Below are 72,089 nucleotides of genomic sequence, written 5' to 3'. Positions count from 1 at the left end.
TCTACAGGACAATGTCTAAAAAGGCCTTTCTTTCATTGGTCTGGGGGCTGTACCTTGGTATGTGAACCTTGACACAATATGAGTCAGCTATTCATGGCAATGACAGTCTAGTGTTTCAAAAGCCGATGTGCTATGCAGTGCAATACAGTGTTTGGTGTGACCAGAAACTTGTAGTGATGTATTTGTGTGTGTTGGTAGTAATCTTTAGCAGGACATTGTACCTGTAACATATCCCTTCTTGCATTAGTGTCTTGTGTCTTCCTCATTTGCTTCACATGGTCACACATCTCTACATAGCAAAATATGGAACATAAGCAAGCAGACAATGACTTTGTGATGGTTGGATTTATTAAAAATGTGTGCAGAAAATAAAATTGGGGCATGATCAAAAAGAAAAGTGAAATCATTGGAGTAGATGCCACACTGTTGGTAGTCCAAAGTCTAGTGTACTTCTCCCATTTGAAATGGAACGTTGTTGAAGAACAGTCACCAGAGTGAACAGGTGGCACACAAAGGAGGTCATTTTGGAAGAGGTCACTTGTTGGAAGTGGTGGGTGTCTTGCCATCCGTACCGCCTGGATTCCTCGCTGAATGTGCTCGCTTGCGTGAGTGGGGGTCTGCTGCTACAGAGGAAGGGTGTCTGGTTCTAGTGCTTCCCCTGACAGGGCCTGCCTTCCACTGGCTGGCACAGATAAAGGGCCTTGTGTAGATGCACCAAAGGAAGGGGTAGAGTGTTGTTGTCAATCCCTGCTCAGGGTGGTATTAGTGTCCCTCAGAATCCCTGTTAGGGATGCCATGTTGGTATTGTGAGCCCCCCTCTGTTCATGCATTTCCCGATGTAAGTCCCTCTGCAGCTGTTTCATTTTTGGGAGTTCAGAAAGTAACTGGCTCACCACATCTTGGGAGTCCCGATAGGCCCCCAAGAGGTGGCTGATAGTGTCCTGGCCAGGAGCAGCCCCAGCGGCTTCACCCCACTGGAGTATCCCTCCCACGCACCCTACCTCCACAGACCTGTCCCCTTGCCACAGGGTACCCTCTCCCACTGGTTCCAGGGACGTCATTGTCAGAGGTGTTCTGCTGTGACTCAGGATCCATGACTGAGGGATACAAGATGGTTGACACTGTGTTAGGGACACAGGTTGGGGGGCGCATGGTTGCTTTGATATGGAGATAACAGGGCTGGAAAGTGATGTAGTGATCACAGTGAGACTCACTCTTGGTGTCTGACTAGGTTGCCTAGATGGGCCAGAACAGTCCTCCACATCCATATGTCCAGTAGTATCTTCATCACTGAGGGCTCCATACACGGGATAGTGGCACTCTCTTCAATGGCCTCTGGGTGACCAGTTGCAGCTTGACCTATTGATGTGAAAGATAGAATGTTGTGACATCTACCTCCAAACGTTTACAGTGACATTTTGCAAAGACCTTGTACATAGTTGATTTGCAGGTAATCCTATTGTCACAGGTACACATGGTATTGGTGTATTGACATGACATTTGTGGAGCATGTCAGATTTAATATCCCTAAACTGCTGCTACGATGTGTAAAACATTGTCCCTTGGCAGGATGGCCTGAGAATGTAATTTTGCCACCACTGCAGGCCAAATAGTGGCTAGGCAAGCTAGGTTTTTGGCCTATTTTGAGGCCTAGTTGAATATGATGCAGGTAGCCCCAAGAGTTTGTACTATATGTGGCAGGGGTCATCATGCGGTTATTGCAGTGCTAACCATTCTGGTGATGCATCTTGTGACCTTTTGTATCATTGTTTTTCAAACTGGGTAAGGTGTCCTTCCTGTCCTCAGTAGTTTCATCTTGGATTAGCAGGAAAAGATGGAGCTAGGTAGCCAGACATATCTCAGAGTTGGGCATGATCTGTATCCTGGTCACTCCAGGATGTGTAAACCTCAAATGTGACTTGCCAGGCAAGGGTATTTGATCAAGTGACTACTGGTGTGGTGTTTTGAGTTGGGAGTTACATTCATGTTACTTTCTCAACTGCACACATATGACAATTTTCATCAACCCAGGTGTGTAGAGTTTATTTGGGAATACTCTCCTAGATGAATCTGGGCAAGTGAAATTGTTGTTGGAGTTAGGGAGACAGGGCCAATTGGGATTTGCATTCTGGTCACTCCCTTTACTTCCCACCATTTTTCATATGGTATCCTCCCAGGTGAGTGAACTTCAATAGGAATTTCACAGACATGGCTATTTGGGCATATGGACCCTGGATTTGTGTGTGGTGTGAGAGATACAGTGCCTCCTGGTCCTAGCAGTCACATCACTCCCTCTACTACACAAACCTTTCAAATGGTATCCTCACATCTGAGTAAACTTATGCTGTGATTTACCAACCTGGACGCTTTGATCAATTGTAGATTGTTCTGATGTTTGGAGTCAGAGAAACAGTGCCACTTATGAGTTGCAGTCAGGTTATTCTATCTGCTGCACACACTTGATCAATGTCATCACCCCAGGCAAGTAAACTTCCTTTGTGAGATGACAAAAAGGGCTCACTGGACAAGGGAGCAATGTGCTGGTTTTTGGAGTTATTATAATGCGGCCTATTGTGCTTTGCATTCAGATCAATCTCTCTATTATACACACTATGCATATGCTAGCCTCCGAGGTGAGTAAACTTCATTTGGAAGCTACCAAGCAAGGGTATTTGGAGAGGAGGACACTGTGTTTGTGGTAGGAGTGACAGTATCAGAGCCTCCTGGGAGTGAGTACACTTCATTTTTGAGTTGACAAACAAGGGTATTTGGAGAGGTAAACACTGGGCTGGGAATTGGACATGGAGTAACAGTGCTTATTGGACTTTGCAGTAAGGTCACTCACTCTACTTCCAAATATTTGAGAAACTTTATTCTCCCAGGTGACTGGGGGGCATTACAGAGATGACAAACAGCGATATATGGGCAAGTGTACACTGGGCTGGTGTTTGGTTTTGGAGTAACAGGATGCTTTTGGGCTTCACACACATGTCACCCCTCTACTTCTCAATAGTTAGCCCATGGCATCCTCCCAGGTTAGTACATTTCAATTGGGAGTTCACAAACAGAAGTATTAGGAGTAGAGGAGACTGTGCTGGTGTTTAGAGATATTAAAACAAAGCCTCTTGGAGGTTGCAGTCATGTTATTAGTTGTACTACACACACCTGACCAATGTTATCCCCCTATGTGAGTACATTTAATTTGGGAGTTGACAAAAAAGATTATTTGGGAATGGAAACACTGGTCTGGTGGTTTTGAGTAACAGTAACAATGCTTCATGTTCCCTGTACTTCACACACTTGACACATATTCTCCCCCCCGGTGAATACACTTCAGTTGGGAGTTCACAGACAGGAGTATTCCACGAATAGGACACAGTGCTGGTATTTGGAGTTATCAAAACAGTACATCTTGGGGGATGCAATCATGTCAGTCCCAGTACTACACACCCTAGACAAATGTTAACCCCCCGGTCAGTACACTTCATTTGGGTGTTAAACAAACAAGGGTATTTGGAGAAGGACACACTGGGCTAGCAGTTTGAGTAACAGTAGCAGTGCCTCCTGGGAGTTATAGTCATGTAACTATCTGTACTACACACACTTGACAAATGTTTTTCACCCAGGTCAGTACACTTCAATTAGGAGTTCTCAAACAGGGTCTTTGGATGGGTGAACATTGGGCTGGTAAGTGAAGTAACAGTAAATGTGTCCAAAGGTGAGCTATGAGCATTCATGACATGGCATTTGGTACATTTTTAGTGTTGTGATTTACCAGACTCCACTCCCACGAGTATTCCTTTCAAGCCCTCAGCATGCAGGATGGCTAAAACTTTCTCTTCCCAGGAAAAGAGATGTAATGGGGCATTGGGAGGGCCATTGCTTGTCTTCTTGTCCTCCAGCTGGTACCTGGAGACCAGGGAACAGGCTTTGCCCCCGGGCCGTTCCACCTATTCCTAGTTTCCTTCTTTGTGTGTTGGGTAGTGCATATAACATTCACTCCTTCAAATGTCCTGTCCTACATTTCCATTCCCCTACTTAGAGAAGTATGCTGGACTTGTGATCCAAACAATTGTGGCTCTACTCTTATGATTTCATGCACCATGACTCTCAACTCATCTTCGAAAAAACTGGGATATTTTGATCATGACATGGTGGAAAATATATATTTTTTTAATGAAAACATATGAAAGTGACTTACTAAACAGGGGTAGAGCAATAGGGTGTGAATGGAGTAAAGTGTTTTCAGGGTGTTGTATGGGATATTGAAAAAAAGGGGTGCCAAATTCATCATGTGTGAATTATTAAATTTGCTCTGTCTTGCTGTGAAAATACAGGGTCTGTGGTATGTGAAGGGTGTGTTCTATAGTGTCCTTTGCAGGTGTTTCCAGTGTGGCAATGTGTGTCAGCTGTGTTGTTTTCAAATCCATCCAATGTGCTGTTGTGTATTACGTCGGTGACCGCAAACTGCTGTGGTTTGGACTGCCACTTGGTGACCACCATGGGTGTCTGCCACAGTGACTTTGGCCCTCATTACAACCCTGCCGGTCGGTGTTAAAGCTGCGGTAATACCGCCAACAGGCCGGCAGTAAAAAAATGGAATCACGACCACAGTGGAAACTGCCATCATAGACAGCCACTTTAACACTCCGACCGCCACGGCGGTAGCAACAAACACTGCGGTGGTCACCGCCAACAGCCAGGCGGAAGACAATGTACCGCTCAACCTATCACAACCCGCCAATCTGCCAGCTTTTCCGGGGAAGTAACAATGACATCAAAAGCATGGGGGAAACAGTCTTCTGAAGGGAAACCACTCACCTTTCGACATTCAACGAAGAACCATTACACCATGGAGCCCGAACTACAGGTCCTGCCGATGCTGGGGTATCTGCTAATACATCAGGAACACCAAAGACGGTGGCGGCGACGACCACAGTGAGTACTGCACCTAGCACACAGGGGAGGGGGGGGAAAAGAGAGTGACACACACATGCAAGACACAACACCCCCACCCCCACCCCCACCCTCACCCACAACACCATACACACAAACACATGCAGCAACAGTACATTTACACCCCGTAACCCCCCGGAAGAACGCAAGGACAAAAGGAATAGAGTAAAATCTTTCATATATTGGAAATAGGCAGATACAGTAAACGATTGTAAAAACCAGTATATACAAATATTTACAATATGTACAGAAGGCCGTACACTGTCCTTTGCAAATGTCCATGGCCCAGTGGGCAAAAAAATCATGGGCAAAGCCCACACTTGACTCCAGCCTCAAAACAGAGGGAACACTACAGGGGCATCAGGTCGAAAACACACAGGCACCTCAGGGGGAAGGGGAGAGGGGCACCTCAGCCGGAAGATGGTACAACACCAGTGCATCTGGGGGGGGCTCCATGCCCACAGCAATGTGCTGGGGAGTGCAAAGCCACAGTCTCTCAAGTGGGTGGTTTGCCCACTGCTTGGTCCTGGGGAGTGCAAAGCCACAGTCCCTCAAGTCTCTCAAGTGGGGGGTTTGCCCACTGCTTGGTCCCAGGGAGTGAAAGGCCACAGTCTCTCAAGTGGTTGGTTTGCCCACTGCTTGGTCCTGGGGAGTGCCAAGCCACAGTCTCTCAAGTGGGGGGTTTGCCCACTGCTTGGTCCTGGAAGGTGCAAAGCCAGGGTATCTCAAGTGGGTAGTTTGCCCACTGCTTGGTCCTGGGGAGTGCAAAGCCACGGTCTCTCAAGTCTCTCAAGTGGATGTCTACTCCACTGGTTCTGAAGGGCGCTTTGTGCTCAGTGTGCTTCATCCTGCCAAGGGTGGGTTGAGTGGATGCATATCTCCATTGGTTCTGGAGGGGGCTTAGTGCCCAGTGTGCTTCATCCTGCCAAGGAAAGTGATAGTGGATGCATATCTCCATTGGTTCTGGAGGGGGCTATGTGCCCAGTGATGCTGCACCTGGGGTGTGCCATTTCCCATTCCCTCACCTGGGTGTTTGAGGCACAAGATGTGCAGGGGACAGGTAGCATGATGCTCCATAGAGGCAGAGCCACACTCCATCCTGCAGCGACTAAGGCTGCAAACTGCTGGTAGTGCTGGTGCTGGTGCTTCAAGTGGTGGCAGTAGGGTCCAGGCCGCCTCCTGCATCCCCGGACAGCTGCCCACTGGGGATGCTGCTGATGACAGATATGGTGGCACCGGCTGGGCATGTGGTGGTGCAGATGTCAGGGCAGGTGGCGGTGCTTGCGACGGTGTCAGCGGCGGAGATGCTGCAGGTGCTGGCCGAAGAGCAGGTGCTGGTAGTGGTGGAGGGAGACACCAGGCTGTCTCCTGAAGCCTCGGACGGCTGCCCACTGGGGATGATGCTGCTGACAGTTGCTGTGGCAGCGGAGGTGCAGGTGGTGGTGCAGGGGGCAGTGCAGGTGGCGGTGCAGGTGGCGGTGCAGGTGGAGGGGCAGATGGGGGTGCAGGTGGCGGTGCCTGTGGCGGTGCTTTCTGCGGTACAGGTTGCAGTGCTTTCGGTACTGATGGTGGGCACCAGGAGGCTCCGAGGCCTGAAGTGCCTTGCCTTGGGTTTTCTGACCCTTCCCCACCTTGGCAGACGCTGCTGGGATCTTGGCACTGGCAGATGCAGTTTTGGAGGAGGCCTTGCTGGGTGGGTTGTGCTTCTTGGCTGTGCTGCATGCTGGCCCCTTCTTCAGCTTGGCAGGTGGCGGAATGTGTTGGTCCTTTGCAGGGGTCGGTGGCACACTGGCTGAGGAAGAGGGAGTGGTTGTAGGAGGTGTACATCTGTTGAGTTTGGGTGAAGGTGCATGGGCTGGATGCTGTTGTGAGGTGAATGGCCGTTAGGTGGGTGGGTGCTTGCGTTTATGTACTTTGGGAGGATGGGTCACAGACACACTGTTAGAGGACACAGGGGACGTGTGCATGATTTTAGGGGTGGTGACGGCCAGTGAGAGGTGTGTAGTGATGGGCGTGCTGATGATGGAGGTAGTGGATGAAGATGCAGTGCATGCAGGTGTGAGTGGAGATGCTACTGGGAGGAAGGTGGACGAGGAGGGGGACACAGTGGATGCAGTGGATGTTGGTGTGTCTGCATGGGCATGGTGCTTGTGTGAGTGTCTGTGAGAGGAAGTGTGGTGCTTATGTTTGCCTGAGCCACTTTTGTGTGTTGTATGGGGTGCATGCTGGTGTGAAGGTGTGCTTGAGATAAGGTGAGGTAGAGGGGATTGGGTCAGGATAGTGGAAGTTGGAGGGGGGAGGCTGGACACAGGGACAAGGGCTGCCATCAGTGCTGAGGCCAGAGCCTGAAAGGCTCTCTGTTGGGCCACCACGCCAGAGTGAATGCCCTCCAGGCATGCATTTGTTTGTTGCAAATGCCTCTCAGCAACCTGGATAGCATTCAGAATGGTTGACTGCCCAAAAGTGAGGGATCTCAGGAGGTCAGTAGCCTCCTACCTGAGGGCAGCAGGGCTGACTGGGGCAGGGCCTGAGGTGCCTGGGGCCAAGGAGATGCCCACCCTCCTGGGTGAGCGGGCACGGAAAACACATTGAGGGGCTGCTGGGAGGGAGGTGCTGGTAGGGGGTGGCGGCTGTACCTGTTGTCGGGGTGGGCACAGAGGTGTCCCTCAGCACCAGGGAGCTTCCATCGGAGGAGGAGTCCCTGTCACTGGTCTCCCCTCCTGTCCCCATCCTGGTGCTCCCCTCGCCCTCCATCCCACTGGTGCCTTCAGGCTCAGTGGATTCCACCTCCAGGCCCATATAGGATGCAGCTCCCTCTGTCGCCGGTGCCTCTGCTCCTCTGCCAGATGATGCTAATGCACACAAGGACAGGGTGACAAAACAAAAAGGGGGGGAGACAGACGATACACTTGGTCAATGCCAGCAACAACACTACCGTTGGCATACACAACACACAGGGAGCTGCCCTATGCACTAGGCCATGCCCAAACCTTCTCTAAGGAAGTCATCAGCCCATGGGGTACAATGCCTAACACCAGCATCTGCACACCAGACACCCACAGGACCTTGCCCAGTAGTAGATGCCCACTAACACCCTTTGGTTTGGAGTGCTTCAGAGCCTGCACACAAGGGACCTACCCTGCCCTGATCGCCCTGGCCTAGGGGCACCAACAGCCCACATCCCCACCCAGCTAGCTCCTAAAGCGCGCCAAGTCAGGATTCAGAATCTATACTCACCCCCTTGTGGCTGCTGTGATGCCCTCCAGCGCCCATCCAACTCCGGATCTGCCACCACCAGGATGCAGAACATCAGGGGGGTCATGGTGCGACAGGCACCCCTTCTACGTTGGGCGGCCAGCCCCAGCTGGGCCTCTGCCATTTTCTTGGTCCTGCGGCGCAGGTGCTCTGCCTGTGATAGACCCCCAGGGTCCGCACCTCCTAGGCAATGGCAAGCCAAAGACCCTTTTTCTGGTGGGCACTGACCTAGAGGGACAAGACAGCAGAAAAGGAAATTACTCATCCGTCCGGACCGGCATGCTCATTGCCCCCCAATTCCCACCGATGCCCTGATGCACATACACTGACCACCTCTCATGCAGCACTCAGGCCAGGATGCTCAGCACCCCCCAACATGTGGCTTACATCCACACCACTCCAAACATGCATTGCCCACACATCATGCCCCATCCACCAGTTTCTCCGACTCCTCCACAGAGAAGGCAGGGGCCCTTTCCCCAGACACTCCAGCCATTGTTGCTTCCAGACTCAGGTCACAGCAGCACTTGCAGTGTAGGTCCTCTCCTGTTGACGGTCAGGTTGCAAGTGAGTGAATAGCGGTGACATACGCAGCGGTGCGTAGGGCCCAATGATAAACAATGCAAAGTTGCGCGGCGGTCATCGACCGCCTACCGCTACGGAGCACAACGCCAGCGCACTTACCACATTTCCACTTGTCCCACTTGTCCCACCTCACAGGTCAGGCAGACGCCATTTCAGGGGGGCACATGGCATGGCGCCTAACTGCGTGACAGCAGACATTGGCCCAACAACTGACTCTCGACTTCACATACTGCTTCTGTGACCTAATTTCAGCTACAGTTGTGCATTCTATGTGGAAATATGACCTTCTGCTCACAATTCTCCATAGGCTACAACCGCTGAGGCAGATGAAGAGTTGGCGGCATCCTCCGGTGTACAGACCCCTGGTGGACCTTTTGACAATGGAGGACAGACACATTATCATCACACACAGAGTTGATCGTGCCACAATCCAAAAACTGTGTGCCTAATTGGAGCCAGATCTGATGTCAGCTATCTGCCAGCCCACAGGAATACCCCCTCTAGTGCAGGTTATGTCAGTGCTGCATTTCCTGGCAAGCAGTTCCTTTCAAACTACAGTGGCCATGGCATCAGGGATGTCTCTGCCAATGTTCTCCAGAGTGTTGTCCTGAGTGATGTCTGCCCTGCTGAATCACATGCGCAGCTACATCTTGTTCCCCCAGGTGGATGATCTGGCCACAGTGAAAGCTGACTTTTATGCCCTGGGACATATCCCCAACATCATTGGTGCCATTGATGGTACACATGTGGCATTTGCCCCCCCCTGCCCGGAGAAAATAACAAGTTTACAGGAATAGAAAAAGCTATCACTCGATGAATTTGCAGATGGTGTGTTTGGCGGACCAGTACATCTCCCATGTGAATGTCAAATATCCTGGCTCTGTGCATGATGCCTATGTCTTGAGGAATAGCAGCATCCTTTATGTGATGGGTCAACTCCAGAGGCACCGGGTGTGGCTAATATGTGAGCCCGAGGTCCCCACCCAGTATATGTAGGGGTCTGGGTATGGTGTTGTCCCTAAGTGTTAGTGTGTGTCTAACATTTGTCCCTCAATATTTACAGGTGACTCTGGTTACCCCAACCTCTCATGGCTACTGACCCCAGTGAGGAATCCCAGGACAAGGGCAGAGGAACATTACAATGAGGCACATGGGCGTACAAGGATGATTATTGAAAGGACCTTCGGCCTCCTGAAGGCCAGGTTCGAATGCCTCTATCTTACAGGTGGATCTGTTGTGTAGCCATTTTAGTTATAGCTCCATGCACGTTATTTTAACACTAGGCCGCTGTGCACCTTAACCTAGATATATTTTATTCGGCTTCGCATTGTTTTTCTTACAATAACCATTTTCACAGTCTTGTTTTATTTTCATCTATCTAACTGTTTTTGCTTAGCCTTGCACTGTGTTCTCAAACAAGACATTCTTGATCACTCTGTGCTTCATTCAAGGCTACTGTTTGGCACATTGCCGGTGAACGTGGTAGAAGTTTAGTCTCCAACATTTATAGAAAATACACATCCTTATGTAGGGATATTTTCTCAGAACATCAGCTTTGTTATTATAAAAACACTTCCTAGTCCCATTACACATTAAGAGCGAGATTCCAGCCATGGAACCACGACTGTATGCTGATTGCTGAATGCTTCGCTATAGCTGCTAACGCAGACTACCGGCCTTTGCTCAGGTATGAGGGTTGATGTCTCCCCGGGGAAACCTGAAAGGTAGAATTAGAGCTTAACATGTTGTGCTCAGGTTATGACTTAGATAGGAAATAATCCATCAATCATAATGACAATATGACAACGTTATTCTTATGCTTCACTCTTCTCGTCACCATTTTAATACTGTCATGTTGTGTCGTCCTGGTTAAGATGCAGTGGTTTTATTAGACAAATCATTGAAACATATACTGGTTCTGTTTGTCATTTATATATGAGACTGAATTGTGAATGAGAGAACCGGATGCGACCTGAGTGACCACGACTTCCCTGAAAAGCCTAATATGTCATGCGCTCGGCTACCCAATCATCACTATCCTCTGGTAGAGATGAGGCACTGCTAGTTAGCTGGAGCAAAACCCGGATTTAGAGCGACAGGTGTCGCCCACAGTGGGTCAGACTCAGTCTCCCACACCGTGGACGATCTTGCTGCTCAAAATCCATTGGTCTCATTAGAATAATGAGAGCCTACGTGACATGGCGCTGCCAACGTTTGGTCAGGCTCCATTTTTCGGGTCCTCCGGAGCATCTCTGTCTCATTATATATAATGACACCTCAGTGCCGTATGCGAAGACGTCCGTGGTGCTGAGGATTTCCACCACAGTTGTGTAGGTGATCCTACTACAGCTGGAGGTTGTTCAAGCTTGAACTTTAAAAGGAAAAGCCTATTTGCTGTGCCTTCTCTGAACTCATAGTGTTACTATCATGGCAAATCCACAACAGGTAAAAATAGCGGTCAACATGAGACAACCTCTAACTGCCCATTTATTAGCGAATGGCCTAACAGCCCAGGGGGGTCCAGTCACATTTGTGGTGGATGCCCATGTAGCTTATTGAACAGAACTTTTTTACTCTTGTGTCACATTTCCAGCAGTTGATGGGAACACGAATACATTTCACCAATACACACATGCAAATGTGCCTGGACAATACAGAGCATACACATATTTTGAGATACCTCTATCTTATCAAGAACATAATTGGCTATATGGTGCCCTACCCCACACAATATTACCAGTAAGGTTAGGTCCACTAAGTAATGACGGTCCTACCTAGCCTTTACTGGCCACCTATACACCACATCCTGCGGTTGCAAATTTAGCAGTAGCTGAGGTTCGTCGCTTATATATTGAATTAATAGCGATATATAGACGATTAGTACAATTTGTGATGCAAACACTAAACACAAACCCAGCACGTGCTGCTCCAGCACATCCACATGCAACAACGCCAGGTATAAATCCTGCAACAGTACATTCCATTATGGGTAAAGTATAAGCCAAACGAGAGGAAACTCTGTTTTGGCTAGCACAGAAAAGTAATACGCTGGAAGCAGTATTTCCCCATACGGGACCTCAGGATAAACATAGAATATTAACAATGTGCTTGCCTTTTGGGATGGTCCCTACAGTAGAAAACTGTAATACTTGGGGCACGGTATTTGCCGCGCTCTATACAACCGCACACGGTACACCGACACTTGCCAATTTACCGGAAGTGTTGAAACAAATTCAAGATCAATATGGGGCTGCCCCGGCCCTGGATTTGGGGATGCAATTGATGGGCAATTTTGCCACACTATCCTCAATCATTTTAAGTAACCTTAAAGGGGAAGCGGTCGCACTTACAGGTTGCATGCGGCTTCGTGACGTTCCACAACAGGATCAGGAATGAGAGCTGCCTAAAATAATAGCAGAGACCTCGTCAAGTATTGGTCGAGACAGCTTAGGGGCCAGACCAAAAAAAACACAATTTCAGGGTAAATCGACAAAGATACCCCCAAGCAAGCACCTGAGGGTAATAAGAAACACTGGGATAAAAAGCAACAAACTCCTATGAAAGGAGAGGGGAGAATCTCCGCGTATGGAGACCCAACAGACTAGGTATAATCTCAGAAACAGAGATAATATAAAAACGCCTGATAGATATCAATATACTGATACACACCAATCTCGTTCCTTACAGGACTCATCGTAAAAAAGAAATGAGAGAGGTGGGCGATCAGAGGAAAGAACAGAGTACGTGAAACCGAGACAAGAATCACAACGCTCTTCGGATGTTTCTGTTAAAAAGGAGAGAATCCCGCCCAACAAAAGACACAATTTAAAAGTGGCAGCAGTCACAGTCCGACATGCCACACAGGAAGAGGGTCCTCTTGAAGAACAAGAATTTGGCCCTAGCACTGCTAGACAGCGCGGCAGAGGTCACAATAGCTCGCCGGAATCTTCTAGAGCATCTGGAGGTGAAAGCAACTGATGACTTTATACAAGTAGAGACTGCGGACATGCGTGTCTCCATGCCTGATAGGGTGTACAAAGTAACAGTAGAGTTAGAAGGAGACGTTGAACGCACAATAGACGCAATCTTTTGGGATCGTGTAGTAAAAGTATATGATGTCTTGTTGGCCGAAGAAGATTGGCCACCTGACTTTGTCCGTACCTGCCCATATGGAGAAGAAGTCATTAAGCCTTCATTCTTGCCCCTTGTTCCAGAGTAACTCGCTGAATCCTATTCCATTGAATGGGCTTTGGCACAAGCACCTGCATTATACAGAAATCACAATGAATGGGATAAAGAATCCCCCTACCATGTAATTCCAATTAAAAGTAAACCTCAGCCACAACCGCAGTATCCGATAAAACATGAAGCAAAAGCACTAGTGAGAGAAATACTCACGCATATAGAGTACCAGGGTCTGATCGAACCCTGTGTCTCGCCAATGAATAACTCATTATTCCCCATAGCTAAACCAGACCATTCATATAGAATAGTCTTAGACTACAGACATTTAAACAGTCATACACGTACCTATGCTATCCAAAACTTGCATAGCACAGCACTAATGAGCAACATAGTGCATAAAAAATACAAAACGACACTGGACATTTCCAATGGGTTTTTCTGCCAGAATATAGCGCCTGAGAGTAGAGACTTGACAAGTTTCAGAGCACTAGGCTCCCAGAAAAATTCTGTCGTTTACCTCAGGGGTATAAGAACAGCCCAGGACTGTTTGCAGCTCGTATCACTGCTATTTTGCACAAGATTGACCCTGAGGCATTGTCCTAAGTAGATGATATCTATCTCACGGATGATGAATTACTACAACATTTAAGATGGGTAGCCCGCATTGTTGTAGGATTTGCTGAATTTGGCTACCAATTTAACTTCCAAAAAACAAAAATATCCTTCCTCAGTGTCCTATTCCTAAGATATGAGCTGTCAAGTGAAGGACCTATCGCCACAATTCTTAGAGAAATGCGCACAGTTACAACCACCAAATCCAATTAAAAAACTCCAATCACTAATGGGTTTCCTAAATTTTGGCAGAACATACATTCCAGATTATGCTACACGCATAAAACCTTTATATGACTTAATACGTCCCGATTTTTCAAGTAAATTCTGGACAATTCAACATACACATATTCTTCGAGGGTTGCAGACAGAAATGCTTGCAGCACAACACTTACATACGAGGAACAACAAATCACATTAGGTCATCAGAGTAATAGCTGGGGCCATCGGTTTCATCTATGTGACATTTAATGAAGGTGAGACAGTCCCGATTGCATACAAATCGCACTTGTACTCGCTTTGCTCCCACTGAGAAAATTCTCACTGCTGTAGAGATGGCTGTCATTAAAGAAAGACCTCTTGCCCAAGGAAAACGCATTATTGTAAATACTTTGCCTATTGACCAATATCATAGAGTCATGTACACCGATGGCTCAGCACAACCTGCAATTGGAAATAAACATCAATATTCTGCTGCTTGTGCAGTCGTAAGTGGCTACATGGAGGGCGATAAATTTTGTCCTGTATGTTCCTTTACACAAACCCTAGGGGATTGTACAACACAATTGGCAGAGCTAAAAGCTCTGCTGATGGCACTGGAACACACGGATCCTGCACAACCGACGCTGATTGTTTGTGATTCATATTATTGTGTCCAGTCCTTTAATGAATACCTGCATTATTGGCGCCAGAATGGGTTCAGAGATTCTAAAGGCAACACCATTAAACACAGACTACTGTGGGGGAAAGTAGCTGACCTGAAAGAGACGCTACCGAATGTCCATGTTGTGCACACACTTGGACACCAGCGCTTTGGAATACATGTTGCTGGAAATGCACTAGCTGATGAAGCCACTAAGTCAGCAGTTGCTGTGGCTGCTGTAGCTGCAGTGACTCATTTGAGTTCAAAACCGGACGCAGACATTTGGGCTGCTGTGACAGCTACAGCTGATGGTACGCCCTATCCTAAAGGATTTCCTAACAAATATCACTATCGTGTGGGTGGTATGCTGAACGCTGAGGTTAAGATACCAGTAGTAGGTGTACGAGACATCCCCAACAAAGACATAAGATCACAATTGATTAAAGCAGCGCATGAAGGGGTAGCATCTGCCCATGCTGGTGTGGCGGCTATAATTTCGATCTTGCAGGCCTGTTATTGGTGGCCAGGTCTCTACAAAGAGACTAAGCAGTATGTCCTTTTTTGTGTCAACAAATCAAAGTTTCCACTGCCAAGCACCCGCCACAGACATCCCTCTTAATTTCAAACAAACCGTTACAATGTGTGTACTTGGACCACTGCGGTCCCCTAACACCTGATAGTGCACACAAATATATTTTAGTCCCTGTTGATTCATGCTCCAGATTGTTATGGGTGTGGCCACACCGCTCGGCTGACGCTCGGACTGTTATTAAAGATTTGTGAATCTTTATCTGTACATATGCAGTTGCGGCTTTCCCTTCAGACCAGGGCCCTGCTTTCGCCTCAAGGGCATTCAGGGATGCCATGGCGTCATTGGGGGTTCAACACCAGTACTTGTCTCCATTTCATCCAGAGGGAAATAGTGTTGTGGAGCGATTAAACCATGATTTAAAGCAATCCTTAACAGCCAGAGTCTTAGGTACGGGTTGTAGTTGGCTTAATCACCTGTATGAAGTCATGAGGGCACTAAATAACCTGCCTAGAAGGTTCCTGGGGGGGTCCTACTTCATATGAGTGCCTGTTCGGAAATCGAATATATGTTTCGGATCTTGATGGTCCTGTCGTGGAGGCAGCAGAAACACCTTTTGAAATAAATGAACGTGTCTCTGCCTTGCAGGAATTGCAACAGTTCTGTGATGATAATTCTTCCAAAAGTGCCGCCTCCACTGGATGTACTTGTAATATCTACTGGCTGGATTCCCAGAGTTGGGGATCTTGTACGTGAGAAAGTCGCAGTGAAAAAGGGATTCGGCCCTTCTTATCAAGCACCAGTCCCTGTACTAGGGATACACGGTACCAGAACTGTTATTCTACCACCGTTGGCGGGTGCCAAAGGAAATCGTTTTGTCTCCATTGACAATGTCAATCTACACCATATGGCAGATCCTGCACAGCTGACCAAGAGGAACATCCAGTAGTTCCCGAATCCCTCTCACTACTGGCGAAGTTCCTCTACAAGTTGTGTACACCAACACCTCTCCGAGCCTGGGGAGGGTGGAAGATGATCTTGCATTAGTTCCACTAGCGTCAACTAATTTAGAAACATTTGACCAAGTCAACTCGACTCCAGCATAAACTGATGGTGCTATCTATAGTGTGCCACCACAGGAAACACTGACTCCACCACTGACAACGGCTCTGCCATTTGCATGAACTGCCTCTGGTTATTTGGCCGACTCCAACGATGATTTATCAGACTCATGCGCCTCTTCAACAGCTGATTTGTCAAGTACACATAAGCTAACAAACTGGCATGAAGAAACATATTTAATTTTTCCATGGAACTATCAATGGCTCTCTTTGACAGTCCTCGCCTTTCTACTTTGGATTGGTTTTGTCATTACCTTTTTCTTGTTAATACATGGTAATTTTCTACCTGAAAGATCAACAGTTGAACTGGTGGAGGAGGTTTTGAAACCACATTTTTCATCACATAAAGTCCGAAGAGACTTATCCTTCGTGAACATTTCCGCAGTGCCAATTCCTGATGGGATTGTTTGAGACAAAGTAATGTTTGATATATATGGTCCAACGGAAGTTATTCAAATACCGTATGTGTTCAAATTATCAATGAATGATATAGTAATACCAGGCATTGTTTCTGATGATTGGGATGTGAAAACAGTTGATTCTATGATGAATGAATTGCAATATTATACAGTCTTTGAAAACAAAGATGTTTACCAATTTAAAGAAAATTATGGTGATATGTTTTGTTATAATTATTATGGGCACCATTTCATACATAGAGCGAGCAGTCCCAAACTGTTTTTAATTACAAGCAATGGGAACCTCGCCTGACTCTGCCGCAAGGGAGTTCCAAAACATATTCTGAAAAGTTTGCATATTTTTCTGGGCACAATCAAAAGAATGCTGAGTCATAATATTTTAATGTACCACCTACTAAGGATATACATATGTTATTGACCAATACAAAATTTATATACTCGGAATCCTTTGTTTCCAGGTTATCGATAGAAGGCTATGAATATTGGTTCAAATCAATTGATCTGAAAAGTGTGTGGGGAACAAAAAAATTGGCAAATTAAGGGAAAGTAAACATTGTTTAAAACATGCCTTATTCCTGTACAAATGATCTTTTTAAACGAAACGGTACAACAGACAAGTTGTTTAGGCTTAGCTAAAATTAGGGAATTAAACATGCCCAGTATACCAGCCCCGTCAAAGTTTAAAAAATGGCAAAAATATACAAATGCAACTGAAAATGAGCTCGATGAGTGGGACCAGAATGATACATTTAATGCTTCACTGACACGTCCAAGCGGGTGGTTATTGTGGCCAATAGATGCCAATGGGTGTCATCAACGTTTTATTAACTCCTCTGGGGTTTTAGGACGAGTAGGCCAGACCCTCGCTATATATTATCAGAGCATGTGGGTATAATTACAACCTATAGTGTGGGAAAAGTATGCCAACAGTGGCTAAAATCATCCTCACTAGACGCGGTTAGAGAACACCTCAGTCTCCTGTCTAACTCCACTGACTTACAAGATTTCTTGTCAGGCCCCAGAACACCACGTAGGAAATGTTTCTTATATGCAGTATACAATGAGATTTGGAAATTTTCCCAATAAGATGCTGCTGCCCGGTTAAGGCGAATAGATCAGGAAAATCTAAAAAAGGCATTAGCTGTTGTGGATAATGGGATTCACACTTTGTCCGACCGGATATACAGCATAAATAATATTGTCTCTTCTGCTATAGACGTTATACAATCAGATATGTCTTCTTTACACCATGGACAGAGTCAGATCGGGTCAACTATGCAGTTATGTTGGACGCTTCAAACATTGAAGGCGGGTCGTGTCCCATGGCAGCACCTCAGTGCAAGGGAGATATTTTCTTCTTTTAATCTAATGCGACAACAACTACTAATGGCTAAGAAGGAAATGACTTATGTCATGCTTAGCATCGAGAAATTAGAAAAGTTGCCTTTTACCGTGGCCGAAATACCCTTGGCTTCGTGGTTAATACATGGGCTATTAATCTGCCTATTTCCACACTACAATTCACCTACTGTTTAAAACACAATCCGGTAGGCAGATATAAAACACTGGGAGATAGTTACATTCATGAGGTGTGGGAGCTTCCCTTCTCGTACAAGTGCTTCAATGGCATGAAAGAGGTCTTTCTTAGCGGTAGTGAATGCAAGACTTCAGTAAGCTATTCGATGATTTGTAAAGAGCTGTCCTTGCATGGGGCGTGCAACGCCTCAGCTGAAAACTTGGCTTGTTATCTGAAGGGAGTCCCAGTCCCTTTGATTAGACCTACGTTCCAGGTGTTTTCAAACGGCAGGTACGTCCTTCTCAATAGTGAAGGTTGTTGTGGAATGTGGACCGGAATAGTTTACGTTGTTTTGGTCTCTAAGGTCGTTACATGCTGCGAGAACGTACTGTTTCCCCTCACTAAATTTAGGGAGATAGCTAATATTTGGCCTTACATTGCTACTTCAAACGTAAATTTCGACAAGTTAAGTAGACTCAAGGCTTTATTGTTTCAAAAGCATGTGGCCCTTACATCTGCACGCCAGACATACGCACTTCAAGTGGCAAGGTCATTAGCAGAAATACAGTCCCTGTTAAATACGAACTTTCCGAGACACTTTGGTGAACTCGTGGGACGAATATTTAATGCGTCCAGTACAACTGGAATCGCACATTTTTTCACAGCTGTTGGTTCTGGATTCATTCACACCTTCTCCTCCATATTTGGATTGATACCTTCAGCTATCCACTAAATTTTTCTGTAGTATTTGTGGGGGATTTCTGATAACTTTGGCTTTATTAGCTGGCATCCAGCTGTTGCTGTTGTTTATGCTCAATGGCTGTCCTGCAGCAAAGAGGTGAAATGGCGGCGCTCCCATCGGGGCAGCTGTGTCGTGAGCGTATGATGCAGTATTTTGGAGCAACACTCGTGGAGCAATTGGAGTGTGACTGGTCTTTGTCATTCACACCAGTTTTGTATTGTTTGCAGCCCGTGTTTTGGTGCCTCTGGTGCTCTTTCGAACATGCACTGGAAGTCTGTCTTTCACATCAGTGCTTGCCTGCAGTAGATGCTGATCTGTTGATGCTCTCGCTGAGGGTTCAATACCATACATGCGCATTGAGGTTGCGTTTGCTGTGTGAAGCTAATTATGAGTTACCCTTCCTGAAGGAAGTTGTTGACAACTCATCAATGGGCACTCCACGGGATGCCGCCTTGTTTGACACTGGGGCTGTGGAACACACCTGCTCCTTGATCCTTTCTGGCGAGGTCTTTCCGGCTTTGACATCTGCCGAAGTGGAAGATCTCCTGTTCTCCATGACTCGTACCTAGTTTGGAACTTTTCTAAATTGACATGTCTTTTTAATTCAGTTATAAGTCACATGCTCATGTTTTAAATTGCCACGTAGCGTGCTTGTGTGTCCCTTTAACTTGTCCAAATTGACCTGGTTTTTATATTTATCTTAGGTTGAGCTTTTAGCAATGAAATTTTTGTTTTGGCTTTCAACCACTTTCAACCGACAAGGGGAGGGTGTTGTGTAGCCATTTTAGTTATAGCTGTTACAACTCAATCATCCCATCTCTAGGGGGCGCTGTACGGGACTGTCAGAAGCCTGGGAATCACCTTGAACAGTTATCTAGAGTCCCTTGCTGACTCCGGTTTGTTTCTCTTTTGGCCTTGGTATACTTGTGTAGTACTACACTTGCTTCCTGGGACTGCAAATCCCATAATGCACAGCCTGGTAGTCAGGAAAGCCTGGATTCTGTTTCCCATTGTTTTCTATGGGAGAAGACCAGTTGCTCCTTTTCACTGGATCCTCTCCTCCAGGACTCGAAAGTGTCTGAAACTACTCACACCTGCTTGTAAGCAGTCATTTCCTCAAGAACCCTGTCGTGCATTGGAGTTTGATTCCTTTGTGTTACAGACCCTTTATCGGCTGGAGTTTCAGTCTTGTTCCTGTTCTGTTCCAGTATGAACCTGTTTCCTGCTTCTCTGCCCTGCTCCTGATTGTTCCAGTCTGCTCCCTACCTCTTAGCCTTGTACCTGTTTGTTTCTTCCAGAGCCTGCTCCCTGTTTCCCTGTCCTGTTTCTGCCTTGTTTCAGCCTGATCCTGCTCTCTGTTTTCCAGCCCTGTTTACTGCTTATTCCTACTCCCTATATTTCAGCCCTGTCCTTGCCTGTTCCAGCCAGAGCCTGCTCTCTGTTTCCCAGTCTTGTCTCTGTTTGTTCCAACCAGAAGTGTGCACCCTGTTTTCCAGTCCTAGTCCTGCTTTTGCTTCAGCCTGACCCTGTTCCCAGTTCCTGCCTCTGTCTCTTAGTTTGTCCCTTCTGTTTCCTCTCTGTATTTGTGTCTGGTAAGTGTTCTATCGGTCTTTACCAGTGTATAAGTGTCCTCCTTTGTACTGGGGTTGGCTTCTGGTTTCCAGGAGGCAATTCTAGCCCCAATCCTTGTCTAGTGTTATACATTGTGTTTCGTGCCTAACAGTGACAGTGTGCTATTGCTGCTTTTGCAGGAATCGCCACTGTTATCAGCTGGGCCCTCAAGAGCGTGTTTTGTGTATGTAAGTACTATCCTTATCTGTGCTCTAGGGTTCAGAGACAGAATCACTGCTGCTGCCTCCTTTCTGTGGGGCTGGCAGGGTGACTATCTGTAAGAGCAAACTGCACAGAGGCATTGAAATTCCCTGTCACGGTGGGAGGTTCTGCACCCTACTCTGTGTACAACCCCAGCATGTTTGCCCATTAGTAATCCGTTTCCTGTTTGTTCACACAAGGGTTGCTCTGCTTTTACTTTCCTGTTTTCTGTGCCTTTCCATAGCTGTCCTTTCCTGTGTATGCCTTTAGCTGCTCTTCTGCCCCAGTCCATACCTCTTTAGGATATTCAGTGACCTCAAGGAGTGTCCCAACCAGAGTCCTGATCAGACCCGCCCGAAACCATGACACTAGCTCCATGCACAGTATTTTAACACACTAGGCCGCTGTGCACCTTAACCTAGATATATTTTATTCAGCTTTGCATTGTTATTCTTAAAATAACAATTTTTACGGTCTTGTTTTATTTTCATCTATCTAACTGTTTTTGCTTAGCCTAGCACTGTGTTCTCAAACAAGACATTCTTGATCACTCTGTGCTTCATTCAAGGCTACAGTTTGGTACATTGCCGGTGAACGTGGTAGAAATTTAGCCTCTAACATTCATGGAAAATACACATCCTTGCGTAGGGACATTTTCTCAGAACATCAGCTGTGTTATTCCAAAAACACTTCCTGGTCCCATTACACGTTAAGAGAGAGATTCCAGCCAGGGAACCACGACTGTATGCTGATTGCTGAATGCTTCGCTACAGATGCTAATGCAGACTACAGGCCTTTGCTCCGGTATGAGGGTTGATGTCTCCCCGGGGGAACCTGAAAGGCAGAATTAGAGGTTAACATGCTGCGCTCAGATTATGATTTAGATAGGAAATAACCCATCGATCATAGTGACAATATGATAGCGTTATTCGTATGCTTCACTCTTCTCGTCACCATTTTAATACTGCCATGTTGTGTCGTCCTGGTGATTGCAGCTCACACTTTGCTATCTAAGATGCAGTCATTTTATTAAATCAATCATTGAAACATATACTGCTTCTGTTTGTCATTTATAAATGAGACTGAATTGCGAATGAGAGAACCGGATGCGACCTGAGTGACCAAGACTTCCCTGAGAAGCCTAATATGTCATGCGCTCGGCTACCCAATCATCACTATCCCCTGGTACAGATGAGGCACTGCTAGTTAGCCAGAGCAAAACCCGGATTTAGGGCAACAGGTGTCACCCACAGTGAGTCACTCAGTCTCCCACACCGTGGACAATCTTGCTGCTCAAAATCCAGTAGTTTCATTAGAATAATGAGAGCCTACGTGACAGATCCCTGTACTACTCACAGAAGAAGGTGTGGCAGATCATCGTGGCATGCTGTATGTTGTACAACCTAGCCTTGACACGTCAGTTGCCTTTTCTGCAGGAGTATGAGCCTGGAGATGGTCTTGTGGCAGCGGTGGAGCCTGTGGACTGTGAGGAAGAGGAGGCAGATGAAGAAGATGTGGACAACAGAAAACACATTATACAGCAGTACTTCCAGTGACACACAGGTGAGAGACTATAACACAACTTTAATTTTCAGTAATCTTTTGGACATTGTACAGGGCAGCCTCTTACACTCTGTCTATGGACACTGACTGTCCCCTTTGGATTTCCTATTTTCAGATCTGTGTGCCCCATTCTGGCTCCTGCTATATGTACTGCTGCCCACTAAAGGTCATCCTGTAGTATATTTCACTGAACATATGCGTTGCAATGCTTTGATAATGTTGTACTAATACATTTTTCAAATCATTACACTGACTCCAGTATGGTATTTGTTTCAAGGGTGTTTATTTTTGTGCCAATCAGTATGGGGGTATGTGCAAGGGGCTGGGGTGATGGTGGAGGAATATCCAGTTAGAGTCCATTCTCTTGCACGTAATCACGGTTGTTATTAAGAATATTGAAGTTATTCCATCACTATTTACTGAATACTTAACGGTGAATTTATTGTAGCAACAACATAAATTGGTACATTAAAGTTCTTTGTATAGTGTATACCATTACAGCCCTGATGGAGTCTAATGGGAGATTTCCCTGAAGAAACACGTGTTGGCTGATGCAATGTGGATCTCTAAAACGGCTGATTAGGCCTTATATGAGACTGATGTAATGTGAATACTTAAAACATAACTCATAGGATTTGAATTTGGATGGATACCTAATAGATGTATGTTGGATTTTCTATAGCTACAAGGCTCGCTGTGGATATTATACAGACATGTATATGGACTGTGAGGAACTACAATAAGAATTGTACTATAATCGAAGAATATGTACTGATTCAGTGGATATGTTAGGAATCAATGAATGTTAATATTAAATATTGATTACACATTGTGAAATACACTAATTGTGAATTCTTAGCTGGATGAGTGCCTGAAAATAATTTATCACACTGCACTACTGACAGTGGTTCCAGTACAAAAATAAAAGTGTACACACGTTTGTAAAGTTTAACGATATTAGGCTAAGTATAATGCTCCCAGAATGCTCTCTGAATAGGTGCAAATGTTTGCAGAAGCTTGAACGCAAGAGAGAGGAGTCTTTGCTTTTAAAATAAAATGTTTAAAAAAAATGTAAGTAGGGAAAAAGGTTTCGCTACTATGAAGTTTTAGGTGCTATTTTTTTGAAGCATCATTTAGTAAATTGTATTCATGCATGCTAATATTTCCAAAAAATATTCCTAACGGAAAATTAGTGTCACTGTTTTCAACATGATTATGGGAAGTATTAAAATAAACAAACACTGACAAAGCCAACTGAACTGACTTTTTTTGTGAGTCTTTTAGTTTCATCAATGTGTGTCTTGTTTTGACATGGCTTTTGTAACACTTTATTGTTGTGTGACCTTCCAGGCCCTTACCATTGTAACAAACACTGGCAAAACAAAAGAAAACTGTTTTTGAACTCTAAAAGCTTACGTTGCCACCATTGGCATAACAAAGGCCCCACAGCCACCCTCTGGGAGGCCCCTTCAGCACAGCACCTGTCCTGAGCGAGTCTGGAGAGGGGGTCCCTCCATGTTCTTTGCATAGGGGCACCCTCCAGTTGCGTTACACCATTGTAGTTCCTAACACTGATCAAAACTACCTTGTGTGCCAATATGCTCCTTGTGGAAGAGCAAAAAGCGATCACTCACAGTAAAGCCAGCCAATAGAGAGAGAAATAGAAGTTTAATTAAAACAAAATGTCTTTGTTAACGCCAGACCTAATTAGGGACCACATTCTTAAAGAAAGTGCACCCCTGGTATGTATCTTCAAATTAGTGGCTTTCATGAGAAGTATACCAGGAAATCATACCCCTATAAAATATTTGTGAACTGTATTTTAGCATGGGCAAATATGCATGTGTAGATTTGCTCATGTGAAAATCTATTGAGAATTTGCAAGTTCAGTTTCCCTCCAACCACTTTTTTCCCACCCCTGGCAGAAGTTCTAATTCTGCCATTGTCAGGAGTACAATTCCAACCTTTCTTATTATGGGAAAAGGTTAAAGAAAAGCTGGTGAATATCCTTAAAACATGCAAGTTAGTAGGTTTGCAGACTCAAAGTCATTCCAGCCCTGGAACTTATGCTTACTGCTTCCTCCAACCTCAGTATGCAGATCTGCAGAAAAGGTGGCAAAATAAAGAAATAGCTACAAAAGGGATTGAAACTGCAAGTATTCAAGCCCTACTCTGGCAGTAGCCCTGGCATAACCAGATAGGCTATTATCAGAGCTCTTACATAATGAGATTGCTGCCATAATTTGCCGCACTACATGGCACCAAAGGGACAAGTAGATCTCTTTTTCAGGACAAGTAGCTATAAGAAGCAACCTGTCCCCCGGACAAGTAGATATTTTAATAAATTCCATACCCCTGGAGAAGTATCTTTACGACCGCACTTGGGGGATGGGGGAGGCAGAATCTCCATTCTCAGGGTGGATATCAGCCCCAAGGTCAGGGATTCTGCCCAAGTGTGGAAACTCCACCTCAGGTGAGGATGTAAAGATACTACTCCTAACTTACGTTTGTTAGTACCAAAATTTCCAAACTTAGAATATTGGTCTAAGTTTATCTTTGTGAATCGAGCCTGCAGTTTCTCAGCATAATCACTAAATCCACCTTTTCTGATATAGAACCATATAGGTCGCTTTTTCTAATCACAGTTAGGGCCCTCAACCAATTGCCTAAGTTTGTTCACACTGAAATATACAATCTATGCAAATACAGTCTCAAGTGAACTCTAAACATGAGTCACTATTTGCAGTCCTCCACCTTTTTAAAAACAAAACATATGACACGCGGTCTCTCATCTATCTGATTCATAGAAGGTGAGAACTAAGGGATGAAAGTTGGTGGCCCAGATACAAACTAGTTCTCCTTAATATCAAATGTTAAAACTTTGGGGGATAATAGAAAATGTCTTAGGCCAAAGATAAGAGGGCTCAAATAAAAGAATACTACCAGACAATAAAAATAGACAAAATCTACTGAATCAACACCATGGCAAACCAAATAACACATTTTCAAGTTCTAATAAAATAAAACGGAACTAGAATTTCTGAAATGCTTTTGCCAGGCTTCCCCATAAATAGCAATACTTACATAAGCTTTTGCCATCTCAAGCACTGGAAATTTCTAAAGAAATCCAGGTGAATCCTTGTTTATGGGACATGTGACTTAATATCAGGGAAAAATATTACAAGTCAAGTCTATGCTTAAAAAGAGAAAATACTAATATTGAGTACAAAAGTATTGCCATCACAAATATCAAAATCATCCAAATATTGTAAATGAAATAAAGAAACACTATTTATTGCCACCACATTAAAACGTAGTAAACATAGCAAATATTTTGTTTATCAAAATATCAAAAACAAAGGCTTTGTTATTCTAACAATCAAAAAATTTAACTACTAAGCACTGAAACACCTGTCACAAATTAATTCCAACACACAAAAAAATATATCATACAATAAAAATGATATAATGATAGAAAAATATATTTTAATTAATTATAATACAATCCATAAAATAAATAATGTCATATAAAATAATACCATAATAAATATAACAAATAATATATATGTGGGTGTGAGTGTGTGTGTATTGCAGCAATATGAAATGAAGCATGCTCACTCATAAATGCAGAATAAATGGAACTTCATTCTGTATCAGATGCATTTTGGCTTCCAGCACGGATTTGCTCACATGCGTTGTAACAAAAACACACCATGTATATACAAAATGTAAGTTGTGGAAATGGACTGAGAACTGTAACAAACACCGTAATTCCACAGGTAACATCTTAAATAGTACACGTGTAACGAAGAGTATAAGTGTAACATAGTTCGATATGTCAATTAGGTACCGTCCACAGTGTATAGATACACATATCAATGCATTTAAATACATAAAAGCCAAGATAGAAAAGAAAGTGAAAGAAGATCATCAATGCTGATCAGGTATAATGGAGGGAACAAACCTATTAAATTGCTGGGGTGAAGTCCAAGGGGGTGACTACTGGTTGCTGCCCTCATACACTACGTAGTAAATCACAGTAAACAAGGCAAAAAATAAAGGACATTCCAAGCAAACTCTGTGAGCATGAATATGTCGTAGTGCTCATAAAAAGGAGGATTCAGTAGCATTATCATGTTTCTAAAGTAGCGTATAACATTGCAACTATTCATATAAGGGAAAAGCATGCAATCTTATGTAATGATACAATTGAATACTAAAATTTACTTCTATGAAAGGAAAACTGATTAGTACTGAAAGACCAATGTAAGGTAAATGGAAAAACAGTTCAAAGTAACACATTACAGCAATTATTCAAAATGTCCTTATCCAGAATTAATTACCACTTTAATGAAAAAGGTGTCTGACCCCCAAAGCAACAGAAATAGTGAACTGGAAATTCTTATCCTTAGAAGAGTGAAATCCCAAATGCACTTGAAGAAAGGGTAGAGGAACTCCTCCAGCCAGACTCCAGAATGTCATGAGGATACCCCTTCCTTCCCTCCTGTAATAAAAAACATAACATGGCAGAATTTGAAAAAAGATAGTAATGAGAAACAGATTGTACTCAGCAACTGTTAATGCAGACTAATATAAATGTATACTTCATCGATATTGAGACCTCGAGTACTCTTCATCTCTAGGTTAATAATGATTTAGGACTCCCTCTGTCTCATCCTAAGTGTGTGGTTACCCCTTCTGGGATTATGTGTCACTTGTTCCACAGCATAATAGGTTAATTTAGCGTAATAAGTTAATTTTGTGTGGTCTCCAGAGTGATTAATATGCCTGGCAACCAGATACTTAATGTCACAGTGACCAATAGCTCTGGGATGTTCCTGCACTCTTTTCTTGACAGCATATACAGTGCTCCCCACGTATTTAAGAAGACAGGGACATTCAAGAATATAGGTGACAAATTGGGAACTGCAAGTTAGAAATTGGCTAATGCTGTAGATTTTCCCATTGATGGTTTCTGATTCTTTTCTGGGATGGCTATCATTACATTCCTTGTACCGTCCACGGGGAAAGAAGCCCTGAATGGTTGTTTACTTATGTCCCTAGAAAGGTAATATCAATACGGACCAGGGAGTCCCTGAGTGATATGGCCCTCTGAAAGATGATTATAGGTCTCTATTTATGAATATATTATCAGAATATTCATCATGCCCACTAAGCTCATGAAGGTATGCTCATCCCATTTATTTAATGGATCCGGGTGTGGGTTCTTATAACTTGGAGTGATTAATATTCTCAAACTTCGTGGTGCTCTCCCTAAGTCCATGTACTTTGATAGGGACTCTATTTCCCACCATTTTTCCTAATTCCACCTTCTTTGATTTTTCCAAGGATCTAAATTTCTCTTTAGGTAGGTCTGCAGTACCAACGCTGGTTCTTGGCAGTTCCCTTTCTCATTAATACTTGCATTCCCTTTGACATTGCTGAATATCGCTGCTGCCTTACGTTGCCACACAACATAAATATCTGCTGCTCCTTCTATCTTAACTTGCTTGCATGCCCCTTGAAGATGCACCTACACTACGGCCATGCCCCACTCAGAAATGCTCACACTTCTAAACACTGGGGCTTACCTTATGATGTGTCCTCAAGTCTGGAATGCAGTCTTCACACCACAAGGTGCCCTTCATCACTCTGTGGTATTTCGGGGGCTGTCCAGCCTCAGGGCCTCAGATTTCCTCTCAATGCCACTTCAAGACCAAGACAACGAACACCGGTCAACACCAAACTGCTGGTGGAGCCTTCTCTCTGCATGTCATCGCACGAGAAGTATAATATCAACACAAGCTCCTTCTTGATTCAAATGAGGGCAGGTACTCTTTGAAGAAGTACACAAACTCACAACGTATAGCTCCGTGTTGTATACTTAATCTCCATAATCTATTAGCACCATGAATAAATCCAACGCGTTTCGGGGTCCTACGCCTTGTTCATGCGTAATTCTTTCACATGATTGCTTGACAATTTCAAACCGACATTTAATTACTAAAATAAACAAAAAACCACCACCAAGAACAACAAACATAAAAAATGTCAGAGCCATCTTGAAACATGGCCCTCTTTCAAAATGTATGCATCTTTTTTGCCTATTTGTTTCTCTTTTCATACAGATTTGCCAATTATTTCCCTATCATTCCTATTTATATTTAACTTTTCAATATTACTTATCATGATACATTATATCAAATCAAAGATTCAGCCTCAGTGGGAGAGTTGAACATGTCCTCACATCTGAGTCACATATCATCAATTATCCATATTATTCCCAATTGTCTTCAATTATTCAATATTGCTGTCATGATTGCACATACTGTATACCACATCATTATATTTGCTTCTAAGTATTCCTATGACACAACACATAGACATAATAATATGCCTTTACACAAGAAAACCTAATTCTTGAAAATATTATCCTCTATTCGTTGTGTTGAAATCCAGATTTCAGGATTAGTCGAATAGCAGCATGCATACTCTTCCATTAAATTTGCATAAACATATATAAGTGTAACACAACAGCCAAAGAGGGAAAATATAAGTTTAAATATAAAGCAATACATTATATAGTGGAAACATCACAAATAAAGAAACACATGAAAGAAAGAAGAGAAAAAAAATATTTCATAATCACTACAAACTGAAGATGGGAATACCATGAATATATTAACAACAACAGACAGTGACCTTACCCACACATTTCAAAAAGCTAAAAAACTAAGAAAGCCCCACAGAGGCTTAGCCAGGCACAGATGGAACAATTTCCCACATTTTAAAATCCTCTCCTCCAGACTGCTCTTTTTGTACAATTTTACAAAGAGATATATGCAATAAGAACATGGGGGATCATATTCTATAACCTTAATGCGACAAAGTCAGCAAAGGACACCAATTTTTATTCTCCAAAATGTACTTCTAATTCCTCATTCCTGTTCAATCCATTTGGTGTTTTTGAATTCATGGATATTATATAATGAGACTTTAATGTCCTCAATAATAATTCCCTATTACCTCCTCACCTCAGGGGAGGTATCCTATCAATTATGAAAAACTCAATTTAGGTACATCCCTCTTATGATCCTGATAAAAAAGTCTGGCAATGGGGTAGAGTGTATCCACCCAAGTTATCTCTCTCATAAGTTCCAATATGCATTTTCTAGTGGCATGTTTAGTACTGCCTACAGTTTACAGGGCATTCCAAAACGTGTACCCTGAAGTCACTGGAACAAGTAAGATGAGTTGTAATGTCTATCATCTTACCTTTGAGAGGTGATTTATATTGTGTCCTAGCACTACAGTGTGTACATACTTTACAACTTCCACGAGGGGAGAAGTCCTGTTTGAACTAATTCCTCTTATCTTGACTTATATTATTCAATTTGTCTTTCAGAGTTTTGCCCCTTCTGAAGGTGATGCTAGGGAAATCCCCAAGGACCTCACTCAAAATAGATTCACTTTCTAGAATCTGCCAGTATGCCTCTAAGATCCCTCTAAACTCCTGGGCTTAGTTAGAGAAAGTAGTAATGAATCTACATTTCTTCTTTTCTTTCTTTACACATGTAAGATTGAAATGTTCTTCCCTCTTCCTCATTCCTGCCTTTTGTCTGGCTGTTTTTATCACTCCTACTTCATAACCTCTCTCAATGAATCTTTTTTCTATGACTTCACTTTCCACCTTAAAAGAGAAGTCTGTACTGCAATTCCTCCTAGCTCGTAAAAACTTACCATATGGGATACCCTCAATCAATTTCCCTGGATGACCACTAGTTGCATGTAATAATGTGTTGCCAGATGTTGGTTTCCTATATAAACTTGTGATTAACTCGTTGTTTTGTACTTTAACACAAATATCCAAAAATTCAGCCTGACCAGGATCTATGTGATCTGTCAATTGGATATTGTATTCATTACCATTCGATTTCTGCCCAATATTCCTGGCATTCTGTATTGTACCTTTCCAAATAACAAAGATATAATCAATATATCTCAGCCAAAGCATTACATTAGCATCAAATTCCTGTAGTCTCTCTGATATCTGCTCCTCCCACCATCCCATAAAAAGGCATGCGAAATTTGGAGCAAAGCATGTTTCCATTGATGCACCTTGCTTTTGACTGAAAAGCTTATCATCAAACATGAAAAAGTTATTTGTCAGGCAGTATTCAATCATTTGAACAATCATTTTTGTACGGAAGAATAATGAAAGTGGATGGGCTTTGAAGAAATGTTCAACAGCCCTAATGCCTTCCTCATGTCTTATAATTATATACAAAGTTGTCACATCTAATGTCAATAGATAATCATCTTCCCACACAATACCCTCACTCCTTTTCTAAAAGTCTCTACTATCCTGCACATATGAAGGGAGGGATTGTACAAAAGATCATAAAAAATAATCTACATAACGTAATGTATTTTCCAACAAGGCTTTGATAGATGAAACTATTGGTGTCCCCGGAGGCTTATTGGGGTCCATATGAATCTTAGGTAAAAGACAGAATATGGGAATCCTAGGGGGTTCACAATACAAATATTTGCATTTGTCCTATTCTATTAGGCCCCTAACTCTCCATTCTCTCAACATCTCATAATACCTTGGATTATATTTGCTATTAATGAGTTATAGAAGGATACTAGGATTGTGATAAAAAAAAGTCTGATAAAGGAGGTAACGTGTTGATTTTCTCCAGAGAAATGTATGAAGAGGAAGGTTACCGCAGGTTGAATGATAAAGATTGTTATGAACCAGCAGAATACAGTGACATATGGAGGTCAAGTGCTGGGTATTCTGAGATGTTGAGAGAATGGAAAGATAGGGGCCTAATAGAATTGGACTAATACCAATTTGTTATTTGCTAATATTGTGCAATGCTCCATGACATCCAAACATTTCATAAAACCTCAAGCAATCTGTTATGTAAGACCTTGGTGCTTGGTGAAGCACAGCTATCCATTAATACTTTCACTCAAATTTGAAAGTACTGTTAAACATCTCATTACACTGAAAGTCAATAATAATCTGGCAAATTAACTACAACTCACCATAAAGTCCCTGACTGCAAGACCTGATACATGTACGCACTGTGATGTCATTGTCTTTGTGGTGTACATGATACTATATAGATGTGAGTGTGTATATATTGGGAGCACAATTCGCCCCTTAGAGTAAGAATCAGCAAACACTTAAGTGCAGTAAAACAAGATGATGAACGCTATCCTATTGTGCAACATATTAGGACGTGTGGTGCACAATAATATTGAACTCATTGGGGTGTTGTGGAATGGGCATGTTTTCTGCATTTGAGAGTTTTGCAATATTTTGAGGATAATTAAAGATTCCTTTTTGATTACTTTTACAGAAATCAGTTCCCTGAATATGAGGGGTTGTTGAATCGCTAATTTTTGGATTAGCTATTGGAGAGATTTTGAATACATAGACCAAATAACCATTTGAAATATATTTAGGGTAAGTTGTTTTCAGTTTTCACGAGCTAATTTTTATAATTCGGTTTAAAAAAGAATGTATGTTGTGGGATATTTATCACTAATTGTTTTTACTGAAATTGGCCATAACAAGAAGCCATTTGGAGATCTGAAAATACGGACCAGGTGTTTCTCGGTATGATACATCAAACAGGTACCTAATTTTCTGGTACATGAGGGGCTTTGCAGAGAACACTTGTGTTATAACACTAATATTAAGGTCTCAGAGAAAACGAAGATTTCCACGTGTGTGCATGAATTAATACATTCATAATTATTTGATATATATGATATATTGACAACTACATGAAACATGTAATTTTTACTCATGTAAATTTGTGACACTTTAGACATTTTTCCACAATGGTATTAAGTGTCAGAATTTGGTTCACAAGAGGTTATATATCAGATATTTCCATTGTCTGACAATGCACATATTCGAGTGAATGTTTGTTATTACAGTTCCACTTGTATTATAAGGGTGATTAGTCTGGCATGTTAAATAGTCATGTATGCCTTGCTGACACCACAAGGTAATTGATATATCGTTCACAGCCCTGATGAAGTCTATAGGTTAAAATCCAATAGATGAAACATGTGTTGGTTGGAGTTTTGAGCTGAAGTTTGGCTGATTCTGGATATAGAAGATGGCTATATGACTGCTAATAAACACAAAATACGAAGAAAGAAAAATCAAGTGTGACAATATTAGATTGTTGGTATATGGGTTTTGGGTGTGTTTCCTGTAAGAGCACCATCGTCTTAGAGATTTGTTTGAACTATAACAAAATACATATCAAGAATATTGTGGCATTGTTGAGTACCGAGATCTGCCCTCAAACCACCTACCTGTATGATTTAGTTTGTTAGGGAGTGCAGCTTCGAGCACAGTCAATCATACAAAGACTAATGAGTATTACAGTGGACAGGGACAAGATGGCGGAAAAACTTTTTAGGAGTATGGATAGTGGTCACACAATTCAGGAAGCAATTAAGAGTGGAAACCAAACATGTAAGGAAGGCATTAGGGACAAATTCATTTAGGTTGGAAAAACTAAAGAAGAATGAATTGTCAAAGTGGGTGGATTGGGCCACATTAACAATAACAATAGGAGGCTTAATAGGATACTGAGGGGTCTTAGATCACAGATTTTTCCCACATATGATGATCTGGACACAGACTTATTAACATTATGGGACAATGAACTTGCATCTAGCTCTATGTGATTGATGGACATCCTCATAGAAATTGCAGACAGCAAGTTATCTAGATTTCAGGCAGAGATAGCATCACAGGAAAAAGAAACTAAAGAAATAAAACGTATGCAAGCAAGGACAAGAATGATAAAATATTAAATGATTTGTTACTCAAGTATCAGGTTAAGATTAAACAGAGGAAAGCGAGACAAATGGAAAGGGATGAGAGAGACTACCTTCATGGGAGAGTTTTCACTTTTTCTAAGAAATACGATCATCTGTTTCAGGGTAATATTACACAAACCCAATCGACTGAATCAATTGGTTCTAACTCAACCTCTCTAAGTGCTCCTCCTACTAGCGATAGTGACACAGATGGGGAAGGTACATCTCAACAGAATTTGTCAACTATTAGGAACAGTTTTTTAGAGATTTTCAAAATCAAACAAGGAAATGGGGGCAAAACATAAAGAGAGACCTCACAGGAAAACCCAAAGGGGTAAGAGAGGAGTGGGTATCCAGAGGAAGGGGAGGCATGAAGATGAGATTGTGGGACAAGAAGGTTTAGGGGTAATCACAGAACAGATGATAAATGTAGTTAATTTATCAGTCAAGACTTTGTTATCTGACATGATTTCACTATTGAGTAAGGGATTGGGTTTTTGTTCAGCCACTGCTGGTGATGTTTGTAGGTCAAAGATTGATCTCTATACATTTATAAGACATCTCAAGTTAAAGAGGTTCTTCAAATTGGACCCTTTTTGAAATAAAGATGTGAGAGCACCAGAACAGAATGTTGAGCAGAGTGGGTTATCTATTCAAGATATACATGACATTGCTGTCAACTACAGACTATGAGGATGATATCTAATGTCTTAGACATTGAAGATACTTGGTGATTTAAATATAGTATCAGATTTCTGTGTGACTAGTATCTTAAAAAATAAATCATCTTGGACACCTAAGGTAGCAAGTGATAATGGCATTGACATTTTTTATAAAATAGTTTGTCAAGATCTCGATGATGTTGTGTCCAGGGGTAAAGACAGAAAAATCAATAACAATTAGGGCCGTGGGGAACAACAGACACTGATGATCTTGCAGGAAGATGACAGTAATATAATCAGACAAGCTGATAAGGGGGCAACATTGTGGTTATGAACCGACAAGATTATGAGGGGGAGATTCATACTCAATCGAATGATGTAAATTGTTATGAGAGGCTGACCCATAACCACATTAGTAGTTTGACAAGTAAGATCAATAACTCATTGAAATCATGGCATCAAAAAGGTCTAATAGATGATGATAAATATATGTATTTAAGGGTTGATCTCCCTAGATTCCCTTGTCTGTATACTCTCCCCAAGATTCACAAAAATCTCCCTTTTCCTCAGGGAAGACCAATTGTTTCTGGAATTGAGGGACCCACAGAGAAATTATCAGAATTTGTGGATGTTTTTCTACAGCCCTTGGTTACGAACCTGTCATCCTACATCTTGAGTTTATTGAGTGATGTACAATGGGAAACTGGTATGATTTTGGTAACACTGAATGTAGCTGTGTTATACACTAACATTAACTGCCTAGCTACTGGGCCTCCTCCCTCCCCCATACTGATCCTTTTATTTGGCTATTTGGGGTAGTTCGAGCTTAGGGCTTTATACATTTTTGTCCACATAAGGTAACCACACAAAATTTGCCTTTTTTACAACATCCTACGGATTCTAAAGGTATCCAGAGTTTGTGGGTTCCCCTGGAGGAGACCAAGAAATTAACCAAAATCGAGCGAAAAGTTTGTTTTTTTCAGAAAAATAGGAAAAAGGGCTGCAGAAAAAAGCATTTGTTAATTTGTGTAGATACTACAAGATTTTCCTACAGAAAATAACAGCTGAAATAAAAAAATATTGAAATTGAGGTGAAGAAAACAGCCATTTTTTCTCCATGTTTTAATGGGTAACTTTTTCCTGCAATGTCATATTTTCAGAAGTGATATACCGTTATGTTTGATTGACTCTTCTGGTTGAGGGGATATATATGGCTTGTAGGTTCATCAAGAACCCTAGGTACCCAGAGCCAATAAATGAGCTGCACCTTGCAATGGGTTTTCATTATACACCTGGTATACAGCAACTCATTTGGTGAAATATAAAGAGTCAAAAATAGATATCAAGAAACTTTTGAATTTAAAAAATGGGCACAATAGACAGTGTGGAAAAGCAGTGGTTATTTGCTCATCTCAGAACTCAGGAGTACCCAGACTAGCATGTGAATTACAGGACACTTCTCAGATACACTTCTTTATTACACACTGTCTTACATTTGGAAGGCCAAAATGTAGAGAAAGACAATGGACAGTAACAAGTGTTCTTATATTCTGTGTTCCCCCATGTCTCCCGATAAAAATGGTACCTCACTTGTGTGGGTAGGCCTAGTTCCCGCAACATGAAACGCAACATGGACACATCACATTTTTACATTGAAATCTGATTTGCTTTTTGGAAAGTGCCTAGCTGTGGATTTTGGCCTCTAGCTCAGCCGGGACCTAGGGAAACCTACCAAACCTGTGCATTTTTTAAAACTAGACACCTAGGGAAATCCAGGATGGGGTGACTTGTGGGGCTCTCACAAGGTTCTGTTACCCAGAATCCTTTTCAAACCTCAAAATGTGGCAAAAAAACACTTTTTTTCTCACATTTCAGTGATGGAAAGTTCTGAAGTCTGAGGGAAGCCAAAAACGTCCTTTCATCCAGTATTGCTCCAAGTCTCCTGATACAAATGGTACCTCACTTGTGTGGGTAGGCTAGTGCCCGCGACAGGAATGGACCACACAATGGTCAATGGTAGTCCTTGTGTTTTTATCAGGACAAGTGAGGAAACACTGGGTGATAGGAATTGTGTGGATCCCTGCACATTCCTGTAGTTTCTGTGATGAAAAAGCAAGAAAAAACAGTGTTTTAATCAACGTTTCACTTTTGCAGGGTATTCTGGCTAAGAAAACTTTGAGAAATCCACACATGCCACACTTCCGTGGACTGCCCCCAGTGTTTAGTTTTCAGAAATGTCTGGGTTTGGTAGGTTTCCCTATTTGGCCGTCGAGCCTAGGACCAAATATTTAGGTGACTGTCTCACAAAACTAGGCCATTTTGGGTACTTCCCTGTTGCAGTCACGTGCCCATTCACTAAAATGAGGCAATGTTTTTCTCTGGAGACTTAGTGGAACACTGGGTGGTAAAATATTTATGGCTGCCTGCAGATTCCGGGACTTCACCCTGCCTGAAATGCAAGACAAAAGTGCTTTTTAAGCAAAGTTTGTGATTTCATGGGGATTCTGGGTGAAGGAAAACTGGTGAGAGCCATGCAAGTCTGCACCCTCAAACTCCCCTGGTACTAGTATGTTAAAGTTAATCCACCACTTACATTGGTTGGTTTTAGCACCTCCAGAAATTATGGTTTCAAAGCATGAATACTTATCTTAAGGTGGGCCATAAAGCCAGGTCCAGGCACCAACCTCTTTGTGGTCCATTCACACATCATTCATGCACAAAAAACAACCCTTTCCTACCACTGGCCACGGGCCATATCCAACCAAGCATTGCACTCACATTAACTTACCGCTGCCAGACAAGGGCCCTCACATTCATATGCCACAGGACGGAATACGTTTGAATTAATTTTACCACCTGTTAAGTAACCGCCTCATTACCAAAGGTATGCGTACCAAACCTTTACTAGTGTACCCATGACATCCACCCAAGGCTCAGGAAGACATGTTTTTATGTGCCTTTAACCTGTTCTGTGCCTTGGACGAGGTGACCTCGTCCAAGGCTACAGTTCCCCTGTGCCTTGGACGAGGTCACCTCGTCGAAGGCACAGGGGAACTTGGGGGAGCGCTAGCGCGTCTCCCCGTGCAACCCCCTCCCCCCCAAGGTGGGGATGGAAGGGGAACACCTTCCCCTTCCACCCCCGCCCCCCGGTGATGTCAGCGCGCAAGCACGCGCTGATTTGTCACAGGGGCCTCCCCCATCTTCCAGCACGATTGAAAGAGAAATGCAAAAGCATTTCTCTTTGAATCACTGGGGGAGGCCCGGAGGGGCTTCAACGGGAAGGAAAAGTATTTCCTTCCCTTTGAAGTCTCTCTGAGGGTTTCAAAAGCCGGATTGCTTGCAATCCGGCTTTTGAAACCCCACTAGACACCAGGGTTTTTTTTTTTTAACTGAAATTCACATAAGGGAGCGACCCCTTGGGCAAGGGTCGCTCCCATGGGTGGCATTTTTTCGGGAAGGCCTTAGCACCAGGGACCATTTTTTTTTTTTTTTTTATGTTTCATTTTATTTTTTTAGGTGGGGAGCGACCCCTTAGGCAAGGGTCGCTCCCCTTGGGGGAAAATTATATTAAGGCCATTTCTGTCCCCCTTGGGGGCAGATTGGCCTATTTTGATGAGGCCAATCTGCCCCCAAGGGGGGCAGAAACCACTAGACACCAGGGAGTTTTTTCTTTGCGTGAATTTCACGCAAGGGGAGCGACCCCTTAAGCAAGGGTCGCTCCATGGGGGGGCAAATTTATTTTAGTCCACTTCTGCCCCCCCCTGGGGGCAGAAACCTCTAGGCGCCAGGGCAATTTTTTTTTTTTTCTTTTTTTTTTGTTTGTTTGTTTTTTTACAGATGGGGAGCGACCCATCAGGCAAGGGTCGCTGCCCTGGGGGGCAAATTGTATTTAGGCCATTTCTGCCCCCCTTGGGGGCAGATTGGCCGATTTTAGGTCAATCTGCCCCCAAGTGGGCAGAAACGACTAGGCACCTGGGATTTGCTTTTTGGCGCCAATGTCACGCAGGGGGAGCGACCCCGTAGGCAAGGGTCCCTCCCGGGGAGGGGGGTGGTTGTTAGGGGGGCAAATTTATTTCAGGCCATTTCTGCCCCCATGGGGGGGGCAGAAACTTCTAGGCGCCAGGGGAATTTTTTTTTGTTAGTTTTTTTGTTTGTTTGTTTTTTTAGAGATGGGGAGCGACCCATCAGGCAAGGGTCGCTCCCCTGGGGGGCAAATTGTATTTAGGCCATTTCTGCCCCCCTTGGGGGCAGATTGGCCGATTTTAGGTCAATCTGCCCCCAAGGGGGCAGAAACCACTAGGCACCGGGGATTTGTTTTTTGGCGCCAATGTCACGCAGGGGGAGCGACCCCGTAGGCAAGGGTCGTTCCCGGGGGGGGTTGGCGGGGGAAAATTTATTTTAGGCCATTTCCGCCCCCCCTGGGGGCCGATCAGCCCCGGGGGTGGGGCAGAAACCTCTAGGCGCCAGGGCATTTTTTATTTTTTTTTGTTTGTTTTTTTAGAGATGGGGAGCGATCCATCAGGCAAGGGTCGCTCCCTAGGGGGGCAAATTGTATTTAGACCATTTCTGCCCCCCTGGGGGCAGATTGGCCGAGTTTAGGTCAATCTGCCCCCAAGGGGGCAGAAACCACTAGGCACCGGGGATTTGTTTTTTGGCGCCAATGTCACGCAGGGGGAGCGACCCCGTAGGCAAGGGTCGCTCCCGGGGGTGGGGGGGTGGGGGTTGGGGGAGGCAAATTTATTTTAGGGCATTTCTGCCCCCCCCTGGGGCCGGCTGAGCTACAGACCAAACTCCACAGGTAGGCACCTTCCAAAAAACACCTCTGTTTCTGTGAAAAAATATGTTGTGTCCACGTTGTGTTTTGGGCCATTTCCTTTTGTGGGCGCTAGGCCTACCCACAGAAGTGAGGTACCATTTTTATCGAGAGACTTAGGGGAACGCTGGGTGGAAGGACATTTGTGGCTCCTCTCAGATTCCAGAACTTTCTGTCACCGAAATGAGAGGAAAAAGTGTTTTTTTGCCTAAATTTTGATGTTTGCAAAGGATTCTGGGTAACAGAACCTGGTCCGAGCCCCGCAAGTCACACCATCTTGGATTCCCCTAGGTCTCTAGTTTTCAGAAATGCACAGGTTTGGTAGGTTTCCCTAGGTGCCGGCTGAGCTAGAGGCCAAAATCTACAGGTAGGCACTTTGCAAAAAACACCTCTGTGTTCTTCCAAAAATTTGGATGTGTCCACGTTGCGCTTTGGGGCGTTTCCTGTCGCGGGCGCTAGGCCTACCCACACAAGTGAGGTATCATTTTTATCGGGAGACTTGGGGGAACACTGGGTGGAAGGAAATTTGTGGCTCCTCTTAGATTCCACATCTTTCTGCCACAGAAATGTGAGGAACATGTGTTTTTTTAGCCAAATTTTGAGGTTTGCAAAGGAATCTGGGTAACAGAACCTGGTCCGAGCCCCGCAAGTCACCCCATCTTGGATTCCCCTAGGTCTCTAGTTTTCAGAAATGCACAGGTTTGGTAGGTTTCCATAGGTGCCGGCTGAGCTAGAGGCCAAAATCTACAGGTAGGCACTTCGCAAAAAACACCTCTGTTTTCTTCCAAAAATTTGGATGTGTCCACGTTGCGCTTTGGGGCGTTTCCTGTCGCGGGCGCTAGGCCTACCCACACAAGTGAGGTATCATTTTTATCGGAAGACTTGGGGGAACGTTGGGTGGAAGGAAATTTGTGGCTCCTCTCAGATTCCAGAACTTTCTGCCACAGAAATGTGAGGAACATGTGTTTTTTTAGCAAAATTTTGAGGTTTGCAAAGGATTCTGGGTAACAGAACCTGGTCCGAGCCCCGCAAGTCACCCCATCTTAGATTCCCCTAGGTCTCTAGTTTTCAGAAATGCACAGGTTTGGTAGGTTTCCCTAGGTGCCGGCTGAGCTAGAGGCCAAAATCTACAGGTAGGCACTTCGCAAAAAACACCTCTGTTTTCTTCCAAAAATGTGGGTGTGTCCACGTTGCGGTTTGGGGCGTTTCCTGTCGCGGGCGCTAGGCCTCCCCACACAAGTGAGGTATCATTTTTATCGGGAGACTTGGGGAAACGCTGGGTGGAAGGAAATTTGTGGCTCCTCCCAGATTCCAGAACTTTCTGCCACAGAAATGTGAGGAACATGTGTTTTTTTAGCCAAATTTTGAGGTTTGCAAAGGATTCTGGGTAACAGAACCTGGTCCGAGTCCCGCAAGTCACCCCATCTTGGATTCCCCTAGGTCTCTAGTTTTCAGAAATGCTCAGGTTTGGTAGGTTTCCCTAGGTGCCGGCTGAGCTAGAGGCCAAAATCTACAGGTAGGCACTTCGCAAAAAACACCTCTGTTTTCTTCCAAAAATGTGGATGTGTCCATGTTGCGCTTTGGGGCGTTTCCTGTCGCGGGTGCTAGGCCTACCCACACAAGTGAGGTATCATTTTTATCGGGAGACTTGGGGGAACGCTGGGTGGAAGGAAATGTGTGGCTCCTCTCAGATTACAGAACTTTCTGCCACAGAAATGTGAGGAACACGTGTTTTTTTAGCCAAATTTTGAGGTTTGCAAAGGATTCTGGGTAACAGAACCTGGTCCGAGCCCCGCAAGTCACCCCATCTTGGATTCCCCTTGGTCTCTAGTTTTCAGAAATGCACAGGTTTGGTAGGTTTCCCTAGGTGCCGGCTGAGCTAGAGGCCAAAATCTACAGGTAGGCACTTCGCAAAAAACACCTCTGTTTTCTTTAAAAAATGTGGATGTGTCCACGTTGCGCTTTGGGGCGTTTCCTGTCGCGGGCGCTAGGCCTACCCACACAAGTGAGGTATCATTTTTATCAGGAGACTTGGGGGAATGCTGGGTGGAAGAAAATTTGTGGCTCCTCTCAGATTCCAGAACTTTCTTCCACAGAAATGTGAGGAACATGTGTTTTTTTAGCCACATTTTGAGGTTTGCAAAGGATTCTGGGTAACAGAACCTGGTCCGAGCCCCGCAAGTCACCCCATCTTGGATTCCTGTAGGTCTCTAGTTTTCAGAAATGCACAGGTTTGGTAGGTTTCCCCAGGTGCCGGCTGAGCTAGATGCCAAAATCTACAGGTAGGCACTTCGCAAAAAACACCTCTGTTTTCTTCCAAAAATTTGGATGTGTCCACGTTGCGCTTTGGGGCGTTTCCTGTCGCGGGCGATAGGCCTACCCACATAAGTGAGGTATCATTTTTATCGGGAGACTTGGGGGAACGCTGGGTGGAAGGAAATTTGTGGCTCCTCTCAGATTCCAGAACTTTCTGCCACAGAAATATGAGGAACATGTGTTTTTTTAGCCAAATTTTGAGGTTTGCAAAGGATTCTGGGTAACAGAACCTGGTCCGAGCCCCGCAAGTCACCCCATCTTGGATTCCCCTAGGTCTCTAGTTTTCAGAAATGCACAGGTTTAGTAGGTTTCCCTAGGTGCCGGCTGAGCTAGAGGCCAAAATCTACAGGTAGGCACTTCGCAAAAAACACCTCTGTTTTCTTCCAAAAATTTGGATGTGTCCACGTTGTGCTTTGGGGCGTTTCCTGTCGCGGGCGCTAGGCCTACCCACACAAGTGAGGTATCATTTTTATCGGGAGACTTGGTGGAACGCTGGGTGGAAGGAAATTTGTGGCTCCTCTCAGATTCCAGAACTTTCTGCCAAAGAAATGTGAGGAACATGTGTTTTTTTAGCCAAATTTTGAGGTTTGCAAAGGATTCTGGGTAACAGAACCTGGTCTGAGCCCCGCAAGTCACCCCTCCTTGGATTCCCCTAGGTCTCTAGTTTTCAGAAATGTACAGGTTTGGTAGGTTTCCCTAGGTGCCAGCTGAGCTAGAGGCCAAAATCTACAGGTAGGCACTTCGCAAAAAACACCTCTGTTTTCTTTCAAAAATTTGGATGTGTCCACGTTGCGCTTTGGGGCGTTTCCTGTCGCGGGCGCTAGGCCTACCCACACAAGTGAGGTATCATTTTTATCGGGAGACTTGGGGGAACATAGATTAGCAAAACAAGTGTTATTGCCCCTTGTCTTTCTCTACATTTTTTCCTTCCAAATATAGGAGAGTGTGTAAAAAAGACATCTATTTGAGAAATGCCCTGTAATTCACATGCTAGTATGGTCACCCCGGAATTCAGAGATATGCAAATAACCACTGCTCCTCAACACCTTATCTTGTGCCCTTTTCGGAAATACAAAGGTTTTCTTGATAGCAATTTTTTACTCTTTATATTTCAGCAAATGAATTGCTGTATACCCGGTATAGAATGGAAACGCACTGCAGGGTGCAGCTCATTTATTGGCTCTGGGTTCCTCGGGTTCTTGATGAACCTTCAAGCCCTATCTATCCCCGCAACCAGAGGAGTCCAGCAGACGTAACGGTATATTGCTTTCGATAGTCTGACATTGCAGAGAAAAGTTACATAGTAAAACGTAGAGAAAAATTTATGTTTTTTTCACCTCAATTTCAATATTTTTCTTTTTCAGTTGTTGTTTTCTGTAGGAAACCCTTGTAGGATCTACACAAATGACCCCTTGCTGAATTCAGCATTTTGTCTACTTTTCAGAAATGTTTAGGTTCCTGGGATCCAGCATTGGTTTCATGCCCATTTCTGTCACTGACTGGAAGGAGGCTGAAAGCACAAAAAATTGCAAAAATGGGGTATGTCCCAGTAAAATGCCAAAATTGTGTTGAAAACTTCGGTTTTCTGATTCAAGTCTGCCTGTTCCTGAAAGCTGGGAAGCTGCTGAGTTTAGCACCGCAAACCCTTTGTTGGTGCCATTTTCAGGGGAAAAACCACAAGCCTTCTTCTGCAGCCACTGTTTCCAATTTTTTTGAAAAAAACGAAATTTTCACTGTATTTTGGCTAATTTCTTGGCCTTCTTCAGGGGAACCCACAAAGTCTGGGGGCCATATTTATACTTTTTGACGCAAAACTGCTCTAACGCAGTTTTGTGCCAAAAAAATTAGCGCCGGCTAACGCCATTCTGAAGCGCCATGCGGGCGCCGTATTTATTCAATGACGTTAGCCGGCGTTAGCCGCCAGCGCTGTCTGTTGTGCGTTGAAAAAAATGACGTACACCAGGCAGCGCCGGCGTAGGGGGAAAATGGCGTATGGGCGTCCACAAATGGTGCAAGTCAGGCTGAGGCAAAAAAATCGCCACAACCCGATTTGCGCCATTTTTTTACGACGCCCATCCCCCATTGAAATGACTCCTGTCTTAGCAAAGACAGGAGTCATGCCCCCTTGCCCAATGGCCATGCCCAGGGGACTTTTGTCCCCTGGGCATGGTCATTGGGCATAGTGGCATGTAGGGGGGCACAAATCATGCCCCTCTGTGCCACAAATTTTTTTTTATAAAAAATACTTACCTGGACTTACCTTAATGTCCCTGGGGTGGGTCCCTCCATCCTTGGGTGTCCTCCTGGGGTGGGCAAGGGTGGCTGGGGATGTCCCTGGGGGCAGGGGAGGGCACCTTTGGGCTCATTCTGAGCTCACAGGTCCCTTAACGCCTGCCCTGACCCAGGCGCTAAAATCCGGCGCTAATGCGGGTTTTTTAGACCCGCCCACACCCGGGCGTCATTTTTGCCTGGGAGTATAAATACGACGCATATGCATCGGAGTCATTCTTTAAGACGGTAACGCCTACCTTGCATATCATTAACGCAAGGAAGGTGTTCACGCAAAAAAATGACGCTAACTCCATGAATTTTGGCGCTAGACGCGTCTAACGCCAAAGTATAAATATGGAGTTAGTTTTGCGTCGAATTTGCGTCGAAGAAAACAACGCAAATTCGGCGCAAACGGAGTATAAATATGCCCCTGGGTACCTCTAGAATCCCTAGGATGTTGGAAAAAAAGGATGCAAATTTGGCTTGGTTAGCTTATGTGGACAAAAAGTTATGAGGGCCTAAGCGCGAACTGCTCCAAATAGGCAAAAAAAGGCCTGGCACAGGAGGGGGAAAAGGACTGGCAGCGAAGGGGTTCATGCACTCACTGTGTCAAATCCAAATCCTTCCAGTTTGTGACTGCAAGTTGGAGATGTCTGAGTATGCCATACAAAGCGATTCCTCGAACTAAGGGGCATATTTATACTCCGTTTGCGCCGAATGTGCGTCAAAATTTTTAACGCACAATCAGCGCAAACGTTGCCCCATATTTAAACCCTGACGCCCGAGCCCGCGGACGATAAAAATCCGCAATGTGCGTCATTTTCTGGATGCGGCAACCCGCCCTGCATTAATGATATACAGGGTAGGCAATCCTGTCCAAAAAACGACGCACACAGCCGTGCGCCGTATTTATGCTTCCGGGCAAAAATGACTCTCGGCCGGGAGGCGGAGCAAAAAAATGACGCAAAGCCTGATGTGCGTCAAAATTTAACGCCTGGGTCAGGGCAGGCGTTAAAATAGGGCAAACACACCTGTATTTAATCAGAACACACAGAACAAACAACAGAGCAGCAGAGCAGCAGAGCAGCAACAGGGAGACATGGAGGTGATTTTTATCCAGCGTGCACGTAGACGCAGAGCCCTGCAGCAACAACAGCAGCTACAACAACAACAGCAGGGACCCCAAAGGCGGCGCAGAAGGCAGGAGAGGATATTCCGCCCAAGAACAACCCTGCATGGCCTCAGGGAACACGACATCATATAGAGGTACCGGTTGAACTGGCAGGCCATTCAGCAGCTGCTGAGAAATATTGAACAGCAGTTGGCCACAACTTTGGTGACACCCCACACCATCCCAACAGAAACAAAGCTGCTTGCCGTACTTCACCTGCTGGCAAGTGGCTCGTTTCAAACAACTGGTGCCCTGGTTGGTGGAATATCACAACCATCATTCTCCGCATTTCTGCCAAAAGTACTGGATTCCATCATTCGCCAGACACCCCTCCACATCTGCTTCCCTAACACACTGCAGAAGCAGCAGGAAACAAAACAGGGGTTCTACGCCATCAGTGGCTTCCCATACATCCTTCGTGCAATCGACTGCACACACGTACGCCGTGTGCCACCTGCTGCAACAGAACACCTCTACCGCAACAGGAAGCACACACATTCAATCAACGTGCAGGCCATAGTCGATCACCAAGGATTGATCAGCAACATTGTGGCTAAATATCCTGGGAGTGTACATGACGCATTCATCTTCCGTCACTCTACCATCAACCAACACTTCCAGGATGGACGGTATGGCAATGGACTACTTGTTGGTAAGTACAAAAATCCAACTTATATACACACTGCACAGCAACCCTCTAGGACACACAACACATACACCACAATAGCAACACCTAGCCAGGAACACACTGATGTCCTCACATCACTAGCCATGTTTCTGAAGTCACCATTGAACCTGTCACACATTGGAATTTACTCTACAGCTTAATGTGAAGACATTAATGAGTGTGGTTGCCTAAATGTCACCTTGCAAATTGTAAGTGTCACAATAACCTGTACATTAATACATTGCATAAGTCTTAAGGTATGGGATGTCGAGGGTACTTTCATATGAACGTGTTAACTACACTTTCATTTTTAACTCTGCATGGAACTATCATCTCACCCCCAGTGAAGACACACGGACACGTGTATCACAAGTCACAATGCTAGGGAGGGCACACTGTACTGAAAATCCCAAAACATACTGCTGACAAACGGTTAGCTAACAAACACTTGCTCAGCCAAGGAAAAACTCAATGCAAAAGTTTTAGCCTACAAGTATAGGTTGTCTCATTAGTACACAAAAGAGTCACAGACAACACAAGACAACTACTTCCATCAAAGGTCTGTACAAGAGTGCCTCCTACATCTACATGATCCCATTCTGTGTTTTTCTTTCAGATGATCAGGGGTATGGCATCCAGCCTTGGCTAATGACACCATTTGGGAACCCGACTACTGCTGCAGAGCGGGCATACAACGACGCCCATAAGAGGACACGCAGCATTGTTGAGCGGACCTTTGGGATCCTCAAGTCAAGGTTCCGCTGCCTTGACATCACTGGCGGTAGCTTACTATATTCCCCAGAGATGGTCTGTAGGATCATACTCACTTGTGCCATATTGCACAATATTTGTGTAAAAAGGAACATTCCCCTCCTCGAACCAGACCCAGACATGCCTGAAGACGACGAAGAGGAGGATGCTGTCCTGCAACAGGAGGGGGAACAACCAAACACGGCTGCTGGAGTGCGTAGGCGCCAACAGATTGTAACTAATTTCTTTTCATAATTTCTTATATCAACACTTATTGCACAATTGTAAATAAACACAGATAACAAACACCACATCATGGTTTGGCCTATTCATTTCTGCCCACCTTTAGTTTGAAATTGCTGAAGAAGAATGTTGTCTCATTGAGCAATAATGACATAACACTCATCACACAAAAAATATACACCACAAATGTCTGCACAGAGGCTATGATGTTTCATGATACATTACCATCCACAGAGGCCAACAGGAGTACAAATGTGGCAATGACACATGCCTGATCCAGACACCTGAGACATTCTCTCACTCAGCACAAAAATGTGGCTCATTTGAAATTCTCATTACACGTGTTCAGTGACAGGGTGGGACCATCCATGTGTACGTGACCATGTCCTCAATGGCTTCTCTCAATTTTTGCTACAAACAATGCCCAATTGGAACAAGATTAGCTGCCACTAACTCATGAGGAGACCTTGAAGTTACAGTGACAACATACACCCAGACAGTTGATAGTGGATCTACATTGGACCACACATACAAACATATGCCATCCAATCAACCAAATATTTGCAAGCAGCCGATCACAGTAGTGTCCCAGTTCGAACCTAGCAGGAAGAATGAAACATGCCACTAAACCAGGTAATGCATAAAGGGCCACATACATCAACAACCTATTTGTCATCAGCACATGAGGAACGCCGAGATTTAGCAAAAAATTTCACTGCAAAATGGTATGTCAGATTGCTCCAAATAATCAATAGGGCAAACGGCAAATGGGCAAATGGGATTATTGAATGGCTAACAGTGAATCATACCCTATGGCCTTCCATGAGCCTGCTGCTGCAGGTTTAGCATAACAGAATAAATGAAAGCCGTGGATAAATTAGCAAATCTGGAAGGGCAAACCCTAGGGTGCTGGGGGCCTAAGTCCACCTCTACCGCCCCCCAAATATACAAGAATTATGTACATGTGAAGTAAACACATGCATAAGGCGCATGTGTGGCCTACATGTCAAATGGAAAACACATATAAGATACACAAAATCATTATTAGGACATGGTTAGCCCCATAAAAAGTGTAAGTGACAATTGCACTACCTGTTTGGACTATAGATAAATGGATTATCGTGATAAATGTGGACACATTTTTGCTAAGGAATACATCCTGGTATCCCATTCATCATTTGAAATTAGCCATCAGCAATTACCCAAAATATGTGTACAAATATGGGTAATAACCATTTTGAGCAATCATTAATATTACACTGTGAATGCCTTCTATACATCCAAGAAGGGACATGTGTCATAGCTAGCCACAAATGTGTATCACTTAGCACTGTTTGGTCATGACAAAATTCCTTTCACAATTCGAAAAAATTAAGACATTTTTGTCAAAATGCGTCATATTTCCACGCATACAGCATGGGCGTCATAATTTTTTGATGTACAGGAGTGCACAGAATGCAGAGTCAAAAAATATCCTATTAAAAATAATAGATTAATAAGCTGCATTACATGGCCACCATATTTTCTATGATGCGTCATATTTCCACGCATACAGAATGGGCGTCATAATTTTTTGACATACAGGAGTGCACAGAATGCAGAGTCAAAAAATATCATATTAAAAATAATAGATTAATAAGCTGCATTACATGGCCACCATATTTTCTATGATGCGTCATATTTCCACGCATACAGCATGGGCGTCATCATTTTTTGACGTACAGGAGTGCACAGAATGCAGAGTCAAAAAATATCATATTAAAAATAATAGATTAATAAGCTGCATTACATGGCCACCATATTTTCGATAATGCATCATATTTCCACGCATACAGCATGGGCGTCATAATTTTTTGACGTCCAGGAGTGCACAGAATGCAGAGTCAAAAATAATTTTCATATTTGGTTCTCATATTTGCCAGCGAATTACATTTCAACTCTAGAACTGTAAACTCAGCCTCACACAAATGTAAGGGAACAATGTAGAAATTAGTTTTGACTCTGCATTATGTGCACTGTTATGCGTCAAAAAATATGACGCACAATCTGTATGCGTGAAAATATGACGCATAACGGAAAAATAAAAACGGCGGCCATTTTATGCAGGATGTGATGTAATAGGATATCCTGTTTACAGAATCTGTACTGTGAGTGTACTTTCACTTTCACTTTGCAGTCTCAGATTATTCTAGACTGTGTGGCTGTGTGAAAAGTGTTGTCCTGTGTTTTAGTGCTTTTGTATCCAGTGTACCTTCTCTATTGTGCTTTTGTGATCATTGTCTTGTTGTCTAATATTGTCTGAGTCTGTTTTGTATACTTTTGTCAAATCCAGTGTTTCTTTTTTTGTCTGTGGGAGTCTGTTCTGGGTAGTTTAAATTTGGGGTTAGTTGGGGTATTTTTCTTAAGTTTTCTTTTTCCTTCACTACTCTACCTTTCCCCATTTCCCCCTTTTCCTTTTTGTTCTAAATTTTTCACCTTTGTAATTATAAAGATGTCAGGTAGGCCACGGTTTGCCAGGATGGGTGAGGAGGAATTGGGGGGATTTATTTGGCTTGTTTGCCATTTCCTCCCACTCATGCTGGAGGCTGGGGGCCGTGTGATACAGGGGTATCACACGAAGGCACGTAAAGTCCGGTGGGGGAAGGTGCGCCATCACTTGGTCCGGGTCTAAGGTAGAATGAGGAATGACCATCAACTCAAGCACCGCTGGGCTGATCTGATATCCAGGGAGCAGGATCTGCTGGACCACCTGGGAATCAGGATTGGTGGCCATGTTGGTGAGTACAAATCAATTACATGTGAATAATTGAAAGCTGTGTGGGGACATGTGATGATTGTTACCCAATCTGCTAGATAAGTAGCTGACTGTGTGTAATGCTAGGGAAACCTACTGGGTAATTGTTGCACAATGTGTAGGAAGACAAATGCTAGCAGTCAGATAGCTCATGTTTTCAACACATACCGGATGCCTGTAGCTGTATGTAATGTAGTGTTGCCTTTGTATCAGACAAGTGACACGTTAATGCCTCTATTTGAACTCTACAGGTCATAATTGCCAGTGAAAAAGGGATGTTGAAACATCACACCTACATATGTAGACGCCATAGCTAGACAGAAATTTGTAAAACCATTATGATGCTATAAATGAGTGGTGCCTTCACGTCAATTGAAGTTAGCTATGTTGTCCACACATATGTCACATGTGTGTCTGGTTGGTGTGTGTTGAAAATGACCACATAGCCTGTTTAAGTTTGAGGAGTCATGCAGTCCTCAAGTAACCAGCTTTTGGATGTCTCTCTGGGATGCACATGATGAGATAAATGCACCCCGATATTGTTGGGGCATACTAATGGAGGTGTATCTTTGACACCACATGACTGTCCTGGCCACTGCATGTGTGTAGTATGGTGTGTAACTGTAGCAGGAGACTCATCCAATGTAAATGTTGATTAAGAAATCTGCCATGCAGTATGAGCATGTGTCAAAGTGTTTCATTACGCATGTCATATTCTCACATTGTCATTGTAACTGCAATTGTTTGTCAGTGCACGGAGTCTGAGTATATTCTTCCTTCCATGCTTTACAGGTGGACCTGCACCGTACACCGTGGGAGAGGTGGCTCATTTTGAGGACCCCGACACCTACAGTGAGTGTGGCATGAGTGCTATTTTTATTGTTTGCTAGTGATGCATGATGGACGACTGTGTGTTCAACAGAATTCAAGGTTTGATGCGCTGCCCGTTCATTGGTATTGTTGCATTAGTGGGATTTCAATAGACCAATGCTTATCCATCTGTCAGATTTAGGGGCTGTAGGTCATTCCAGTCGGCCCTCTATGGTGAGTGGGATGAGTCATGTGGAATACACTGGTTAATGTAAGAATTGCTCTGGGACTTGGCTTGGACTGAGTCTGCATTTCAGACTGACATTCTCCCAGATAGCTTCTGCAAAAGGCTTGTCTTAAATATGCAGCTTCCTAGTTGAGGATGGACTGAGCACACTGTAGGTTGGATCTTCCGGGGGCATGTACTTCCACAAGTTGAACTGGAAGTGTGTGGGACTAGAGTGCAATGGCCTAGGTGTTCATTCTACTCATGATCATGGGTGTTCTTGCTCCTCTGTGTGTGTGTTTAAATATGCCTCACTGGTAGTATGTGATGTTGGCCTGAGTCAGTGCATTTTGACATGTGTGGACCTTGGATAGGACAATGTTTGGCTGACTCCAAATTGTTGCTAGCCCTTCATTGGTGTTGTGTGTGGAGGCAAATACTTGTTGACCTTTCTATACACTCCGGGGTGTGCATTGAATCTGGGATTGTTGGTTGTTCTTCCCACCCCACCCTCAAAGACTGCCATGTGATTGGGAATAGGGTACCTAGGACTGTAGCAACCAGTATGTTACACATACTTGTGACCTTTTGCAACTTTGTTTAGAACCTAGTGTACACATTCGGTTATGGCACATGAGTTCAATATTTGCAAACAACAATTTACAAATGGCATTGAGTGAGGGTTGTGATAGTTATCACATAGAGTGACATATGTAGTGAAGTCAGTATGCGGAAGAGGTTCAGCCATAATGTCAGCTGCATTAGCCATTATTTGGATGAGAAGTTTAGGCAGATGTCACCCATCATGTAGAGACATGGATATGCTAGGTGTGAGATGGCCTTTTGTATGCAGGCTTCACATGTACTTCCTCTGAGACTTTCAATGAACTATGTTGTGACAATCGCTGTAACAAATACAGTACAAGTAATGTGCAATTGACCCATTGTGCTATTCCACCCAATGCATTTCCTATGGTAAATAGTTCCCATATCTCTTCACAGCTGCAAACATGAGTGCCGCAGAGAGACACCAGTTTGAATGGCGTGCAATGCGATACCGGCACATCCTGCAGGTGCAGTCGGGGTTCAGGAGAATGGCCCGCAAATACCAAGCCGATCGGGCCTCCGGGGCATGGTGGGCCTCACCACAGGGTGGCCCTACATTGCCCACAACAGCCACCACCACCACATCCACCAGGTCTCCCCAAGTGGCCCCAGCAACGGCGGGGACAGTTGACCCTGCCTCGTCAGCAAGACCTGGACCCAGCCATTTCCAACACGCAGGACAGTCCAGTGGGCATACAACTACTGCCACACCATCCACCTCGGCCAGCACACAGACTGCAGCAGCCCCTCCTGTAGACCCAGCGGCATTCCTGGCATTAAGCCGTAAAATGGACAAAGTTATTTCAAAGGTGGACAAGCTAAGCCAGGATGTGGCATATATTAAGAAAAGGGTTCGGTCCATCAGGCGGACCCTACGGAGGGCCAACCTCTAGGACTTTTGGCAGGTTTTACATTTACCCCTCCCCTCTCTCCTCTTTCCTTTTTGTACTGATAGTTGGGTTTTGGGGATTAGTGTTAGGTTAGTGTAGGTTGTTAGCTTAGTTAGTGTTAGGGAGGAGGGTGCGGGGTCCTTATTCTTTATATTTTTCTTTTTTGTGTGGGTGGGTGGGGTTCAATGTTGGGATTCCTGTTTGTTAATTAAAAAAAATAAAAATAAAATATATAAAAAATAAAAATAAAAAAAACCAAAAAAATATATGATTGTTTAGGATAGTATAGTATGTGTGTAGGTTAGTATGTGTTGTCCTGCATGTGTCCTGTCTCATAATGGTGGGTGGGGGGTTGATGTTTAGATCGATTCGTTATATGTGTAGAGTAAGTTTAGCTTAGGTTAGTTAGGGACAGTTGTGGGTTAGGAGTAGTCAGGTTAGATTAGTGTAGGTATGACTTTTCCCTTAGTTGCCTCTGGTGTGAATACATAGGAATAAACATATAGTTAACCCTTTGCATTATGCATTAACTGCTACTTTATCATGGCCTTGACATCAGTGTAGGTGAATGTTTTTCTATGACATTTGTGTCCTATGCTACCCACCACAGAAAATGGAGGTTTAACATGGCAGCTACCCCTGTGCTAACTTGGTAAGTATCCACCATTTGTGAGACCCACCATTGGTAGTTTACATCAATCACCAAGGATTTGTGTTGATGAGTAGGTATTCTACATCACAAAGTGTGCTTCCAGACTTGGTATTGTGGGTAATTTATTAGGTCGGACTGCAGTGTGATGTTCAGGGAGATCTTTGTAGATGAGGTGTTGTTAACACTCTTGTCTTGTTGCCTTCATTGCTGACCTAGATCATGTGTGTAATAATTCAGCATGACTTCCCTTCATGGAAGTATACTCAGAAAGGGTGATTGATGCAGTGTTTATTTATGTTTGCTTAGATTATGCTGCATAATTTCATGTTTTAGTATTGCATGGTGCCTACATTTATCAGCCACCATTAGTTGACTTGAATTGCTATAGATGGAGCATTATTCTGTCCAACACAGCATGATTGTGTGTGGTTTGTCCCTTCATCAGTTATTCTCCTCAGGATGGTAAGGCTATGATGCAATCCTGGCCACTGCACAGATGTATCAGACTACATGATGTCAGGACAGTTGTAATGACAAGCTACATGGTTGTCACACAGGCACTTTAGAGTTATCTACTGCACAGTTGATGTTTCAAATAACAGAGAGACATATTAGGTGTGCAAGTGCTATATATTGATAGGTGCTGTAGTGCAAAATGTCCATTGTCCATGTTTGCTGAGTCCGTTCTGGTGCATTCTTACATGGTGATCCTACAGAAGGGGTGTGGATGATGCTCCTGACATGCTGGGGTGATGTCACAGACAGTGCAGAGGGACAGGATTTGGCGAATAGTAGGAGAGAGACATTCACTGGCAATGGTGACAAGTCATACAGTGGTTAGCAGAACAGTCATTGAGTGTAGTTGTAGTGAGACTGGCATTTGACAAAACGTAGGACCTTGGTCAAAGTAGGCCATGGTGCAGGGACTAGTGCTTCCGGGTACTCTTCCGTGAGAATGTGATCTGTTCCATGTCTTCTTCTTCTTATGTGTGTGTTGCCTGGTTTGTCCTTGTTGTTGTTGGTTGTGAAGGGGCAACACACACCTCAGTGTTAGAAGACGTGGAGTCAGACATCCCGGGGGCTGCTCCCTGTGAAGTTCTTAAGGGCAGTACTGCTGCAAGGAGGGCCTGCTGGTTTTTGAGAATAGCAGCTACATCACGATGGTAGGCAGCCAGGTCGGCCCTGAGGGATTCATGATTGCATTCGTGCATGCAGTGGAATGTTTGGGGTGCGAGGTGTTGTGGCAACTCCCTTACTTCAGTAGTGAATTCCTTGACAGTTTCTTGTAGTCCTTGCAGTATGGATGTTAGGGCTTGCATAGCAGCTGCCTGATCTGCAAATGACGTCATGCACGAACGCACCCCCTCAAGGCTGGCTGCCATATTTTGCATCCCCACCCGCACCTCCTTGGCCAGCTCCCGCTGTACACCAACTACAGTTCTTTCAAAGCTGGTGCCAGTGTCGTCAGAGTCCTCAGCTGTGTTGGAGCTGGCAGGTCTTACAATTGGGGTGGTGTGTGGGTCTTTTGTGATGGCTGCTTGTTCTGTGCTCCTCCTTGTGACTGAAGGTGGGGTCTGGAGGGTTTCAAGGACCTTTTGGATGGTCTCCTGGGAAATGTTTATGGGCTCGTCATCCATGTCATCAGGGAAATCAGGGACAGGCATATCGGCAGGAGATCCATGTTCCTCTGCAATGAAACAGGGTACAATTAGTGTGTCTGTGTTGTGACAATTTTGCCGTAACATGCAAGCCTTTTGATGACTTTACATTGTGCTCTGGTTTGGTATTGGTATCTGCTGTCCTTCATATGGGCATTGTTATAGGCCTATGGCCCACCTGTGTGTCACATGTATGATATAGAGTTATCAGACTTGTCTGCCTAATCGCCTCTAGGTGTTGCTTTGTACCAATTAGGGAATAGCCATCTTTTTGTCCTACTCGTCCCTCCGTGTATATCTATTCTTATGGTGAGACCTTTTGTCGCGTGGGCTCTCATTATCCTAAATGAGACTACTGGATTTCTAGGCAGCAGGATCGATAACGGTGTGGGGGACTGAGTCTGACCCACTTGTAAAGAACTCTGTCACCCTAAATCCGGTTTTTGCTCCGGCTAACTAGCAGTGCCTCATTTCTCCCATGGGGAAGAAATGATTAGGCAGCCGAGCGCATCACATCTTTGGAACTTCTCAGGGAAGTCGTGGTCACTCAGATCCAAACCAACTCTCTCATTTACTATATGATCTCATATACAAATGACAAAGACAGTATAAGTTTTATATAATGTTTTCATAAAACGACTGTATTTTAGATAATAAGGCGTGAGCCGCAATAACCAGAACAATACAACATAGTAGAATTGAAATAGTCACCAGGAGAGTAAAACATAAGAACAAAGCTATCATAGTGCCTAACAGTTTCTACTCTCCCTCTGCTTGTTCTATTTAGAGCACAGCATGTTAAGCTTCTAGCTTGCCTTTCCGAATCACTGGGGAGACATCAGCCCTCATACCTGAGCAAAGGCCTGTGATCTGGTTCAGCATCTGCAACGAGGCAGTCAGCGTCTAGTTGTGGTTCCCTGGTCGGAATCTCCCTCTTGCGTGTATTGGGACAAGGAAGTGATTTTATAACTAACATGTCATCGTGATCACAAAATGTCCCTACGCAGGAATGCCAAATCTAAACTCCTACCACGTCTATCGGCAATGTACCAGACTGTATCCTTGACTGAAGCACAGAGTGAATATGTTATGGAGAACTCCAGTGCTGAAGTAGGCAAAACAGTGTGATATGAATAAAAAACAACACCGTAGAACTGGCTATTTGAAAAATAACAGTACGAAGCCTAATAAAATGCATTTAGAGCAAAGTGCACAGAGGCTCTAAGCTGTCAGCAAATGAATAAAATACATTCAGGGCAAAGTGCACAAAGGCCTAAAGCCTGAAGCTAATGCGCAAAGGATACGTAAAACCAACCACACTACACTTTCACTGGCTGTGGGTGTTGTGATTGCCCTGGCAGCACACTTGCCTCTCAGGACCTGCCCCAAAATCTTTTTATTCACATTGACCTAATTGTAATTGTTATGTGGCATATCCTATGCATGGCAATGTTACGATGTGATATGGATGTAGACATTGTTGATGTTTCCAGCTGGTGTTGGGTAATGTGTGTTTAATTGGATTGCCTTGTTTATCGTATCAATGTCCTATTTGGTTCTCAGACTGTGCAGGTGTGTTTCAGTGACCAGTTGCATGTGTCCCCTCCTCAATGTTGTTGTCTGAGCAGTATGACATTAGTGATGTTGCCTTGTTAGCCAGGCACGTGAGGGACCCTGACGTATGCAACATGTGTGTGTCCTTAGTGCTGTGTGGCTCCTATTGCTGTTTACTTTGGCTGATGTATGTGTCAACTATGGGCATTGGCATTTGAGTGTACTGGTGCCTTTGTCTTATTTCTGGAAATAGTTGCAGATGTCATCCTCACCCCCTAATTTAGGTATGTATGTTCCATGGGGAGGTTCCTGCCATTAGCTACTATAGCTGCACAGAGATCAGAGGTGTTAGTGTCAACTGTTGTCGCAGTTACATTGCAGTTGTTGTTTTGGCTACTGGATTACTGATAGGGACCTAGTTGATGTAGGATACATTTTGACTGAGGAATGCCTGGATGTAAGTTTGACGTAGTGGCCTTCCCACCTGTCGCGGCTTTCCCTTAGCTCCATTGTTGTCATGACAGGATGGCCCCATGGGACTGTTGTTGGTGCTGTATTTTGTCGTGCCCCAGCTTCTGTCTGTGCTGGGCATGCCCCCCTGCCGTGCCCCTTTACCCATGCCACTTCATATATATGCTGACTTACATGCATTGTGTAGTAGGTATTCCCCACCCCGGTTGCAGTTATCATTATTGCATTATAATTCCCCATGCGACTTACCCTGCATGTGCGTTGTCTCGTGGTAGTCTGCGCTGTCCTCTCCTTGAATCCCTGTGACGATCTCCTCAGGGATGACGGCTGCGACCATCTCCTCCATGTGGTCCAGGGCCTCCTGGTGTGCTGGACTCCCACCTCCAGTCTGCAGTGCTGCCTTCCTGTTCCTGGCAATTTTTTCCTTTGTCCTACGTTTGCAATCATGCCAGCGTTTCTTACACTCGGTGACTGTTCTGCGTTCTTCAGCCACACCGTTGATCTTGTCCACAATTTGTTGCCATATGGCCTCTCTCCTGCTGATTGGCAACTTAGAGGTGATGAACAGTTGGTGCTGGTGTTCTGTCACCTCTTTAACCAGGATTTCCTGCTCCTCTGCACTGAAGCGACACTTTCTTTTTTTTATATATATGTCTTGGTTCCTGTATGGATCATCTTGGCTGGTTCCTGGTCTGCTGTCATCTTCCTGGGGTCTGTTGTGGCATCTGGGATCCATTTTGGCTCTCCTCTGCTGAAAGGGCAGTGTTCGCGGGTAAATTTGACGCTATTGCGTCAAAACAAACGGCACTTTCCGGGTTGCGCTGTCGTAAATCGACCCACAGTCATTTGCATCGTGTTAACGTTGGTTTCCTTTATGACTTGACGCCACTGTGTGCGTCACGAAATAATGACTCCCACCTGTTGGTTGCGCCGCTGTGCGTCAAAGTATAAATTTGGCCCTAAGTGAGTATATCTACCTTTGAAACCAAGGCAGACATGCTGTGGAATTCTCGCGGTGTTCCCTAAAGTGAAGTTCATAGGCTATAAAAAAGGGTAGTGTTTGGCACATAAAGGAGTCCGTGAGAATGTAACATATGTCACAGCCAACATTATGTGCATTATGTGCACATTTGTGACTGTAATGCACTTATCATACAGTAAATTGAACATCTACTAAGTTCTGAGGGAGGACGAACATGAAAAGCAGGTTATACACTGATCCATACATGTCAATGTCCTTCAGTGCTGGGATGGCAGCAATGGGTTTGAATCCATAGGTGTAGATGATGTACTTCTGTAATACCTTTCCTATCTGCCTTCTATCTGTGCAATATCCCTGTGAAAGCACACGTACCATAAGCTTTCCTTACCCATTCATGTCTCTGTCCTCATCAGAGTCCTGACTAATCCTGTATAATTGCCAAGTGAATCTATACTAATTTGTGGATGCAAGTTGGGGGTGTTCGAGTATGCCTCGGGAGGCCTACTCCTCAAAATGGGTGAGCATATCTACCATTGAAACTAAGGCAGACATGCTGGTGAAAAATCCTAAGGTTTCTAAAGTAGAAAGTCACACAAAAATCCTGTAGGACTCATTCACCAACACTTTTACTTTTGCTTTTAAAGTGAATCTACAGATTGAGTTTGCACAATTTCAAACAAGTAGAAATGTTGGTGAATATGTCTAACAGGACATTTGTTTGACTCATTACATTTACTCTGGTTCTCGTTGGCAATCATGGTCCTTGTGTAGCATACATAAGTTCCCTAACAAGCACTTCAAAATTCAGTTGTGACAATGTGGCGTATGTTCTGTCCACAAGTATGTGCAGTATGGGGACTATAATGCAAGTTAATTGAACAGAACAACTACCATGTTCTGACAGTGGATATAGGTCTTAAGCAGGCCATAAGGAAGTCCATGATTTCCTGAAGTAGATGAAGTGAAATTCTGTGGCTGCTTGCCTAACGAAGAAGTGGCCCATGGACGTTCCACATCCATGCACAGCCATTGAAAGGATTACCCAACGGCAGGTCCACCTCAGTCAATTTCCCAGAACTTGGCTTTAGTATGATCCAACGTACATCAAGTAGGGACACAGCAGCCTGGTAGAGATGGGCGCTGGGGACAGTAATACTGAATCTCCTGCCACTTTCCATGCTTCGAGTACACTTTACAGTGACAACATGAACAATCCTTTTTGGGTGTTTTAGGTATGCGATCAGCAAACTGTCACTCCTGCAGCCTTGCCACATCCTCCAGAAAATATAAGGTGGATTCTGCTGCTGCTTCTGTAACAGCATTGAGGCTTTCAATTACAGAAAACTGGATGTCAAGGAAAGTCTTGAGTCTTCCTGTGGTTGTCTGATGTTAAACAACATATGCATTGTATGTTGCCATCTGGATCAGGTGGGTAAACAGTTTCTTGTACCAAGTGCGAGTTTTATGACACGTATTATATGGTTGAAGAACATGGTCATTCTTGTCCACTCCGCCCTAGTACTTATTGTAATCAAGTATACAGATGGGCTTGTGGACTTTGGCCATCTGACCCCAAACCGTGATGGGGAAGTGCTCTCATCATGAATTGTAGTGAGCACATATACATCATGCCTATCCAGGAATTTGACTGCGAGCAGTTCGGTGTAACGCAATGCAGTACTATTTGATTTCTGGAGCTTCTTGCAAGCAAGCTCCTGCAGGAATCCTTTGCGGTCACAACGAACTGTACCGCAGGCCACAGTGCCAGCTTTGTAGAGCTCACTGAACAGGTCTACTCCTGTATAGAAATTGTCCACATTAAGGTTCTAACTTTTGTGAAGGAGTGGCTGGACAAGTTCCCATGCAATCTTAGCCGTGACCCCTAATGCAGGAGGGCAACCTACAGGGTTAAGGGTAGAGTCCTTCCCACTCTGAAGCTGTACACATAGCCAGAGGAGCTTTCACACAGCATGTACAGCTTTATGCCATAGTGAGCTCTTTTGCTCGCAATGTACTGTCTAAACAGCAGCAGTCCTTTGTACAAGATCACAGACTCATCTATTGCTATATTCTTTCCAGGAGTATAGATCTCTGGAAACCTGGCAGACAAATGTTCCACGACCGGCTGAATTTTGAACAACCTGTCACTGGATTGCCCCGGGGCAAGACAGGACTCAAACATCTCAGATGTATCCTCCTCAATACCCGCTCCGTCCTCAAGCACGCAGTAAAGCTATGGAATCTACTTGACTAAGCCTCCCCAGACGTTGCCTTCCTGACCGAGACCTGGATGAACCCCTCCTCAGCACCTGACATCGCCATTGCCATCCCGGACGGCTACAAGATCACCTGCAGGGACCACTCCAACAAACCAGGAGGAGGCATCGCCATAATCCACAAGAACACCCTCAGGATCACGACTGTTGAGACAGTGCTAATCACCTGAAAAGCGGGATGTCTGCAGGGGTGATGGTATGTCCCCGACCTCCTGGAACACCTCTCGGCACTTCCTGGTGGCCACAGAAACCCCGGCTGGTGTCCTAAAAGGAAACGGGGAGTGGAAGAGAAAGAGATAAAACACTGCCATGTCTTGCCGGTCCAGTCAGGCACCCTGTAACTTCGGGGAGGGGGCAGGTCGTTGTTGACAGAGTGATAGTAGAGTTAGTGCACTCAACTTCCTTGAAACTGAATCTCTCTTTCTGATATGGGCACAAGAGCGGTAGAAGAACACCAGGATGCTCCAGCACTTTTCTTGGATAATAATAACTGTTGCCACAGTTACTAACACTGCATTACCAAAAACCCAAACTGAGTACCATACCAATAAGTACTGCAACACTAGGGCTGGCCTCACCGAGATTCACTGTTGCACACTACAATTAGAACTGTGGTTGCACTTATCATGCACAAGAAAGACAAATAAGGGCATTAATTATATCACATATAACTTTCCTGCATGCATAGGGTTAAATTAAAAGGAACAAATACAATCCAAGCAATACAAATGTCCAATCTGGGTTTAAACAGTTAGGGTGACACAGTTTGGTTTGGTTTCACTGTGTGTGTGAAAATCCCTTCAAAAAGCAAATTCCTCAAACCTGAAACACAGGCATGAATGACACAATTTAAATCCAAGAGTTATGCTATTAGAGAAAGAAAAGTCATGTAAATAATATTTTAAAATTGCACTGTCACTTTTTGTAGTAGAGTTCCTGAAGCACATCTAGGCAAGTAACTACTGTAATAATGTAGAATGTTCAGAAATGCATTTGTCTCTTCAAGATAAGCACTCTGCCAAAATACGAGGTCTGAAATACACCAGGTGTTCTAGGAAAGTGCAGCGCTCAAAGAACAAACTCCCTGGAGAATACTAGTCACTTACCTGCAGTCTTTTCAGGAGTGCAGGAGTAATGCCTGGTGTCAGCTGGTACAGGAACAAAGAAAAGACTTGCCTCAAAAGTCCTGAATACGAGGATGACAGCAGGGGCTGGACTGCCAAGTCAGATGCTGAGACCAGGAAGCAAAACAAAGGCAAGCAGGGAGGCATGCTTCACTCTGCTATATATAGCCAATCGGGTAAGCAGTTGAGTTTCCACATGTGGATGAGTCACCATACCCAATTAGAAGCACATATCTACACCACACCCAATTAGAAGCCCATGTCTACACCTGCTCACATTAGCATACAAGCATTGGTAAAACAAGCATTGATAAAAACCAAGTGTATAACACAGCACATTATGTTTACTTAGAAACATGAAGGTTTAACCAAGAACAGGGATATGATTTAACCCTAATCCCTGGGGATGCTGACAGGTAATGCAGGAGGCACCTTGGGGATTCCTGACAATGACCAACACCGAAGACACCCTCAGCACCGCCGAACACCTGCACTTCCAAATCCACGCTGAGCCAAACACCACCCTCCGAGAGTCCATCGGCTACAGGACCCCCGGTCGATGACAGCAGTTCAGCGACTCCATTACTGACATCATCAGAACGCACGTCTCACATCCACTGACTAAATACTCCTTGGAGACTCAAACTTCCACCTCGAGAACACCAACGACAACAACACCGCCACCCTGCTCGACAACCTCTCTAACCTTGGCCTCAAACAGCTAGTCACAACACCAACCCACTCCACAGGACACCCACTCAACCCTATTTTCTCCACCAGCAATCATGTCTCTTTCAGCCACACCGCCGAAGTCCAATGGACAGACCACCGCTGCATCCACTTCTCGTTCAAGAAACCCACAACACACCACCACACACAACAGATCCCCCACTGCAGTTGGAACAAGGTCACAAAGACCAAATTATCGCAAACCTCTCCCAGAACCCACCCATCAACACCACTGACACTGATGCAGCTGCCCGCAACTTCAGACAATGGGTCAACACCTGTGCCAGTACTCTGCCCCAATCAAGAATCCCTCCAATAGACGCACTGACAGAATGGCCTTCTGGTTTACTACCGGCCTCCACGAATCTAAGCAAAGCTGCCAAACACTCAAAAGAAAGTGGCACCAAGATCAGACTCTGGACAACCTCACAGCCTTCAGAAATGCCATCCGCAGACACCACCAACTCATCCGAGCCACCAAGAGAACCGCCTTCAAAGACCGAATCAACAACAATGCACACAGCCACAAGGAGCTCTTCAACATCATGAAGGAACTCTCCAACCCCAGCTCCAATGCCAACGACATCCCTCCATCCAAAGACCTCTGACACTCCCTAGCCTCCTACTTCCACCACAAGATTGCAGTCATCCACGACAGATTCAGCACCCAGACCCCCCTGGCAACCACCAACACCACAGATTCAACCTCCTGCTCTCCTGGACCCCCAGCAAGGACAACAACACCATCTAAATCATGAACACCATCCACTCTGGCTCTCCATCTGACCCCTGTTCTCACCACATCCTCAACAAAACAAGCTCCGTCATCGCACTCCAACTACGGAAGATCATCTACAGCTCCTTCGAGTCTGCCACCTTCCCGGAGAACTGGAAACACGGCGAGATCAACGCCCTCCTAAAAAAAAAAAAAAGCGAACCCAAAGGACTTCTTGAACTTCCGGCCTATCTCCCTGCTCCCCTTCCCGGCAAATGTCATTGAGAAGGCTGTCTACAGACAACTAACCCACTTCCTCAAGGAGAACCGCACCATAGGCCCTTCTCAATCCGGATTCCACAGCAACCACAGTACTGAAACCCCCCTCATCGCCGCAACCGAAAACATCAGAACCATACTGGACAGCGGCGAACACACAAAAATATATATATATCCAGTGGAAGGCGGTCAGCCACAAAGCATTGACGCTTTGTGTTTCGGAAGCACTGCACTTTAATAAATTAAATGAATTAATTCCGTGCTGCTCTGATCTACATTTCATGGATTTAATGCTGTGACTTATGGATGCTACGTTGCAGCTGTTGGTGGTTTTTAAAAACCCATCCGATTTTTTTTTCTAAATCTACTATAAACAAATTTCACAAAATGTTAAATAAAAAATAAATACATTTATATTCAATGATTTTTAAATAATTTTAATAATTCTGTTAGAAATGGGGCATTTAGCTGGCAGTCAGGTTACCCCCTGTCCAAACAAGGATCCTCACTCTAGCCAGGGTAAAAGAGAATCACCCTCAGCCAACCTCCGCTCACCTGCTTGGTAGCTTGGCACGAGCAGTAGGCTTAACTTCAGAGTGCTAGGTGTAAAGTATTTGTACACACACAGTAACTCAGTAAAAACACTACAAAATGACACAACATAGGCTTAGAAAAATAGAAAATATTTATCTAAACAAAACAAGACCAAAACGACAAAAATCCACAATACACAAGTCAAGTTTTCAGTAAAAATACAAAAAGAGTCTTCATGTAATTTTAAACACAACACTAATGCTGTTAGCGTGAAAATGTACCTGGGGTGCATCAAAAAGGGCTTGCAATGCGTTGATTTCACTCACGAGCAAGACCTTGTGTCATTTTTCCTTCAGTCAGGTCAGCGTGAGTCATTTCTTCTCTCCGCAGGAGAGTGATACATCGATGTGTTGTTTTTACATGCCCAGCGATGATTGCGTTGGAAATCCAGCCGCATGATGATCCGAAAACCACGCAGCACTGGTTGCGATCTCACCAGCCTCCGTCAGCGATGCTGCTCATCAATTCTCCAGCCATGTGCGTTGATCTTTCAGGCGAGCTTCGATTTTCAGCCGCGAAGCCGGTGGCGCATTGATTTTTCAGCCGCGCATCGGAGTTGCGGCGATCTTTTTCCCCGCACCGTGGTCTGTTCATGGATTTCTCACTCTTGTCCTGTCAGCTTCTCTTTTCAGGGCCCCAGGAACTGGATGGGCATCACTTCACAGAGTAGGAGTCTCAGCAGAGGCTCCAGGTGCTGGCAGGGAGAAGTCTTTGCTGTCCACAAGACTTCAACAACAGGAGACAAACTCTAATTCAAGCCCTTGGAGAGTTCTTCACAAGCAGGAAGGCACACAAAGTCCAGTCTGTGCCCTCTTGCACAGGCAGAAGCAGCAACTGCAGGATATCTCCACACAGCACAGTCACAGGCAAGGCAGCTCTTCTTCCTCAGTTCTTCTCAGGCCCCAGGAACTGGATGGGCATCACTTGGCAGAGTAGGAGTCTCAGCAGAGGCTCCAGGTGCTAGCAGGGAGAAGTCTTTGCTGTCCATAAGACTTCAACAACAGGAGACAAACTCTAATTCAAGCCCTTGGAGAGTTCTTCACAAGCAGGAAGGCACACAAAGTCCAGTCTGTGCCCTCTTGCACAGGCAGAAGCAGCAACTGCAGGATATCTCCACACAGCACAGTCACAGGCAAGGCAGCTCTTCTTCCTCAGTTCTTCTCAGGTAGAGGTACCTCTTGGTATCCAGAAGTGTTCTAAAGTTTGCAGTTTTGGGTGCCTTTCTAATACCCATTTTGCCCTTTGAAGTAGGCCTACTTCAAAGTAAAGTCTCTTTTGAATGTGGAATCCTGCCTTGCCCAGGCCAGGCCCCAGACTCTCACCAGGGGGTTGGAGACTGCATTGTATGAGGACAGGCACAGCCCTTGCAGGTGTAAGTGACCACTCATCCCCTCCCTCCTAGCACAGATGGCTCATCAGGAAATGCAGACTACACCCCAGATCCTTTTGTGTCACTGTCTAGTGAGAGGTGCAACCAACCCAACTGTCAAACTGACACAGACAGGGAATCCACAAATAGGCAGAGTCACAGAAATAGTTTAAGCAAGAAAATGCTCACTTTCTAAAAGTGGTGTTTTCAAACACACAATCTTAAAATCAACTTTACTAAAAGATGTATTTTTAAATTGTGAGCTCAGAGACCCCAAACTCCACATGGCTATCCACTCCGAAAGGGGAATCTACAATCATATTTAAAGGTAGCCCCCATGTTAACCTATGAGAGGGACAGGCCTTGCATCAGTGAAAAGCAAATTTGGTGGTATTTCACTGTCAGGACACATAAAACACAAAACTACATGTCCTAACTTAACCATACACTGCACCCTGCCGTTGGGGCTACCGAGGGCCTACCTTAGGAGTGTCTTACATGTAGGAAAAGGGAAGGTTTAGGCCTGGTAAGTGGGTATGCTTGCCAAGTCGAATTTACAGTTGCAAACTGTACACACAGACATTGCAGTGACAGGTCTGAGGCATGATTACAGAGCTACCTTGGTGGGTGGCATAACCAGTGCTGCAGGCTCACTAGTAGCATTTGGTTTATAGGCCCTTGGTACCTCTAGTGCACGTTACTAGGGACTTACTAGTATTCAAATATGTCAATCATGGATAAACCTATTCTTACACATTTTTTATTGGAGCAATTGCACTTTAGCACTGGTTAGCAGTGGTAACGTGCCCAGAATAACAAAAACAGGAAAAACAGAGTCCAGCACAACAACCTGGGAAATAGAGGCAAAAAGTTAAGGGAGATCACACCAAGGATAAAAGTCTAACAAATTCTTTAAATAATTTTTTTGTTACAAAAATGCACAAACACAAAATAAAAGTATATTCAGAATCAAATACATTAATTTAAAACACTACCCACCTAAATCTAGAAATACCCAGTCATATTAAAACCAATGGTTTCAAAATAATTGCAGGACACCTCATTTAATCCCCCTTCCAACAATCACTTTCCAGCCTCATTAAAATCTCACATTTAACCCATATTCTGCCAGCAGCCAATCCAACAGGTGTCTCCCACTGCCTAACTCCAAGATGGTAGATAATGCCACACATTAGTCAATCAATGGTCATGTACAAACATTTCCCAGGTGACAATGGAGCTCACGGTCGCCACCGCATCAATTGTCTCTGCCCTGAAACAGAATGCCAAATATCAACAATCTCTCACCCATCTACACATTCAATCCCTAGAATCCCATATTTATTAGAACCCTTCAGTGGGATGTCAATGACAAAACAACACCATCCTGATGGCATCAGTTGACTCCACTGCATGGGAGAAATAGGAATTATAATACTGTATTTCACACACAGCCTTCTCAGCTCCAGTCTATTCACTCCAAATGTCCACTCACCTTGCCCACAACAGCCCTGTGTTTAATTGTCAAATTTACAACTGTACCTGTGTATATACTTAACTGTGCACCCCAGTGGCAGAGGCTGTAGTAGACCCATACAAATGAATAACAAACAGAAAAATGAATAAAGGGGGTGCAAAATTAATTGAGGGGTGCTAAAACAGATAAGCATCTTGATTTCATAGATTTGCAGCATGGGTAAGAAAAGGCAACCCTACCCAAAACAATAATATTTAAGTCTGGAGCACATCCAAAGGGTAACAATAAAGTGTAATAATAAAAGAAATGATAGTAAAAATAATTTCACTGGCCTTGAGATCCTGTTTTATTATCAAGCCATAACGTGAGACACCTACTTGAGTTTTTAGTGTGTTATTTAGGTTACAGGATACCTGAGAAGTGTCAAGTTCATAAACAAAAAGTAATATATTGAGTATCAAAAGAAGTCTTGATAGATGGAAAGACAAACTCCTTCTTATGTAACAATAACAAATTGCGTGTATTGAGATTCTTGTGGCGAGAGGGCCAACCATTTTAAATTCACAGCCATATGGTAATATTCAAGTTATCAAAGGTAGTCATAATGAGAAGAGAAAAAGCAACATAAGTGTTGGAAAGTGGATTAATGGTAAGGGCAAGTTAGTACCTACACTTTCCAATAGGCCACCAACCCCCACTAAGTTCAGTTAGGTCTCAATAATTTAAATAAGACTGCTGCATTACCAGTTGTGGGGTTTGGCCGAAGCCAAACCACCACAACGCCTGGCCCGCTGGTGTGTTTGCACCAACATGGCTGGTGATGAGCTCATCCAGGCAGGCGGCAGGCCTCAGGCCACCGGACGCATTAGGAGGCAGCATACTGCCAGCCCTTAAGTGGTGGGGCGACCTCCATGTAAGGCCTGGTGGTCACGCACCCGGTGACAGAAATCCCCATTCCTGTCACTGGCACACACGCACACAGACACACACACATAACTACACACCCCCATGCACCCCTCCCACTCATCAACATAAATGTACACCCCCCTCCAAATTCACACTCATGTGATACGGCGGGTGGAGTCTTGTTGGCATGGTGGTGCTGGTGGTAGAACCGCCTCTTCAGCTCCGTTGGCCTGGCCGACAGAGTCGGATTTCCACCCTTATACAGGTGGAATTCCCTTCAGGACTTGTAATATGGCGGTCAGCAGACCACCAGCACTGGCAGTCTGCTGGCTGCAGTTGCTTTGGCGGTCTTCATAAAAGACCACCGAAGTTGTAATAAATGCCCAAGTGTGTAAAGCATTCAAGTATCACAAAACAGTGATAAAATAAAACACAGGAAAGAGTTTAACAATCGTTTTATAACATTTTTTATCTTTAATTTGACACCAAAACGAATAAAATCGAATAACAGGAACCAGATTTATGATTTTTTAAAGAATAAATTATTTTTTAGTGCGAAGAAACTAAAAGAGCCACTCAGGAATCTAGTTGCACCTCGACCGGGGCAAAGTCAAAGTTTTAGGATGACCGTGACTGAGCCCTGCTCAGCTACAGCAACTGGGAGGCCTTGTTCAAAAGTTCACCTAAGGACTTAGGGCCTCATTACGACTCTGGAGGTCCAATGACGGTCAGAACGTCTCATGGCAGTCAGACCGCCAGCACCGCCACTTTTTGTCTACACAACAGTGTGGAATTGCTGGCAGTCCTAATCCGCCCTGGGGATTACGACCCTCTTCTCCGCCAGTGGTTTCATGGTGGTAACCCCACCATGAAAAGGCTGGTGGAGATGGGGTACAGGGTGCCCCCTGGGGGCCTTGCACTGCTCATGCACTTGGCAGGGGCAGTGCAGGGGCTCCCTGGCCACCCCATCACCATGTTCACAGTGAACATTGCGATGGGTGCTACAGCATTGCCTCCGGCTCTATTATGAGCTGGAGCCAATGCTGTAGGCCATTTCTCGCTGGGCCAGTAGCGGACACTGTGTTTCCACCTGTTGACTCAGCGGGAAACCCATCCGCCAAAGTCATAATAAGCTCCTTAATCTTTTTTCCTTAAGATTTTTTTCAGCGAGCGAAGTCACCAATCCGATCCAAACTCCCTGGTCCCTCTTCAGATATGTATCACAGGAGACCTCGGTGAAGAATTCTAAGTTTTGGATTTAGGCAATTTTTCAGGACGAAAATCTTTGTCCAGGCCAAAGCTGAGTCTTGATCTGACGTCCCTGGAGTCCTTCTCAGATACGCTGCACGGGAAGTCCCGGTCAAAATGTTACCTTTGGACTTAGTGACTTTTTTGGAGCTTTTTCTCTTGCCGTTGGACGATCCTCCACAGCAAGCGGATTTTGAGTCAAAGACATCGGATTGCCTTTCCAGGAGCCCCTGCTGAAATCCTGGAAGTCTGGTGCTTCAGAGATTTCAGAGAAGAGATGGAGTGCCATTGAGAGGGAGGCCTTTGCTGTGGTCTGCTGTGGCCTGAAGAAGTTGAGGCCATACCTGTTTGGCACTCACTTCTGTGTTCACACTGATGACAGATTGCTCAGATGGTTAATCAAATGAGTGGGGGGAACCCAAAAGTGTTAATGTGGTCCATTTCCCTGCAGGGGGTGAACTTCACAGTGACCTGGGAGTGCCCATGCCTATGCAGATGGCCTATCCAGATTTTTCCAGTTTGTAGGTTAGTACGTCTCACCTTTCATCTGAGGGGGGCAGTGTAGGAAAGCCCTCCTTTTGCCCTGGTCACCCCCAAACCTTTTGGATGGAAACTGGTGGTTACTGACTCTTGGCTGTGCCCTGGGTACTGCTTACCAGTCCCAGGGCCAGTGCTCTGTGTAAAGTAGATGTGCAAATTAGACTAATTATAAATGGCAGTATCAACCTACCTATAAGTCCCTAGTATATGGCAGGGATGTAGGTCTATGGACCCCAGCATAGGTAGTACACCCATAGGTACACTACTGAGGTGCCAGTGTCATTTTAAAGGCAGGCTTGCCTTGCTAACTGCTTTTAAACTAAAGGTATATGCAAAATCGAGTTTGGAATTACAAAAACTTTCAATGTCTTAAACTACCTTTTTTAAAATATAAGTCACCATTAAGATGAACCCTATGGTTGGGTGCCATGTAAATATAAGCAGGGACCTTATAAAAATTGTTTTAAAAGCCCTGGTGAGGTAAAATAGACATATTTGTTTTCCCTCACTGTAGTCAAAGGCCTCCATAGACTGAAATGGGGAGACTTTACTTTAAATAATAAAATCCCCATAATAGCCAGATATTTTGAGCTTGGTATCTAATAAATTGTTATAATAAATCCCCCAACTTTCCATTGTTGGATTTAATATAACTAGTTTAGGTAAAGAGTTTTAAAACCCTACTTGCAAGTTGCCAACTTCAGCTTTGTAGTGCCCTCCGTGATTGGCCTGCCTCTAGCAGCCTCGCAAAGCTGCCTTGATGAGGTGTGAAGTGGCCTGGGCTGAACACAAGGGATGTGCCTGGGGGAAGAGGTCTGCTGCAGCAGATGGCGAAACAGAAGGGTGGAGAGCAGCCAAACTGATCTTCAAAGGGAGGGAAGGACATTTGGAGCAGCTCGGGACCTCCTCCATTTCCTGCAACCCCACATAATTAGGTGCCCTCTTGATTAGATTAGTGTGTAGGACTTTTAGCTATACCAGTAACACTGGTGCTGAACTCATAGCCTGTTTCAGAGTGTCAAAGCCTTTTTGACACTCTGGGATCCAAATTACTTTCTTGGGTTGTTTCTTTGAGGTGAGTTCTGTCAGAGGGCCCACTATGGACACATAATTGTGAACACACCTCCTGTAGTAACCAGTCAGACAAAGAAAGGCCCTGACCTGAGTCTGGGTTTTAGGAGCCTCCCAATCCATGATAGTCTGGATCTTGGGCTGGAGAGGCTGTACATGGCCTCCACCAACAAGGTGGCTCAGGTACACTACTGAACTCTGCCCTATCTGGCACTTGATTGCCTTGAAAGTCAGGCCTGCTTGGAGCAGGGCCTGAAGCACTTCCTTCAGGTGGACCAGGTGATCCTCCCAGGTGGAGCTTAATTCAGCTATATCATACAGACAGGCTGCACTGAAAGTTTCTAACCCAGACAAAACTCTGTTCACCATCCGTTGGAAGTTGGCAGGAGCATTTTGTCAAGCCAAAGGGCATCACTTTGAACTGAAAGTGGCCCTCTGAAGTGGAAAATGATTACCTTGCCTTAGCTCCTGGACCTTAGGCAATCTGCCTGTATCCTGAGATCAGGTCAAATGTACTCAGGAACTTGGCAGCCCCCAACTTCAATGAGCTCATCAGCTGTAGGTATGGGGTCAGCATCAGTCTTGGTGACTGCATTTAGACGTCTGTAGTCTACATAGAATCTTATTTTTTCCCACCTTGAGCATTGGGTTTGGGTATCAGTACCACTGGACTGGCCCAAGGGCTAACAGAGGCCTCAGTCCCCTTGAGAGGCAACATCTTAGCCACCTTAGCTTTGAAGTTGGTGTTGACCTAATCAGACTGCCTGTACAACATATTCCAGACAGGTAAGCTGTCACCATTGTCAATATCATAGACACACCAATTGGTGAGTCCAGGGGTCAGAGAGAGCACGCCAGCAAATTACTCTTCGAAAACTTGTTTGCAGTCTCTCCGCTGCTAGGCTGTCAACTTGGGTGAGAGTACCACTCCCTCCATTGACCCATCCTGTGCAGAAGTGGAGAGGAGGTCTGGCAGAGGTTCACTCTCTTTCCGTCATCAGTGACAATAAGCAGGGTCATGTCTGCCCTGTCCTGGTGGGGTGTCAGTCTATTTACATGTAGGATCCTATGAGTATTCCTGGTGGTGTCAAGGTCCACCAGATAGGTGACCTCACCCTTCTTCTCCAAAATTGGATAGGGCCCAGCCCATTTGGCCTGAAGTGCCCTGGGAGCCAAAGGCTTGAACACCCAAACCGGCTGACTTGGGTCATACTCAGGCATGGTAGCCCTCTGGTCATGCCAGAGCTTCATGAGCTCTTGGATAGCCTCTAGGTTGCTGCTTGCCTTCTTCTTACACTCAGACATGGGTGACCACAGGACCAGCACATAACCCAGCATATTCTGCTTGGACCCCTTGAGAGGCTCCTCCCAAGAATCTCTCACCAAGCACAATGGACCTCTTAAGGGTGCCCAAACAGTAACTCAAAGGGGTTAAATCCAACTCCCTTTTGTGACACCTCCCTGTATGCAAACAGCCAGCATGGGAGGAGAACATCCCATCTCCTCCTGAGTTTGTCAGGCAAACCCATGATCATGCCCTTCAGGGTCTTGTTAAATCTCTCTAAAAGACCATTGGTCTGGGGATGATAATGTGTGGTAAGCTTATAGGTAACACCACACTCATCCCACATTCTTTCAGATAGGCTGACATAATGTTTGAGACCACCTCCTTTGGGAATCCCACTCCGGTGAACACACCAAGTAGGGCCCTAGCCACTATGGGAGCAGTGACTTTTTCTGAGAGGTATTGCCTCAGGGTACCTGGTAGCATGTTCCATAATCACCAATATGTACCTTTTGCCAGAGGCAGTTTCTGGATCTAGAGGACCAACAATGTCAAATCCCACCCTCTCAAAGAGAGTCCCAACCACTGGCAGTGGTAAAAAGAGAGCCTTTGGATTGTCCCCTGCATTGCCACTGCCCTAGCAGGTGACACAGGAGCTGCAAAACTCCTTGACTTTTTCTGACATGGGAGCAATAGATACAGTTGACCAGCCTGTTCCAGGTCTTGTTCTCCCCCAAATGTCCAGCTAAGGCTTAATGTCAGGAGTAACTCTCTATACTTCTGGGGCAAGCCCACTCTCCTGGTTGCCCCTCATTTGGGGTCCCTTGCCTCTGTGTAGAGAACTCCATCCTCCCAATACACCTATTGGGGCCCACAGATATCCCCTTGTTCTTTCCTGAACGCAGTCTGCCTCAGGCCCTCAAGAGTGGGACACTCTCTTTGTCCCTGACAAAATTCCTCTATGGTGGGCCCACCACTTCCCTTATGTGTGGCCTGCGACCTGGTCACATCACACCCATTCAGGGAGGTCCAGCATCTGTGCCTGGACCCTTCTTTCTACCTCTGACCAGTCAAATGCTGCCAGATCATTTTCCAGCAGACATTCCACTAGGAGCAGCTACTGTTACTTTTTTAGGGCCAGTCACACCTCCCTATTCCAGGCTCACCATGGCCATGGGATGGAGTTTGGTTCTGCTATCTGCATAAGTTACTTGGTGGAATACACCAGGTAAGGCTTGCTCTGGAGAAACCAGCTTTCCTGTGACCATTGTCACACTGGCTCCTGTATCTCTCAGAGCTTTCACCTCAGTCTCAGTGACTTTAGGCCTTTGCCTATACCTCTCCATGCTGGGAGCTAGGTGGCCATTGTTGCAATGTCCACCCCACCCACGGATACTTAGGTGACCTCTGTGTACCCTGATCCAAGCCCTGGGCCAAATTTCATCCCCACACCAGCTACCCCATGGGACTCCCCACCAGTGGGGTCTTCTTGTAGCAGATAGCATCTACTCTTTTGTGTCCACGCCAATGACACACAAAACACCTGCCGGCCTTAGCAAGCTTTTGAAACCTTCCTGCCTTAACAGGATTGTAATGCTTCCCCTGGTACCCCTTCCCAGTAGAAGTGGCATGGCTTGGGGCTCCCCCGCCCTGAGAAGGTTTTGGGAACTTTTGTGAGGACTCCTTGGACTTTTTGTTATCTTTCCCTTGGTTCTTCCCCTAAGAAGAACTGTGTGCTCCCTTCCTCTGGTCAACCCTAGGGGTTTCTGGATAACTCTGGTTCTTAACCTGTCATCTGCTGCCTCCACAAGCTCTCTGGGGTTGGTCAACTTGGAGTCAACTAGATAGTGGCAGAGATTATCTTAAGCACAATTAGTTAGAAGGTGCTCCCTCATAATCAAATTGTAAAGCCCCTAAAAAGTA

This window comes from Pleurodeles waltl, chromosome 2_2 (genome assembly GCF_031143425.1).
Source record: "Pleurodeles waltl isolate 20211129_DDA chromosome 2_2, aPleWal1.hap1.20221129, whole genome shotgun sequence".
Taxonomy (NCBI): domain Eukaryota; kingdom Metazoa; phylum Chordata; class Amphibia; order Caudata; family Salamandridae; genus Pleurodeles; species Pleurodeles waltl.
This window is presented reverse-complemented; position numbering follows the sequence as displayed.